Genomic DNA, 72089 nt, shown 5'->3' with positions numbered 1-72089 from the left:
GCCTTGCATAAGCAAGAAACCAAATTAGATAAATAGAATAATGAAAATTTCAGTGAAACACCTAGCAAGTTATTCAGTCAGAGCATACATAGGTCTTAAACTGTCAGTGACAATGTTTGACTGCTCGCCAGCAGAGAGCACTGCATACACTTCAACAGAGAGAGAGATGCACTCCAAGATGTACAATGATGTCTGGAGAAGTACCATTTCCCAAAAACCCACATAATTTTCTCTCTGTGTTTCAGGAAATATTTCTAAGTGTTTTCTTCTTAGTGAATTCCAATCTCTTCTTAGTGAAGAAAAGAAAACTGGGTCCATTGGTTTCTCTTTCATTTGGATATGAACCCATTTTTTGTTTGTTTCTTTTATTTAGATCATAGTTGTCTAATCAGTCTATCATCTGGTCTTTTTGTAAAGCTCAAAGTATACTGGAATTCTTAGATTCGAATTCTGTGTGTGTATGTGGTGAATTCTCAAAGGAGCACATAATTTCATAAAGTATGTGGTGGCTCTCCAGACTTAGCTGCTAGAAGAGTGACTTTAATTAGTCAACTCCAGTTCTTGCAGTATCTATATCCCTTTTCAACAAGGTCAAACCATTGGTCACCGTTTCACCATCTTTATTACCCTATATAGCAACAAATATTGGACGGCACACGTATTTACAGTTTTTAAGAACAGCACAGAAAGTACTCAGGAATGGCTATGTTATAACTGCTGACAACTGATGCTGACAGCCCAGAAACAAGTGGGGCCCAGGACTGCATAGCCTAAATACCAAAGGTTATTTCATATACAAAATGTGAGCAATCAATCTGAGCTCATTTTGCAGAAGCAGAAGTGCAAAATGAAGTGAGGAAGATAGTGCAGGGTTTGGTTCTAAATCCACTTTCCAACACAGAACCAGTCACTACATGAAAAAGTACTGGAATTCCTTTGGAATAACCAAAGTGCAGTTTCAGGCAGTAATAACTGTACTCTCATGCCCAAATGCACTATGTTTGATGTTTTATTATGTTTTTATAAATGTTGGAAACCAACCAGTGTGGCTGGGGCTACCTAGTCAGATGGGTTGGGTATAAATAAAATAATTATAATTATAATTTTTGTTGTTGTTGTTGTTAGTGTTGTTATTGGTTTTTAGATATTCATATTAGGCTAAAATACATGTTAGGTATAATCATGCATCTGTTTACTCAGAAGCAAATCCCACTGTGTTAAACGGGGCTTACTAATTGCGTTTAGGACTGGAGTTGAAGATGTATATATTTAATCATAAATATTCTGAGAATGAATGTATCAACAATGAGAAAGCTACTGCTGCTGCTACTACTGTCGTTTTCATTAACATTTATAAAACACAAGGGTGAGCATCAAGGAGATACAGAACTTTTAGAAGACATCTAAAGGCAGTCCTGTATCGGGAAGTTTTTGATGTTTGATGTTTTACTCTGTTTTTATATGTGCTGTAAGATGCCCAGAGTGGCTGAGGAAATCTAGCCAGATGGGCAGGGAATAACTACTGCTACTACTACTATTACTGTTTATTGTTTTTGCATTCAGTGTAACGTGTGAAAGGTTCTGTAGTTTACTAGTGACTAGTGACTAGGTTCTACAGTTTACCAGGGACTTGAGTTATGGGGACATGGGGGAGAATATGGCTTAGGGATGCTGTTCAAAGGGTACCACAGTGACTCATTAATATAAAATGTCATGCTCTGTGTGAGACCCGTGGTTACTCTTCTCTGGTTGTGACTACCCTGACTTGCAGTAGTTTGCCAATTCCTCATGCAGGAGTTTTCTGTAGCTCTCTCTCCTGAGGCTCCATTTTATATTAGAACACAGCACCAATAAACCATGACAGCAACAGTTATTTTTCTCCATAAATATAATGTATTATAGGATACAAGATAGCGTATCTCGAGGGATAGCTCAGTTGGTTGAGCAGGAGACTCTTAATCTCAAGGTTGTGGGTTCGAGCCCCACATTGGGGAAACGTTGACAGCTATGATCAGTGTGGGGTGGGGGAGAGAAGGAAGAGATTAAAATGGAGTTGGCACTGAGTTTTAGTTCCCATGCCATCATTTGAATAAATAGTTTCTTCTTGCAAGTTTATTTATTTTGCAAATGAGAGATGAAAACATAATCCTTGATCTACGCTTCAAGAGACTGCAGGTGGGTTGAGTTGCGCAATTTCACACAAGTATTTTGGCAGCTCCGAGTAGTATTTCACCTCTGGCTCATCCCTGCCATCGGCAAAAGGCAGATAGTGAGCAAGCTCTGCTAATGGCCAGCTCTAATCAGAGTACAGTGCTCACGGTCATTACCGGATTAACTTCTCCTGTATTTTATCTGTATCGTCTTGACCCCTTTCCATTTAGTGCACATGTTTTCATGCTTCAGATGAATTGCTTAGAGGTCAATTCTACAAAACAGCAATTTGTCAGTACAGTATATCAGGAGTAGCCACGATGGTGCTCTCCAGTTGTTGTGGATAATGACTATTATCATTCCTATTGGCCATGCTGGCTAGAGTTGATGGGAGTTGTTAGAGTCCAAAACATCTGGAAGGCACTATGTCGGCTACCCTGCAATGTTTAAAAATATTAGAAAGCTCCTAATCCCTTTGTGAGCAGTGAAAGAGGAGCCCCTAAGGAAGTGTGTCACTGAGGGACCTAGAATATACCAGCATATAAACTACAAGCTCTGAAACAAATGCTTCTTTGGCTGGCTTCTGTTAGGAGAACCACGAAAGTATCAGTCTACGAGTTCATAAAGCAGGAACTTTAAAACAGAGAATCAACAGATTCCCAGCCTTTCCTGTTTCCTGCCTCACAGCTCTCCTACAGGGACTAACTGTTGCCCCTGACTGATTTCCTCCCGGCTTGCTGTAACCTAATTCCCCGCCGTTCATTCTAGCTGTCATTGTAAGCTAATGGAGCAGGCCAGGCAATCCCATGAGGGGGATTCACGACCTTGACTCTGCTCTGCCTGCCAAACTAAACTTTGTAATAGATGTTGTTCCCAGTTCTCCTTACGCTCTTCATTGAATCTCATGAATGCTTGGCTGAGCAACAAATTTGACCCCAATTACATGAGTATGCTTCCTTGACAAATTAATGGCCAACGGGCTATTTACCACCCCTTTGCCTTATTTATTCTTTCAAAGGGCTGCCAACGGCTTGTCAGAGAGACCAAGCTGAATAGATGTAGATTCATTGGACAGTCTCTGGTGGGATCTTCACATTAATTGGTTCCCTGAGGTAATATGAGAATTAAATGGCAAATCGGACTATGTCAAACATTGGGCTCCCTTCTTAGTGTATTATTTCATTTCATTAAAAGATACATATGCTACCCTTCAGCTGAAATATTTCTTTTCCCAGGGCATCTCACAAATAATAATCATAATAAATGATTAACTCTCTAAAATCAACTACCAAACAAACAAAAATCAAGGTGCAGAAACAAGGGAAATTGTGAAATAAGCACTAGGAAGACCAGTCAAACGGCATTTTTAGAAAACTGAGGAAAATATAAAGGGTATTTGCCTGACAGTGAAAAAACATAAGATAAGACACCAGCTGAACTTCTCTGGGGAGAGAATTCCAGTGATAGGGTGCCACATTCAATAAGGCCCCTCCCTGGTTGCCATCACTTAATTTTAATGGGTAGAAGCATCTACAGAAGGATCCTCTGAATATGGTCTTTGTGTGCTGGGAGGATGAACTCATTCAAGTTCTCACATTCCAAACAAAATAAGTACTTTGAATTTTCTTCAGAAATGGATGGGGTCCAGCAGCCAGAGCAGTTACCAATATATGTTTCCTATGAGCGGTCCCACTTAGAAGACCTCCTGGGTTTTAGGTTCATCTGGAGGTGACAGTATCCCTTGTTTGCATGGATGGGGCATGGAGAGAGATGTGGATGTAGAAATCTGTGTAACTTTGTTGCTGCAGCCTTTTGTGTGAAGGTAAGAGTCCCATCCTTTGCTCTACCCACTGTTGCCTCTGATCTCACCCACCATTCGCATGCATCCCCCTGGAAGTTGTCCATATGGGGCTGTGGCCCTTGCTCTAGGGGATTGCAACCCTGTTCAGGTTAGGCTGAACACCACCTCATCAATCAAACCATTCAGCATAGTACCTCCATATCCTCTTGTCAGGAAGCAGCCTTGGCTTACTATAGCTGTTAATGCTAAATTAGAATAAAGGAGTCTTCATATCCATGCTGAACAACATGGCAAGATGTTTCCCCCTTCTCGCGCTGGCAAATTATTGGGGTGATCAAGTAACTGCTTTATGCATCGCTTTGTGAAAATTGCCACTTTTCGTGAAAATTACCATCCAGCACTTGATAATTCTAGTAGAGTCTAGCATTACAAGATGTAGTTGAGCTAAAAAGTAGTTTCTTTGTGGCACTTTTAACCCCGTTTCATGTTTCTGCAGTGCTGCTGGTGCTTTTATCTGTTTCTGCTTTTAAGGTTTTGTTGTGGTTTTCTATTTTATCTTTGTTAGCCCCTACTGGGGTATAAATATTTTAAATAAATAAATGTATGGGACTGAGCTGTTCCATTCACTTTTGGTGGACTGGTATAACCTTATTTAATAGACCTAACCGCCATCACTAACCCCCAGAATATTGCTGATACTCTGAGCACCATTAATTATCATCATATTCTGCTCTTCCGTAGCTCAGCATGGCTTGCTTGAGGCTTCTACGGCCTCCACTCAGACACCCGTAAGGACCACACCCATTTAGTTTCAATACCTTTTGCAGCAGTGGGTGCTCTCAGACCATCCGCCAAGCACTATCTGCCTAGACACTGGATTGCCCTCTTACTCACATAGGTGGTTTCCTCCAGGGCAGGATTATAGATGCATGGACTGGGTGGTACAGGAAGCTTTCACTGCTATGTTTGTTTTGTACAATGAAAGAGGATTTCTGCCTCCAGGGCTCAAACCTATTTACCAAGACAAAATTCATACTAGGATGGGAGGGAACGTATGGGTCAAACTACACTCAGTATTTACCATGTCTTTTGAATCCTGTGCTCAGGATTCTCTTTTTACTCCCCCCCCCCCCACACACACTTTGCAGCCACAGAGGAGGATAAACCCTTTCCCCTGGGCTGTTTTCCCGCTGAAAACCATGCCTCCCACATCTGTTATTTGTCCTCAAACCTTTTTTTTGCCCGCAAAAAGCAGCTAGGGGGAATAATTTTCATCAGGAGAAATGGTGCATGGAAGGAAAGGTTAAAACAACCACCCACCTGTGCTGTGGGCCCAAACCAGATTAAGAACCACTGTTGCTGCTGTTACTAATCCTAATTGCAGGAAGAATCCATTGATTCTCGTTTGACCCTGAGATTTTACAACAGCATGTTCAGAGTCATTTAGAATAATCATTCTGTTATGAGGGTTTAATAGGCATTATTAATTTGTAATTTACGTGAATTCGCCTTTTGTAAGACTGTTTATCCAATAAACTCCAACAACTTATTTTAACAAATGGCTTTGCTACTTAATTTGTTTTGCTGTTTTTACATATTTATAACACAGGCCCTCTAAGGAGAATGCAGGCTGCAAATCCACAAAAAATTGTGAAGTAAATAATTGTAATGATTTTTTCAGTCCCACGTTATAGCATGTTGGAACATTAAAAGGAAAGTAAATTATGGTGTTTTAAGAAATTCATAGGTAGCCAAATATACCAAAGATCCTAACACATGTTCCGCGATGTGGTCTGTGTTACTATTGACAAGAATGTGTCACTGAATTAGAGCAATTGCTTTTCCTTGTGTTGCTGACTTTTCAAAAAACAATAACACTTTTTTAACCAGAAAAGATAGAGTATAGTGTCTTTGTGCTGAGCTTGTGGTCCTGCTAAGATGGCCGCCTGATGCTGCTGCTTGGATTACTGCAAGCTACTCATTATCTTAAGCTTACTCAGAACTCAACAACACATTAAAAATGAAATAACAAAAGAAGGAAATGCAAAAATATGGTGTCCAAAACAAATATCCCACTTCCCCCACTGATTGCAGCTTCTTTCCCAAATAACCCTTTTGGCAACTTCACATAGAAAGCACCAGTCTGGTCATGTTGCCCAATTGAGGAGAGGCTAGAAAAAGGCATCCAATCACATGGGAAATAATAATAATAATAATAATAATAATAATAATAATAATAATAATAATAATAATAAATTTTATTTATATCCCAGCCGAAGCCGGGCTCAGGGCGGCTAACAACAATAAAACAGTACAAACAACACTCTAAAATCATTCATTATAAAATTAATTAATTCAAGCCACTGGCAACCATTGGGTCAGAGCTCTGTGAAGATTGCCGATGGAGGGAGTCAGGCTTTGCCCTGGCCAAAGGCCTGGTGGAACAGTTCTGTCTTGCAGGCCCTGCGGAAAGATGTCAAGTCCCGCAGGGCCCTGGTCTCTTGTGACAGAGTGTTCCACCAGATCGGAGCCACGGCCGAAAAAGCCCTGGCTCTAGTTGAGGCCAGCCTAACTTCTCTGTGGCCTGGGACCTTCAAGATGTTTTTATTTGAAGACCGTAAGTTTCTCTGTGGGGCATACCAGGAGAGGCAGTCCCGTAGGTACGAGGGTCCTAGGCCGTATAGGGCTTTAAAGGTTAAAACCAGCACCTTAAACCTGATCCTGTACTCCACCGGGAGCCAGTGCAGTTGGTATAGCACCAGGTGAATGTGATCTCGCAGCGAAGACCCCGTAAGGAGTCTCGCTGCAGCATTCTGCACCCGCTGGAGTTTCTGGGTCAGTCTCAAGGGCAGCCCCACGTAGAGCGAGTTACAATAATCCAGTCTGGAGGTGACCGTCGCGTGGATCACAGTGGCTAGGTCAGGGCGAGAGAGGTAAGGAGCCAACTGCTTAGCTTGGCGGAGATGGAAAAATGCCACCTTTGTTGTAGCTGCAATCTGCGCCTCCATGGAAAGGGAGGTGTCGAAGATTACACCCAAACTCTTAACGGACGGTGCTGGCACTAATTGCGCCCCCGCAAGAGATGGGAGTTGCCCCCCCCCAATCCCATATCGTCCCGTCCCAGCCACAGGACCTCTGTCTTCGAAGGATTTAGCTTCAACCGGCTCCCACGTAACCATCTAGCCACAGCTTCCAAACATCTGGTCAGTGTGTCTGGGGCCGAGTCAGGATGGCCATCCATCAACAGATAGAGTTGGGTGTCATCAGCATACTGATGGCAACCCAGCCCAAAACTCCGGATAAGCTGGGCGAGGGGGCACATAAAGATGTTGAAAAGCATCGGGGAGAGTATCGCACCCTGAGGTACTCCACACACCAAGGAGTGGCGCGATGACAATTCCCCCCCAAGCGCCACCCTCTGTCCCCGACCAGAGAGAAACGAGCACAGCCATTGAAGGGCTGTGCCCTGGATCCCCACATCGGCAAGGCGGTGGTCCAGAAGTTCATGATCGACCATGTCAAAAGCTGCTGACAGATCTAGAAGAATCAGCAGCCCCGACCCACCTCGATCCAGCTGTCTACGAAGATCATCTGTTAGGGCAACCAGAGCCGTCTCGGTCCCAAGACCAGCGCGGAAGCCGGACTGGAATGGATCGAGAGCCGATGTTTCATCCAGAAACCCACCATCCAGAAAGATCTGCATGATAGGACGCCACCCACACTGTTTAAATGTTATTCCACTAGGCAGGAGCTGCTTATAGATAAGCAGGACCCATGCATCCGGGATGACATCAAATGGGCAATTTAGGCAATATGATTTGCCTTTGTATTCTTACTCATAGAACAGTAAATTGGAAGAGACCCTGAGGATCATCTAGTCCAACCCCCTGCAATGCAGAAATATATAGCTGTCCCATATTTAGAGAAGCCGTCCCGGTTTCTGATCTGATCCCGGAATGTCCAATTTCCCCTTAGAATGTCCCTATTTTCACTGCAGAAATGTTGGAGGGTATGGTAGGGTGTCTCTGTTTTCACTTGAGGATATGGAGTTATCCGACCCCCAAGCCATCTGAAGGCAAACCTGTATAGGGAAAGGGTTTTTTTTTTTTTAAATGTTTCATTATATTTTTACATATGTTGGAAGCTGCCCAGAGAGGCTGTGGCAACTCACTAAGATGTGTGGGGTATAAATGGTAAAATTATCATTATGGAATGAGACGTCCCTATTTTCATCAGCGAAATGTTAGAGGGTATGTTGGTGTTATCAACACCATGCTGTAACCAACTGAGCTATCCAGTTCCTCGTACTGATTATCTCTAAAGCAGCCTTTCTCAACCTGTGGGTCCCCAGATGTTGTCGAACTACAACTCCCATCACCCCTAGCTAGCAAGGCCAGAGCTCAGGGATGATGGGAGTTGTAGTCCAACAACATCTGGGGACCCACAGGTTGAGAACCGCTGCTCTAGAGTAACAAGGGAACAGACATCATCACCAGGGGCCGCTGGTCCAGTGGGACAGTACTGTGCTGGCATGGTCCTGAATGCAGAGGGGTGCACCAGGGCAGTGGTGACGTCAAGTCTAGGCAGGTGGACCAATAGACACACCCCACTATGCTTGTTGCTCCTGGTAATCACAGATTCTCCTCCCCCATCACCGAATTATTGTTTCATCAAGGTGGAATAAAACCACCTGAGAATTAATTGGTGCCTTTTTGCCTTTGGACAGTTAACTCTACGCATTAAATAAGAGCACATCTTTAAAAACCTAGCTGAGTAAAAGCACTCGTTCAGGCCCCAATTATGCATGAATGAGTGCATCCCAAAAAAAGAGTTGTAAAGCATAGAAAAGGGAGCCTCCAAATGACTGATGACTTGGGATGGCCAAAGGAGGTCACCATTAGGAGTGGCAGTGCCTGCCAGGGCACCATCCCCAAGAACCCGTACCGAGACTGATAAATCAGATGGCTGACTCAGCACAACAGCCCCTGTCATTCTGCATTAGATGCGCTTGTGACTGCAGAGGAGGCAGCCCAGACTGGGCTTGGCTCAAATAGCCGTGCTTAAACTCTCTGGTATGTCTACCAACAATCAGACACCCAGAAGGAAATATAGGCGTGTTCATGGTTAGCAGTCATGGTTAACAGTCAATGGCTCAGAAAATCCCAATGTTGGGCACTGAAAGACTTGTAATTTGGAGTGATATTTGTGCAGCAAACTTCATTTGCACGAAGTTTAAGAACGAAAGTCCCACATCCAGTTTCTAGCTATGGTGGCCAGATGTGTAGCGTTCAACTATGTCTCGTGTTTGTTTTTAATTCATTACAGCCATGGGAGGGAGACTTATTATTATTCGGATCACAGTGTACAGGGAAGAGCCATTTATCCCTTCCTGCTCCAGCCACAACCACTGAAAATCATCCTCCCTGATGTGCAGCTACAAGGCTTAATAAAAATAGTTCCCTCCCCTCTCCTGCACATTAGGAACATAGGAAGCTGCCTTACCAGGCCATTGGTCCATCTATTGTCTAAACCAGAGTTTTCCAAACTTGGGTCTCCAGCTGTTTTTGAACTACAATTCCCATCATCCATGACCACTGGTCTTGCTAGCTAGGGATGATGGGAGTTGTAGTCCAAAAACAGCTGGAGACCCAAGTTTGGGAAACCCTGGTCTATACTATATGGGCAGCAGCTCTCCAGGTTTCAGACAAGTTTCTCCTTGCCCTAGCTCGAGTTTTCAGGGATTTACCTTATTGTCTTTATTGATTGGTTTTTTTAAAAAATGTCACTCTCCACCACACGTGGAGGCAGTTCACAAACAAAATAATGATATTTGAGCTTTTTCGGAGAGAAACGTACAGCTTTCATACTAAGAGAAGAGCCTCCATCTTTTGTAAGAGGCTATTGCACTTACTTTAATCTTGCTTTTCTCTCGCCTCACTGCCGCCTTGCTCCTCATTGCCTAAGCCTCACTGCTGGTCTTTGGACATGGCCCAGCTTTGTGGCTCAACCCTCACCCATATACAAGCTTAAAACCGCTAATTGTGCTAATCATCACATAGTGATTATGTCAAGTCTCACCAGGGGCTGTAATTAATGAATTAAAGCAAATCAAGTAATGTAGCTACATGTTACACATTAAGCATAAGCTGTAGTCTTGCCAAGGGATTCTTGAGAAATTTGTTCTCCACAAATTCCAATGTGAATTGACATGATCTGCATCTTCTGGACCAACATGTGCCAGAATGTAATTATCTCTTCAGGTTTTTCACTACTCTGAATTTTGCAAATGGAGTCCTGAGTTCAAGCAACATACCAAAACAAGTATTTTAGGAGGAAATACATTCAGAAATGTGTGAGAGAAAATGTCTATAAATGTATGTTTTGTGAGAAAATACATTCAAAAATACATATTCAAATATGTATCAAATGTTTATTTTTAAAATCCACAGATTAATTTGGAAATGGGACAGAATGGACTTTGAATGAAGACATAGAAAGCTGACATGGGCTGAGAATGGACTGATCTGTTTAATCCTGAGTAAAGGTATCTTAAATGATTAGCAAACAAGCTTGTTGGTTTTGTGGAGGATCAAAGTTATATATAAAGCACATTGCTTTAATGTAGAAACTCACCATCTGATTCCCTCCCCCCCCCCCTTAACTGTTTAAGGAAACAACAAAAGGTGAAATCAGAACATCAAAAAAACTGGGAAACCAGACTTCAAGGTAGATAAATCAGCTATGTTTTGTTGTTGCTGTTGTTGCTGTTGCTGTTGTTGTTGTTGTTGTTGTTATACTGTGTCACTTAATGCAAAATGGACTTCAACAAACCATAAATACCATTTCTAATATACTTATGTTAATCATTGTAAGCACCACCAACAAAGCCCCACTTTAAGCAACATCTAAAATGGACTCAGGACCTGGTTGATGGACTAGATGGAACAGACAGAAAGGACTGACAGAACTCGGGACCAGGAAGAAGAGACGGTGGATGAAGTTTGGCAGAATTTTTTTTAAAAAAAATTATTTAGAGAAGTATTGTAAGATTAATGATTGTTAGGAAAATCTTGGAATGAAACTATTAGGCTTTAGTAGAAATGTTATAAGGAGTTATGTAAAAATAATTTTTTAAAACTCTAGGGTTTTTTCTTTCTATAGTGAGATAAGGCCAAAATAAATTAAGATAATTAAAGGACAGAATATAGTGAAAGATGGAAAGGATTTGCTGAGATAATTAATAATTAGAATACAAAAGAGGGAGGTGTGAGGAGGTCAAGGAAATAAGTTAACGAAGTTAAGAATATGGAATTATTGGATTTGTTTTTAAATTTACTTTTTTGTTTTTGTTTTTGATGTTGGTGTATTGTATTCTTTTTTCTATTCTCTTGTTATTGATTTGTATTGTTAATTCTGTTTTTTCGTTTTTCCTGTTTTTCTTTTTTTCTTTCTCTTGTAACTTTAAACTTCCAATAAATATTATTTTTTTTAAAAAAATAAAATGGACTCAGGGTTCACATTTAGGAATTAGCAACCACAATATTAGCCACTGGTTGATAAAAGATGTTAAATCAACCAGTGGTTAATACTGCAAATTCTACTGTAAACACACTATCCAATCCAAATCTTTATTACGGTCATAGACCAGCATAAGATAAAAACACATAAAACATGTAAACCAAACCTTCAGTTTTAGACCTGCTGTGTGGCACGTACCATCCTCTGTCATATGTCAATCATAGCAGCACAATATCTGGTAACTGAATATGTTATATCAGGATTTATATCTTGGAGCAGTAAGGAGATATAGAATTGCCCTGTGTGTCCTGGAAATTTGTGTATTATTAATCCATATTATAGTGATGTATGGAAGTGAGAGTTGGACCATAAAGAAGGCTGATCGCCAAAGAATTGATGCTTTTGAATTATGGTGCTGGAGGAGACTCTTGGGAGTCCCATGGACTGCAAGAAGATCAAACCTATCCATTCTTAAGGAAATCAGCCCTGAGTGCTCACTGGAAGGACAGATCGTGAAGCTGAGGCTCCAATACTTTGGCCACCTCATGAGAAGAGAAGACTCCCTGGAAAAGACCCTGATGTTGGGAAAGATTGAGGACACAAGGAGAAGGGGACGACAGAGGACGAGATGGTTGGATAGTGTTCTTGAAGCTACCAGCATGAGTTTGACCAAACTGCGGGAGGCAGTGGAAGTCAGGAGTGCCTGGCGTGCTCTGGTCCATGGGGTCACGAAGAGTTGGAAACGACTAAACGACTAAACAACAACTATCTATATTAATATGTATGCCCAACTTGAGCCTTAGATATTTAAATAAATTAATGCATAAACAGAAGCATTGTAGGAAGTCAGTGTCTGAAAGATCTGTTTCAGAATTATTTTACTTCATGCAGTGTTGAAATTCTTAGATTTCATCCTGCCAGATCTATCAATTCCTCGAGCATGGTTTTATCCAAAACCAGAGGGCTAGGCTTCATGTGCAGATGGGTATTATTTAATTAAGGCAATGGGCACTTTGTCGTAAAACTTTACTCATTCTGAATCAATCCTATCTGGGCCTGTTGGCTTGTCAAATAAATAAAAATTGTCTGGTTCAGGGCGATCTATGGCAAGTGCATCTTTTGGGCCAGAATGAGCGTTTTCACATTCCTTGGATACACTGCCGACTTCTTATTAAGTTACATCTGGGAGGAAAATGACAACAGTTGTTAAACCTGAAGGCACATATTTGCAAGTAATGTGGTTTTATGATCACTTCAAGGTTAAATACATTGATTTTTTTAAAAAAATGATACTCTGAATGTCTGGCCATGTGTTGGGTTGTGGTCCAATGATGAATCTTTGTTGTATCACTTGCACTTGCATTAGCAGCATCCAGCGCTATCTGCCAACCAATGGCCAGATGGTGTGAGGAATTGACATTAAGTACATTCCCCAAGGCCCAGCATATAAACTCACTCTGCATGCTTCTTGGACATTAAACACAGCTGGGATACACATCACAACGCTTGTAGTTCAAAGACATCCAACTTTACCATGTGGGAAGGAAGGGACCCTGCCCAAAGATAAGCCTGGAGTAGAGTTAGCTAAATGAAACTCCTCTCATCAGACATTCTCCCTCTCTGCATATCATAGGACTCCCTCCCAGAAAGCACACAGTAAATGTTGGCCGAAAACAAAACAAAACAAACCCAAGTGGTGAAAGTGCTCTTTGTTCTCTGAGCTCCAGTTTGATAACAGTTTGATAGGACAGAAATATCACTCTGGTGGTGATACTTATCTGTAAGCAGTAAACAAATATTTGGCACAGCAGTTCCATGAATCGAATGGAAAACGCTCCACATTTTGCGCTTTGTCAGAAATAATAAATCAAGTTGCACCATATTGTAATTCAATTATTAGAGAAATGAAGTAATAACCAGATTGGAAACTGGGGGAAAGCCTGGTGTCACTGAAGACTAACTTTTATGCACCTGATGTGAAATGCATTCATTGGTTAGGGCCATTGGCCAAACTGGACAATACTCATGACTCTCCTGTGTTGGTATTTTAAAGTTCAGAGCAGCAGCAGGGAGGAGAAATATGATGGAGAAATGGCTCTGGAGGTCATGCTTAACCCTTTCCCTCTGCAGTTTCCCCACATAAATCTACTCCCTCCCCCACAAAGTGCTATTTTCCCAATGAGCAATATACTAGTACCTCTGTGGTGCCAATATTCTTCTTCTTTGGCAATCACTTTGCCGAGTAAGATTGTCTTCCATAAACATGGTTTTATCCGTGAGTCCATAAGTGGAGGCCAATTGTGGATCCTCACGTCTTTCCACAGTGGGGACATAGGTTTCCGGGCGGGTGTTGATCATGGTGAGGGTTTGCGAAGCGTGCCTTCCTCTTAGCACGTTTCTCCCTTTCGTCCTGTGTTCGAGCGTCTTCAAAACCCATGACACCTTTGGTAAAGTTGTTGTCTGCCAATATGTTTTGCCCCATAGGGCAGATATCAGCTTTGGAGGGAAAGTTTGTGTCAGGAGAATGGCACTAGGAAAAGGTTAAATATCCTATCCTCAGTGCTGCTCTCCTGATTATAGCCAACCCCCCACTCTCCCATGGTTGTGTGGTTGCTCTGAAACAAACACACACACACACACGCGAAAGAAATCCCATCACAGTCCTCTGAGCATGTTGTCTACTTTGGGTCTTAGTTAACATGTTATCAAGTCAGTGGAATTATTTCCTAAATGTCATACCTGTTCAGAAAGAAAGATTTTATATTATTAAAGAAACACATCCAAAAAACATGGAAACTTTGACTATGCAATGAATTCCAGGTAATCTTTGCTTACATGATAAGTTCCAGAAAGGGAAATAATTTAGAGGTGTTTTAGGTTCACCAACAGACAAAATAGGAAATTAAGCTCCTATGAATCCCACAGAATTTGGTTTTTGTAAATGAACCTATTGATCCAAGCTAAGGAAAATGTGTACCCAACAACCAATCGCTGGTCAGAAATTGTGCCTCTAAAAGAAATGCTGAAAAAAACAGTGTAATTGTACTCTACAATGAGACCTATTCCAGCAAAGTACGGTCACATACAAGGGCTGCTGCATTGCTACAATCCAGCTAGTTCCCATTTTGTGTTTGCCACAGTTGAGCTCCAGTACAAGAACATTATTGGAATTTACTGGTCAGTGGAAGCAACTATTCCCCCTCTTTTTTTCTTTTTCTTTTAAAAAGCTAAGAATTCAGGAAACAATGAAGGACTTGAACAATGTTAGGCAACCATTTCCAGAGGGGTAACTGTGTTAGCCTGCTGCAAGAGAAATAACAAAAAGCCTTTTGGTGCCTTAAAGACTAACACATGCATTATGGCACAATCCATTTCATCAGGTGCATGAACCCACCAAAAGAGCAAAAAATGCAAAACCGAAGCAAGTCCTACCCTAAACTTTATATTGTTCCATTGATCAACATGGAAGCTTTAGCTCTAGGATGCAACATGCGGTAGAGCTACAACCCCCACCCCTCAAAAGAAATCTGCAGAAATGATAGGATACTTTTGAAACAACCAAGAAAGCATGGGCAGATCAAAATTAGATATGTATATTAATCCAGCTAAAATCCATGAAGTTACTGTTTTGCTATAGATAATGTTTAGGCTACCATGATTTACATTTAGAATATAAGTTGCCCAGTTTTTCATTTAAGTTATTAATGTTTGTCATAACCTAATGCCTCAATCCTGAGCTTAAGCAAGATGATTTGCCTTCATTGCCATTATTGCAGTTCTATATCATAAGAAAGATCAGTTAAGTAACAGTTGTATCCAATCTCCACCCATACCTCAGAGCAATTTTTGTAATTGTCTTTTTAAATAGAAATGGAATGCAATTAAAATAGTGTAGCCCCCTAAGGTGAAATGGCTCTCACTCCTCTAGATATAACAATGCTGGCATTAGGAATTAAGAGATTTCAGAAGAAAAAAGTCAGTACAGTGGTACCTCGGGTTACATATGCTTCAGGTTACATACGCTTCAGGTTACAGACTCTGCTAACCCAAAAATAGTGCTTCAGGTTAAGAACTTTGCTTCAGGATGAGAACAGAAATTGTGTGGTGGCGGCATGGCGGCAGCAGGAGGCCCCATTAGCTAAAGTGGTGCTTCAGGTTAAGAACAGTGCATGTAACCTGAAGCGTATGTAACCTGAGGTACCACTGTACAGGGAAAAACCTCATGAGGTAACTGGTGTGTTATTGTTTTCTTTCAAAGCACAGACAAACAAGGAGGCTACATGGCAGGGGAGGAATGTTTAATGGGAAGAAAAATGTACACATCACTCTCGCAAAATCAAGACAAGCTCAACCCCACCTCCACCAAATTATAAAGAAATTTTAAAGTGTCCTGAGAATGAGGTGGAAAAACAGAAGCCTCCTTCATGAATGCAAAAATGGTCCAAGAAACTGAAGAACAGATTTCAGCACCACAGCATTCATTTCCACCTTTGGAGACATTGTGATGACTGGAAAGTTGGATCTGCCAGAGGTACACAGCCAGGCTTCTTGTGGTGGCATGACAGCATGATTGATTGTACTGCCTTTGTTTGCCACTTTATACTAAAAATAATAATTCTCAAAGTGACTTAACAACAGGATGAAATACAAACCAAATCAACTAAAAAAACCAAATAAAAAAAGAGAATTGCATACAAAATGAAAATTTCCTAAAAGTGCCCATCCAAAAGTATGTTCAGAAGGGCAAAACCTACCCCACTCCACCATAAACCTTGTAACCTTACGGTTAAGGGTGGACAAGGAATCAAATTACAGTGGTACCTTGGGTTACAGACGCTTCAGGTTACAGACGCTGCTAACCCAGAAATAGTACCTCGGGATAAGAACTTTGCTTCAGGATAAGAACAAAAATCGTGTGGTGGCAGGACGGTGGCAGCAGGAGGCCCCATTAGCTAAAGTGGTACCTCAGGTTTAGAACAGCTTCATGTTAAGAATGGACCTCCAGAACGAATTAAGTTCTTAACCCAAGGTACCACTGTAATGATAATAATAATTCTGGTGATTATTATGATTCAAAGAAGAGGGGGAATAGTGCATTTATGAACAAAGAGGTCCCTTTGCTGGTATTATGTATGGGAGGGCAGCATTGTGGTCTAGGTGATGCCTCTGACTATCACATTTGCATTAGAATGGGTCCAGAGAGCTCCTGTACACATGCAACTTTTAGCAAGTGTGCAACATAGGAGAAGACAGAAAGAAATAATGGGAGGACATGGAGACTGGGTGAAGAGGGAAGTAAAGGTTTGTTGAGGAAATGGAAAAAGCAGGAGGAAAAGAAAAACGAGAATGGAGCTAAAGGAGAAGAGGCTGGAGTGAAGAGAAAGAAACAGAAGCAGCCGTGCCCAGTTTTCAGCCAGATGGAAATTGTTGCACGCAGCTCTTTGGGGTTTAAGAAGATTGATCATCCTTGAGGAGAACACATAAAAATAAAATAGAAGTAAAAAAAAGCAACCCCTACTCCCTTACTAATAATGTAACAAAGCACACAAATTATCCAATCCCAAAAAAACAGCAACAGCAATAACAGTGCTATGAAAATGAAACATGCCAGCAGGCCCAATTCAACAGGCCAAACTATTGTTGCTTTCCTCGTGGCAATTGTTGTAGAAATAGTTCTAACCCAGCTGTTTCTTTCTTTATTTTCTCCACTTGCAGACTGCTCTGTGGGGGGGGGGGGAGAATTTGTCACAGTGGCCAACAGCAAGTCATCTGCGATGTCTGTTTCAGTGACAGAAGGCAGATTGTTGCTCCCTCTCCCATTGTGTGGGCCTCTGCTTCTTTTCATCAAGGTAGACATCTCTGGAATGTCAGGATTAAAATATGCAGGAGGTCATTTCGTTTCCAGCCACCGCTGCCCAGCGAATCTGTGCACTTCATCTTAATATGGCTTCTTTCCTTTTATTCAGCTGAAAGGCATCTAAGATAAGTAGCATGCTTTGTCCGATCTGCTGAAGTACTTAGCCAAATCCTTTTGCACATTTGAAGCAGTTGCATTTCAAACAACAACAACAACAACACACTTTGGTCCTCCTCGCAACATTCATTTTAATCTCAGAGGACTTTCCTGGATCTTGATACAAACAGATTTTAATCTGTACAGTGGTACCTTGGGTTACAGATGCTTCAGGTTACATATGCTTCAGGTTACAGACCCCGCTAACCCAGAAATAGTACCCCGGGTTAAGAACTTTGCTTCAGGATGAGAACAGAAATCGTGCAGCGGCAGAGTGGCAGCAGCGGGAGGCCCCATTAGCTAAAGTGGTGCTTCAGGTTAAGAACAGTTTCAGGTTAAGAATGGACCTCCAGAACGAATTAAGTTCTTAACCCGAGGTACCACTGTATATCTAAGGGCCCAATTTTATGACTTTTTGTACAAGCCAATGAATGCTTTGCCCTTGCATTGCTGCACTCCATGAAGCAGAGCAGAGCTGGGGAGCCTCAGGCCTGTGTGCCACATCTGACACCCCCCCAGCCTCTCTGTCCATCCCTCAGGACTCTCCCCAGGCCATACTCTTCACCAGCACAGCTTTGCCCCCTCCCTGGATGTTTTTGCCTGGCTGGAATGTGTCCTTGAACTCTGATAATGCCTCTTGCTTGCCTGGAAGTGGGGAAGTGTGAATGAACAAGCCTTCTGTTCAGAGATCAAATTTGTATTTGCCGCTCCAGCCATTTTTGCCTCTGGCTCTGCCCAGCAGAAAGCCGCCCACCCCCAAAAGTTGCCAACAAGGGAATGTGGCCCTTGCTTAGACTGAAAAAGGGTCCCCAATTCTGCTGTAGAAGCTGAGTACGTCTTTACTACCGTGCCTGTGAGCAACATGCAAGCTGTTCTGAGATCCTCAAAGGAAGAGAAGGCAGTAAGTGGAATGAGCACGCAAACATCAAAAAATGGATGTTATATCAGCCCTTCAGAGATGGCATAGCTGGTTAAGTGGTAGGCCGTCATGTTTGGCAGCAGGCTATAAAGCATTTGGCCTGCCACTTGGTTGAACAAGCATATCACTTTAACAGGGCCATGGAGGGAACTGGTAGGAGAAACCACAACTGCCTTGTCTCCTGCTGCATTAGGAGATCTAAAGTTGTACGCACGCCGTCTTGTTTTCAATCTGGCTGGCAACCCTATAAAGCAGGCATTCAGAGGGTTCTGCAATTATATAAACACTAGGACATATTTTAAAAATCAGCAGTTTTAAACGCAACATCACATAGACTAACAGTTTTTCCCCAACCCAAAATAATAATATTCCTTTGAATATATGATGAAAAATGGTTTTGAGAAAGTAGGGCTGCCGTATTTCAAAGAGTTAAGATCCGGAAAGTTGTTGAGCTTTCTTTAGTTTAGCCCAAAGTTGTTGAGCTATTTTTAAGGACAATTGGCAAAACAATGATGTTTTTGAGCTGGGGGGGCGGCAAAGACGACACTGCTGACATGGGTTGACATTTTCCAGGACATTTTGTGTGTGTGTGTGTGTGTGTTGATTTCTGCCCTGCCACTGTAGTTGTAGTCCAACATCAGGAGGCAATTCCCTGTTCCATATTTCTTAAGGCTGTTTTCGTTTGCTTGTTTTATGTCTTAGGTTTCCCCCACCACCACCCATGATTTTAATCATACATTATTAGAAAACTGGAAACCCTTCTTCCTTATGTACAATCACATCAAGATTTTGATTCATTTATCTCCATTCATGTTTGATACTAAGGTAGGCTATCTTTTACAAGTAGACCTTAGTTTGATCAGGCCACAAAGAATAAACAAACACTGAACTTTGACTGGATGATTTAGTAGCTACATATGTCAATAGGCTTGATATAAAGTCATTCTAAAGCCAATACAAATAACCGTAAAGTATATATCCTCCAGCTGTGTGCATCATGGGTTTTGGCAAGCAAGCCATGCATACAGAACAGCAAAATAAATAAAAACGGGTTTTTGTTTTTTGTTTTCTTGTGTGTGTGTGTTTAAAAAAAACAATTTAAAAACACCACGGAAAATAACAGCACATAAATTTAAAAACAATACTATGATACCCATGGCAGTTGGGAAAGCTTTTTGGAACAAAAACCTCCTCAGTTGTTTTCTGAAGATGCAGACAATGGGCACCTGATGTATATTGACAGGAACGCTGTTCCATGTGTCTGGGGCAGCCATACTGAAAGTCCTAGTCTGAGTTACTGGAAAACAAACTTCTGATTTCCTTGAAACTTGCAACAGATGTTTTGCTGTTGACCACAGTGACCTATGTGGTATGTAAAGGAATAAGGTGGTCTCTCACTTCCATGATTTTCCAATAAAGGTAGGACCTCCAACCAAAGGTCACAATGTGGAGGGCTGCTGTTCACTATTTTAGTCAGTAAGGCATGGCTTCTTCCACAATATTCCCCATCCCAAGCATTTTCCAGTCTCTTGCCCTAGTTGGTGAGGGGAGAGTTTGTTTGTTTCCTTCTGTTAGGTTTGCCCCACCAAGCCTGATGATCATTCCCACGTGTGTGCAGGTTATATGAATTTGGTTGCATAAGCAATAGCACTCATCTGTGAACTCGAGAAACTGAGAGAGAAAATCACTACTGTTATGAAGAACAAGAAAAAGAACCACAAATACAGCTGTTTCCAGTGTTTTTCAATATATTGTAAACCCATTTATCAAGCTGTATGAGGAAGTAAATCACAATAAGGTAATCTCTTGATTGGTTGGAAAGAACATGAGCCAACACTTGTGTGTGCCTTCAGATAAAAGAACATATTTCATTCAGTTGTCTTCAAAAGAGGTATGCATCAGAGTTCTTAAGGAAATCCACCTGTAGCATTTTGTGAATATACTAGACATTTTAGGATGATTTCACAGGGCTGCAGAGTTTTGCACTTTGAAACAATTACCAAAAGCCCAGACAAAGTACATTAATAACTCCAAATCAGAGTTTAGCAAATCAGCAATCAGTGCAGATCTCGGAGTAAAGGTGCTATATGCTGACAAGGCCTCACTCCTGCCAGCAATCGTGCTGCAATATTCTGGATCAAGAACAAGGGAAGCCCCACATGGAGCACACTGCAATAATCCAATCTTGATGGTGCCAATGCATGAACGACTGTGGCAAGACTTTCCCGGTCTAGGAATGGCCATAGCTGTCGAACCCGTTACAGTTGGTAAAGGCACTTCTAGCCACTGTGGCTACCTGACCTGGAAGCACCCCCAAACTGTGAACCTGCTTCTTCAGGGGGAGGGCAACCCTATCCAGGGTAGGCAAATGTCCAGTTTCTTGGACACAGGAACTACCCACCTAGACTGAGCAGAACCCGAGCACATCTTGATAGGAATCAAGCTTAGCTTGTTTATCCTAATCCATTTCAGCACTGGGTCTAGGCAATGGTCCAAGGACTGCACAGCCTCTCCTGATTCAGATGTTCTCAAGAAACAGAGCTGAGGGTCATCAGGATGGCACCTCACCCCAAAACACCTAATGACCACCACTCCCAATGGCTCCATGCAGGTATTAAATAGCACTCGAGATGCGGCAACCCATGATATAGATGCCAGGAGGCCAAAAGCCACTTTCCCAGTGCTCTGGACTCAGCCCTGAAGGTAGGATTGGAACCACTCTAATGCAGTGTTTCTAGTTCCCATTCCCTGGAGCTGGTCCAAGAGGATAGCATGGTCAATGGTATCAAACGCTGATGAGAGATGAAGCAGGAGCAAGGTTGCACTCCCCTGTCCAACTCTCTGCAACGCATCAGGGCGACATGGCCACTTTCATGCCTAGGCCTGAAGCTAGATGGATCTAAATAATTGTCAAGGACTGGCTGGATGAGGGGGAGTGGCAGGAGCCTTCCATCCATAGAATAGAATCATAGAATCATAGTGTTGGAAGAGACCACAAGGGCCATCGAGTCCAACCCCCTGCCAAGCAGGAAACACCAATAGCCCCCCAGGGAGGACAGGGAATATTACGACTTAAACTCCAGGTCTTGATGGTAGGACTGTTGAGATTTCCATTCCACCTTAAGTGGAACTGTTGCGTGTCACATGTCTGTTTACATTCCAGCACAGGTTGCTGGGAACTTCGGTTGTGTGTATAGCTTTTGCTTTTCCCTGTGTCTCTGAGAAGACAAAGAGAGAAAGATGACATGTTTCTTCGTCCTGATTTATGATTAATAAATCGGTAGTTGTAGTATACTTTCACAAGTCTCACGCCTATTCTGTGTGCACAGTTCAATCTGCTGATAGTGTGCCCTGGCTTTGAAGCCCGGGTTGCTGATTTACGTTGAAGCAGAGGCCGATGGGTCTTCGCAGCGGGACAGCTGGAAGGAGGCGGCTCAGCTGGGGCTAGCCAGCTGGCCTTTGCAGCCCTCTGCATGTCGACAGGGACAATAGAGAGGAGGCTGGGGAAGGGACGAGTTGGGAGATGCTGGAAGCAGGAGATTGGAGCAATCAAGGGGGACTCAGAAGAAGAAGGCCCTTCCAGGACAGGGCTGGAGGCTGAGTGTCTCATTGTCAGCGCAGACACAGACAAGGAGGAATCAGAGGACACACCCGACATCCTACAGCAGGATGGTCTCAGTCCTGCTGGCTCTCTTCCTTTCACACTTCACTCCAGGAGAGTCTTGCATGTTGCCGAACTAAGCTGTATGAAGAGTAAATCCATTTGAATCAGTGGACTTGACTAACCTCAATCTATCAATTTCAATTAATCTGCTCTCAGAGTGACTTAGCTGAATGTAACCCATTGGCTGAAGAACACTGTGAGCATGTAGAAAGCTGATATTGGCTCAATGTAGGTTTGCAGTTATTGACTCACTGCAAAGGGTTTTCCAGAGAAAGAAAGAAACAAAGAAAAACTACACAGGGCTGCTGAAGGCTAACCATGCCAGCTTCAACTTATCAGATGAACTTGCATTTTTGCAGGTTTTCTGCTTGACTTGAACGCATTTGTTGAATCCTGGCAGAATCCGTGCATTTTCTCTTAACAAGCATGTCAATATTAGCAGAACAATGACCACTGAGTCTCATCATTTTCCATGGAAAGTGATTCTCCTGGTATGTGGTATTTATATTATTTTTCACAACCACAAAGAATTGAAAAGTCACTCATCTGCGGAATAAAACAAGATCTTGTACTCAGTCCAATGGCATTTTAAAATCTGTGTTTAACCATCTGTAGTAGCATAGCATCTCTTCAGAAATCCATCCTTTAATTCTCAAAAGGCTGTTTTATGTGTAAATGGCATGGAAATAACATATTTCTATAGTACAATGCTATTTAAAAACAACGATCTGGAAATGAGAATTCTTGAGAATCCCAATTTCTGTACCACTAAATTAGCCAACTCGTTTATATCTCAAAAACTAGAAGTAAAATAAAATTACAATTCAGAATGAAATTTCAATTGCTCGGTCAATTGCAAACAAATTAAAAAGAAAACAGCTAGTATTAGTAGCCAACAAAGACCACAAAAAATAAATGAATTTTTAGGAAGCACAGAGTTGGGAAGAAAGAAGCTATGGCAAAGAACTATAGTACTATCACTAGGAGAAATACTATTGAGCAGTCTAGATTGGTACCCAAATAATACTTTATTTGGGAGAGATTGTAATAAAAATTAATTTAAACCTTTTTTTAAAAAAAATTGTCAACTGATTTTTTTAAATGAATAAACTACTTAGAAGCTTATTTTGGCCTTCAATTGTCTATAAATTAATAAGACTAAATTATTATTTTTTTAAGTTTTAAAATGGGGTTATGAGGTTGGGTACCACGAACAAAACACCTTTTGGCATCACAACAGGGGACCTACAAAATCAGCTATGTTTTTTTTTTAAAATTAAATAACAAATTTTGTAGGATCTTGGCAGGGGCACAAAACCCTTTTGTGGGCCTGGATATGCTGGTGAACATGCATGTGTGAAAGACCCTTTCACTCCTCAATTCTAAGGGCTGTGTCACATGGTTTGGTTTTCAGATACTGCAGTGTCAGAATCTCCTCTCTAGAATCTCTTCTCCTGGTTTCCTAAGGAGACCACTAATACCTTCTGCATTCTGATGAGAGCAGAAGTAAGGTTGAAATACTCTTTCTTTCGTCAGCTTGAGTGTAATAAAACATGTTTATTAGTTGCTGTGCTTATGGGAAGAATTCAAGGTCACACTAATGTGATTGTTCGGTCAGGGCAAGCATTTCCTGCTGCGTGCTGCTCAGAAGGTGCTCCTGACCGCAAGCCAATTTCGGGGGGTGTGAGGGAGTGGGGGAAAGCCCCATTGCACAAGCAGAAGTCCTTGCACAGGGCTTCTTCTGACAGACCCACTAGTTGAATCCTGCCCTCAGTATCTCAGAAGATGATCATTTGCTCTTTCAGGCACATGAGTAGGAATGCCTTCTCACCATATATCCTATATATATGTTGGTTGATCTCCATAAAGAATGTGTGGTCCAGATGTTGCTGGACTATAAGTCCCATCATCCTTGACCAGTGGTCAGACTGCTTGTGCTTGATGGGAGTTAAGAGTTCAGCAACATTTGGAGGACCATGGGTTCCCCAATCCAGCCATAGTCCATCTCCTCAACCACAGACCCTCAACTCCCATGCATGCCACTCTCCCACATGTTCCCACATGCTCCCACACTTACTGGTTATTTATTTCAGCACATTCAATTTTGAGTACAACTCCATTTCTAAATCAGAGTCAATGTGAAAAAGATAATCACTTGGTTCCAGGCAAACGGGTTAGGAACAAATTCTGAGATGGGTACGGTACTTGAAATTTTACTACATGCAAGCTCCTGCTTGTAATTCTGTACTTCACCCAATAAAATCTTGGAGTGGATTATGCTCTTGGGGACTCTGAAAACAGAAGGCGCCATCATAAATTCCCAGACTTTCTTTCAATAGAACTTGGTGTGATGTTTGGCTTTCAGGGAGATCAAAATAAAGGCCACATCTGATCTGGGCAGTAGAATTCACAGCACTTACACTGTTTCAGCACCTTGATGCTATTCCTAGGTGGGACTGCCATACTCACTGTACAGTAGGGGATGGGGACATGCAATGGTGGAAGCTTGTTATCTTCATGCTCTTCTTGCGAACTTCTCAGAGATATCTGACTGGCTGCTGTTTGGAAGGTAGTTTTGATTCAGCAAGGCAGTTCTTATGGTCTTGGGTGGGTGCCAAAAATAAATACAAAGAGGAAACAAAAAAGAGGCATTAAGAGGAAAGAGTAAAACAATTCTTACCTGATAACTGGAAAGAAGCCATACTAGGTCCTTCATTTATTACAGATCTTTGATTCCTTCTTTCAGCGGTGTGAAATACTGATCATAATGTTAGCTTTTTTAAAAAAAAACAGTTGGTGAAGTCAAGGTTCTTATTTACGCAAAACCAAAGGGATAAATAGCAGGTCGTCTTTTATGCATATTCAATGGATAGCTACTTCTTTTCCTTTGAAACAGAAAATCTCGTGTTGGTCTCAGGCTCTGTGATCATTGTGGACAACTTGGGAGTTTCATGCAAAACTTGTCAGTTGTCATACATAAATTTCGTTTCACTTTTCTGAGGAGAAATTAGTACTCCACAGTTTTTAAACCAGTTAATAAAATGCCTTACTAAACCTGTTAACTCTAAGAAGACACAATCAATGCGTTTTCAACAGTTTATTATACAACTAGGAAATTCATGCATATATCTCCAGCTCTTCTACATTGCTATAGAAATGGCTGAATGCATTAATGTGAATGTATAAATGTGACTGAAGGCAAAAGATAATGGCTTGTTGTTGGATGCAGAGTTAGTTATGCTTATAGAAGACACACTATAAGCAGTGGGATAGCTTTACAGTGGTACCTCAGTTTAAGAACAGCCCTGTTTATGAACTATTTGGTTTACGAACTCCGCAAAACCGGAAGTAGTGTTCTGGTTAGCGAACTTTACCTCGGTCTACAAACAGAAGCCGAATGGTGGAAGGACACCAGCGGCAGGAGGCCTCATTAGGGAAAGAGCACCTTGGTTTAAGAACGGCTTTGGTTTAAGAATGGACTTCCAGAACGGATAAAGTTCGTAAACCGAGGTACAACTGTACAGGCCAGTGTTAGCACTAGAAAATTGGGGGGCGGAAGATGAGCACAGAAGGGGCAAAGTATGTTAATGACAGGAGTTCAGACTTGGGTACAAACCAGTTGGAAATAAGCTAATCAAACCATGGTTTAGTGTTACATCCAAACACAGTAAATGAGGGGGAAATGGTGTAACAATACGGTGGGGCTAGGGATAGCTTCAAAGGAGTTTGTGTGGGACATGGACAGGCATGTGAAATCAGTGAAGGGCTCTGAGTTGGTGCAATGTTCTGAGCAATGGGAGAAGTGAATAATTTGACAACAGAGTTTTGGAGAAAGGTAAGAGGAAAGCCAGAGAGAAGAAAGTTGCCATAATTGAGAGTAGGATCTGCTGCTATTTCTAGATAGATTATTCTCTACTGAACAGCTCGGGGTGCACAAGCAATCGAGTGTATTCATGCAACGATGAGGAAAATATTTCCTCTAAAATGTTTGGTTAATTTATTTTGTATGGAAAACCCTTTTAGTAAGCTAGTGGTGTGGTTTTGTGCCCACTGAACTCAAAGGGAAAAGAAAGATTTCCTTCTTAGAATCAGGAATGAGCAGGGCCAAGATGACCAACTCATTTCAATATGGGGACCACAAAAATTCGTATGGAAGGATAGACACGCTCTTCCAAGGAAGTAATACGCACACACCCTTTCTTGTTATTGTAGATAGTCCAGTTTGTTATATTACAGGATAATAAAATAAAGCACCTTCTCAAAACAATTAACAGCTGTGTGAAAATCAAGCCTACATTAAATAATAATGCAAGGTAAACAGGGAAATTCCAAGATAAGCGTCGGTAAAAATAATAATCTGAAATCTTCATTGATACAAGGAATATTTAGCCATTGTGGAACTGTCTATTGCTAATGCCCAAGGGTAGTCTGATATTATATATCTGTGACAAGATCAAACATAAATCGAATGGCATAGGCCGTGATTTTTGCAGCTCTTTTGAAACAAATCCTGCAGCAGCAACAAAAGAGGTTTTGTTTTACTTCAGTATGTATGCTATTGATTTATTTAAGTTAAATTACAAAATAAATAGAATCATTTTCCTCCAATGGATAGGCTCCTGCATGTCTTTGTGTCATTATATCTCCATATCCTGGTAGTTGTCAGCAAGTCAAGATGAGTTGTCTCCTGCTTTGCAATCCCATAATTACATATCCCATATCAACATATCATCATATTAATTTATTGCATCAACACTGTGAAGGAAATCTCTGTGCTTCACTTTGGATCAAGGGACTGAACATTGTTTTATATTTGGGAGGATGCTTCCCATCATGTTCCATCCCTGAAATATACAAATGGAAATAAATGTTGTCAACAGCCCATCATCTCCTGCATTGTCATTATCATGGATACTTTCTGAAGATCAAACCACTGATGAAATCCCCAAGCCAATGCTAAAACTATCTGTTTGATCTAGAGCTCTGAAATAAATAGGTGCTATATAATACAGGCTTTAGTACTCTTCTTGCACAATCTCCATTCATTTTAGTGAGAATTTCATGGAAGAGCTTCCTTTTTAAATTGCAGCTATATAGCTTTTTTCTCGAGGGCCACTCCATGAGCCTCACTGAAGAATGAACCATTTATTTTTTTTAGATTTTTATATGCTGCCATTTCTCTCAGGCTGGCAAACAAAACAAAAACTGTAAAAACTGTAAAAACTGTAAAAACTGTAAAAACAATACAAATATTAAAAAACTATCACGTATCCTCACCACTAAATAATTTGAAGGTTTCTAGCCATGATATCTTTTCAGCCATCAAATGCTGAATGGGGATGTTTCTGAATTCTGCCAAAGTGCTAATCATGAGTTGAATGGATGCACCTCACCAAGAAGGGCAGAACTGTCAGATCTCCCTCCTTTCATGGTTTCTGCCCAAAACTGCTGCAGCCAACCAGCAAAAGCAAAAGAAAGGAAAAACTGATTTGAACTCCCTGATTTGATCTTGTACTCCCTGATTTGATGTCTCTCCTTCCCTCTATCCAAAATGGCTGCTTCCAACAAGCAGAATGCAAACAAGTAAGAAAGTAGGCAAACTCTGGCTGTTCAGATTTCTGAATCAGCCATTCATGTAATAAGGTTTCAGTACAATTCTTTGTATGTGTATAACTGAAATTTTGGATAACAAACGTTCAAATAGCATATCCTCCAACATTTCCCTGATGAAAATAGGGATGACCTAGTCCATAAGGATAATTTTACTATTTTCACCCCACATATCTTACTGGGTTGCCCCAGCCACTCTGGGCAGCTTCCAATGTATATATATATATATATATATATATATATATATATATATTTAAACATTTTTTAAAATTTCCCTATACAGGATTGCCTTCAGACAGCTCTGGGGTCAGATAACTCCATACCCTCCAACATTTCTCCAGTGAAAATAGGGACATCCTACAGAAAAGTGGGATATTCTGGGATCAAATCAGAAATCGGGATGGCTTCTCTAAATCAGTGACATCCCTGGAAAATAGGGACACTTGGAGGGTCTTCACGAGTGGGCCCTGCATGTACAAAACAAAAGCTGCATAAAATCTGACAAACTCATAGGCTCAAGAAGACCAGATTAAAAATGTAGGTAGTTTTCAAGGCCTGAATGAATAAAAATGTCTTCATCTGGTGCCAAAAACACCTTAAGACAAACCCCTATGTGGAGATTGTCCCCAAACCTCATACCCTGCAAGTGTCCCGGAAAATATGGGATATTCCATTTTCTCACATGAAAGCATGGCAGCCATTTTGGGCTCCGTGATCTTGCATAGGTGGTAAGACACACATCCTGGTTTCAGACTCAATATGTTGGAGGGTATGCAACTGGAGTGCCATCACTGAAAAGGACTTCACCCTAGCAGGCAACTGTCTCACTTCATTTGGTGAAAGTAATCAGAACAGGGATTCAGACAAGGATTTCGAGAATCAGGTAAGAAAATACTCATGGGAAGTCTGAATCCAACCCACAGAGTTCAGTAGGGCTTACTCCCAGGAAACTGGCCATAGGATTGCAGCCTTAAAACCTTTTTACCACATCTCTGAAATGAATTTAGAGGGCCCATTTATCTAAAGCCAAAATATATGTCAAGTCCAGCTTCAAAAATACATGCCACCCTTAATACATGCCACCCTTTTCTAGCATTTAATGAAACCAAACAATGAGATAACTTATCAGGAATAACAGTTTTTATTTCCATGGAGCCACAGTCACTTTCCAAGAAATATAGACAGCCTTTCCACATTTCCTTCTGCGGGCTTGAACTTGGGGCCAAGGAACTTCACATTTATGTTATTTTTTTAAAAAATAATAATAATTCATTTCCTTATTCACTTTGGCCATAACTCTGGCATACCAACACACATGCAAAACCCGGTTTACAGTTGCACAAAGGCCTTATACACAACATTTTGCATGAGACTATTTAATGCTGTCGTAAATGAACAGTGCTGAGAGACTCAAGTCTCCATAAAACCCATGCCTTTGGACCTATGAGGAAAGTGACTATCTTCCCATTACCAGATAGGTGAGGACTGGTTACAACAAGCAGGAAAGGAAAGGCTGAAAATTTGCATATTGGTTTGTAGGGATTACCTATTAGTCACAGACATATTAGGAGCAGCTTTCTGCTGCTTCCAGGAAAAAAATTATTTGCCAACGGTTAGATCTGCAATCAGTGTCATATCTCAACAAAGCCATGACCTATAACTTCCTCTTGTGGGTGATACACATTTATGGGTAGAAAGACAACACTGACTGCTTTCTGAGCCTTTCTACTGAATAAAAACGTGGAGAAATATAAAGTTCCCCAGATCACATTAAATACAATGTGATGACAATGTGATGTTGAATTAATTACTCCCCAAGAGCTCCTTACTCCCTCTTTACTATTATTTCACTTTTAAGAGCAGTCCGGAAGGAAGAGGAAACTGCTCAACATTCCCTAAAACCGCATCTGGATGACAGCCCACCTGCACATGAAGCTTCCTTATATTGCGTCAGACCATTGGTCCTCATAGCTTGTTAGTGTCTCTCCTGACCCTCCAGGGTCTCAGGCAGGTGCCTTTCATGGCCTACTGCTTGAAATCCTTTTGGCTGGAGATGCTAGGGACTGAACTTGGAGCTTTTTGCAATCAAAAGAATGCACTCTGCCACTGTGCTACAGCCCCTCCCAGGGCCAGCCCACGCATGAGGCCAGGTGAGGTGACTGCCTCAGGCAGCAGGATCCGCAGGGGCAGCACATCTTTCTTTCCCCCTTGTTTTCGATATAGATATTCACTCACGCCTTCTTTCTTAGCGGGGAAGAAAGCACCATTTTGTGGTTCACCGTCCTCTCTCATGGCACCTGAAGAGTTTGCCGGGCTCTGTAAAAATCAACTTTTGTCCTTTTGAAAGTTATGTTTTGATATCACCAACCTGGTTACAGAAATAAACTTAGAAGCGTAACAGCAAAAATCTGAAAAGTCTAGGGGACATGTAAAAAGTCAGGAGTGCCAGTTAAGTTGATTCTCAGCTTTCTAAATTTCTGTCAGAATTCTATAGGTTCATATCACAGAAGGAGGGTCATTTCACCCACTTACCATATTTTTCTGTGTATAAGATGCCCCTATGTATAAGACAACCCCTATTTTTTTAACCCAAAATGTAGGAAATCACCCATTTTTTGCCTATTTTTTTTTTTAGCAAAAAGCATCGTCTTATACACTGGAAAAACACGGTACTTTACTTGTGCTCTGAGTTGCCTCCAGGTTCGTACTCATTAAGACAAACGATTATCACAGAGATAACCCTTAGATCAGAGGTTTTCAACCTACATTCTTTCTGAAGCTCCCCTGGGGCTCAGGAGCCCAGCTATGTCACCCCTTGCCTGCAGAGCTGGCAGCCCCTCACCCTTTTTCAAACACCCTCCCTTGTGGAGGGTTCCCTCAGCCTCCTCTTCTCTTCCCTCTCCTTGGGAGTCCTCCAGGCAGCTGCTGCTGCTGGACCTGCCCCCACCCTACCCCAAAGAGAGGTGCTCCCAGAGGCACTATTTGCCCACGGAGCTTATAGCCAGGGCTGCTGCAATAAACAGCTGTGCAAGCCTTTGGGAGGCAGAGACGAGAAAGGGCATGAGAGGAGGAAGGAAAGGAAAGGGGGCAGAGGCTAGTGTTGCCCGTGGCACCCATTGACCATCATTCAAGGCACCCCAGGGTGCCATGGCACACTGGTTGAAATCCACTGCCTTAGAGTATAGCAGGTAGAAATACAGTGGTACGTCTGGCTGCGAACAGGATCCGTTACGGAGGCCAGTTCGCAACACAAAAAGAGCACAACCCGCAGCGCACATGCGCAAGCGGCGAAACCCGGAAGTAACCCTTTCTGGTACTTCTGGGTCACCACGGGACGTAACCTGAAAGAATGTAACATGAGGTATGACTGTAAGTGCTGCTGTATTAATAGAAACACATCCATGATTTCACAACTCTAATGTTATGTTTAACCACCTAGGAGAGTAAGTGATTGCATGCATATTGGGGTCATGCATAGTGGGGTCATGCATGTTCATAGCTGTGAAAAGAGTGTGTACATACCAATGCTGTTAAACCATGAAAGATCAGCTCTTTCTTGAATACATAGGCCATGAGTCAATGTGCTTCTGGATCCTACATTTTACCAATTTATGGTGGAAATTCTATCATTGTGGTGTGGGGTGTATTACTAGTAAATTATGGCTTAGAATTAAACCAAACAGTATGAACCATCAATGGACCAGAGAGAGCTATGGAGAGGAACATAAGGATGAAAAAGATGAATAGCTTTGAAACAGAGTCTCTGCTAATGAGATGACAAAAACATACCCTTTGCATATTTTGTGGGTTTTGGTTTTGATATTCTACTTATGTCAAATATATGTAATTTTCAACCCTCATTTTATGAATTCATATACTATTCTGTTTCCTGTGTGGTTAGTAAGCATGCCAAAATTGACACTGTAGAAGTCTTGGAGATTTTCACGTCCAAGACATATTTTCGGGGGATGGGATTTCTAAATCTGGCTTCTTCATTTTAGAAGATACCAACGGATATTTGGCTCAGATGCTTTCCAAGTTGGGGTGTCTACCACAAAAGATCAACAGGCAAACAGAAAAGTGTAGTCATATTTTTGGAAACTCGGGTTTGCTCCACCTAAAAGGCAAAAAAGGTAATGACTTTAGCAGATTTAAATCAAATGCTGCTGGTCAAACGTATACAAACTATTTCCTATTAGAAATATTTTCTAGTTGGCTAAGCTTCTCCAAGTTTTATTGAAAAAAGGGGGAATTGGATTGCTCATTTTATATCAAAAGTGGGGGGGGGAGCATACTTCAAAATCAATAGAGGGATCCTGAGATATGTTATTGCTCAGTAAAACGTGGTGTGTCAAATAAATATACTTTATTATAGGACATCTCATTTTGAAATATCCATTGTAATTGTTCAGTACTAGCAAATCATAAATCATCCTTGATACCAGTTAATCTGAACCAGATATATGTCTGGAGCAGTATTGAAGCATGTACATGTTATGAAGAAGATGAGATTTGCCCTTGGTTGAAGCAGGAGATGCTGAAGAAGGCAAGAAGCCAACGTCAAAGTCAGGAAGGTAAATCCAGATGATCACTAAATAAGAAAGGCAGTACAACCATGAGTGAGGACAGGTGGAGGCTATATGCATCAATGGAAATAGGTGCAGGAATGCTGTGTTCAAATAGGCAGGAGCAGTGGTCAAAAGAGTGGGTGGGGCTAATGGGTCTAGCATACTGGATAGTCATAGTGCCATCTTATGTAGTGTTATGAGTTTGGGGAAGTAGGCTATATGCCAAACCTCTCTAATCCCTAGATCCACCAAGTGCTAAAAGCTAATCAAGCCTTCTAATTCCAAAAATTGCCAAGCTAGCTTCCTGGTGAGGTGGTGGTGGATTAAGGGGGTCGGTGTGAGACTGCTAATGGGTGGGCCCCCTCCCTGAGCAGAGAATGCCAGAGTTGGAATAAAGTTTTGCAGTGATGGGACCTAGAAGTAAAACAGCAAGCTGGAGAGGAAGAGCAATGTTTGAGAGCAATATTTCATTTCTGTTTGAATCCAAGGCTGTGGCTATGGGAGAAGCGAGACGCTTTTTGCAGATGGACTAATAATACAGACTTAGCTTCAGGGTTGTTGCAAGGATTACAACTAGATAATGTGTATGAACACTTTGAGAAGTTGAAAACATTGTGCAAATACTAGGCATTAAAAACATGGGTATATTTACTGTAGTGAAAGTAGAGATGATAATGATGATGATGCAGATTTAGGGGGGGGGAAATATTAAAGCCAACATTACCGCTAAATATTTGCCACTGGCAACTTTGAGCTGAGTAAATGCAAATAGTATATCTCAGTCTTTGCAACCAAATGCCTGGCATGCCCTCCCTTGGGTAATTCATGAGGTGAAGACAGTAATGACTTAAAAATATACCTGTTTACCCAAGCTTTCCTGGACTCTGACTCTTTATTTGTATTGTTTTGTTTTGTAGACTACCCAGTTTTATTTGAGATATAGGGTTGTTTTTCATTTTCATCTTATTTTAAGGAAATTTTATTGAATGTTGTGATGTGTGTGTTTAACTGCTTAAGGATTTTTATTATATTAAGCATTGCTGTGATAAGGATGTAATCAACAAACAACTCATTTACAGAAGATTCCAATGAGGGCAACAAGACTTCCCCTGCTCTCAGGAGAACCCCCAGAAAAGAACAGGTGGGGAGGAGAGGGGAGATTGTTCTGTGAAATGCTTGCGCTGATAGAATGACCTTCTTAGCACGGCTTTGGGGGTGGGGAATCTATATTTAATAAATAAATACAGTACATAATAAGTTTCATGAGTAAATAGATAAGATGATTTCAGTTCTCTCTTCCTTAAGAATCCTAAAGTTGTAACCCTAAACACACTAGACAGTAAGTTCCGATGAAGTTTGTGGGGCATACTTCTGAGTATAAACAGGATTTTGCTGTCAAGGTATTACTACCTCTTTAAATGTCTCTAAAGTACACACATGCATACGCACACAATTTAAATCAGCAGGTGATCAGCTGTCCCACCACTGGTGAAATTAATAATAGAAATCATCGTCGTCGTCGTCTATTCATACCCAGTCTTTTTACCTGACAGGACTCAAGGCAATTTACAGATAAAAACAAGAACAATTGAAAACAGAAAATGGGACCAGCAGTCTATAACATAAAGGACTGTACAGTAAGACATCTGTATCAAATGAAGTGGGGGGTGGGCAGAATTCTTATATTTCTATCTGCAGAAAAGACAAAGGCTAGGAAACAGTGATGCAGACTCTGCAAATACACCTTAATTTGACTGTAACTTTGAAGTGGCTGTAGCTTTGAAGCCATTTCCTCCCAAGAGTCTGCTCTGCTAACCATGTGACATGGCTCTCGCCTTGAAAGTCTATCAAGTTACATAATCCATCTAGCACATTCCTCACCATTCCTGTTTTTAATGACCTAGACCGGATTCAACCCAATGGCCTTCGTAAACATTCCTGCGGCTTTCTGTCACTTGCAGTATCGAGTTAGGAGCGTGTGTTTTGTGTTTGCTTCTGCACTATTAAATAATGCAGCGGGACATGAAGATGTTTCACATATTTATGGCTTTTTCGTTACCTTCCCGGTTCAGATTCCTTTTGCACATGGTGCCAGTGGGTGAGTGACTTCGCCACATCCATTCTAAAATTCATTTTCCACTATACTGCTGTAACCTTTAACCTGTCAAGAAAAAACTCTTGTTGATCAAAAGACACAAACATTTAAAGGGTCATGTGATGTCCTGGAATTCCCCCTCCCCACCCCCTAGTTCTGTCAATGTCTCTCAGTTATTTCGCCAAATTTCTGCTAAAAACCTAGCCAGCACCTGTCTTTCCTGATTAGTTTTTTAAAAGAAAGAAAAGAGATGGAGAATGCAGGTAGACCTGGAGACACCTGATCTGATTTTTTTGAGGGTAACCAACAATCTGATACCTGTGAGAAGCAGGGCACATCAGTGTGATCTGCAGGTGGCTTTTGCAGTATCAGCACATCTCTAATATTACTGGAGATTTTTGTGCGTGTGAAGAAAAGAAATACATTAACAAGGCCTGTATTGGACAAAAGACATGGGATACAATGGATCTGTCAAGTTAATCCACTATTCTGTCCTCCTTATCCCCTGACGGTAACTAATATCCCTTACAACGTTAAAGCAATTTGCCATTTGTAGCCCTAAAGAGGCAAGCATCTTCTTTCCCTTCTTTGTTATAGCGACCACTGTTCATAGATCTAGAAAACTGCGGCAAAGATTCCACTGAAAACTCACTTTGAGGCCTTCCCTGGAAATAGGGGTGGAGAAGACATTTGGACCTGTTCATATTTAAATGCGGACCTACCAAATTTTGTACTTTCTGAAACAATATGAAAACCAAAACACAGCTCTCCTTTGAAAGGAACATTTCTCTGAATTTTGCAATTCTGTTCTCCAACCAAATAATGTGTACAAAAATGTGCCCGTTTGCGGAAGTGTGCATAAAAATGCATTTATGAGCAAAAATAACTTTTAAAATGTGTTCCTTTGGGAGACATTGCGTGCAAAAATGTACATCTTGTGGAAAATATGGACTAAAACAATTGCAAACTGATGCAGGAGTGTGGAGAACTGAGGACTGGAAAAATGAGAAACCACCATTGACATATTTGTCCATCCCTAACTATAAATAAGCAGAATTTAAAAGGACAGCATGTTAATGTGACCATCTGGCTTACAGTTCTATTGTGTGGTTGTTGGGCAGGGGGAGGGGCAAAGAGTCTTGACTTACAATAGACCCCATTACAAAACATATCAGTTAAAGGGCACATTCCCACTTTGTATGATTGCAATAAAACATGGCATGGAGGAAAAAAGCAGTTTGGTGAGTTGTCTTGGTGCTATTTTCATAGGAGAGTTTTGAACCCCACAAGTACTTTAATGCTCTGTTAAAATGCTTAGCTTGACATCTAAAAATCATTACGGCTTCTCATGTTTTTAAAACCATTTTAGATACTATTGACACTTTCTTAAGAAAGAATTGCAGCTTCAGTTATGCCCTGAGTGTGTATTGGTGGGAAAGAGGGGTGCTAATATTCTTGACTGTCATTTTTCAGAAAGGCCCAGAAGAGGATGAAGGTTCCATGGATTATTACAAAGAGTAATAAATATTCGGTGAACCATTTTTTTTTTTTAAGCCTAAAGAGCTCTGGTTTACAGAAATGTGGTCTGTTGCATGTTACTACTCAAAATAACATAAAACCAGGCAAGATGGTTTTATATTCAAGCTGCCGTTCTTAAGTAGCAGCGGAAAAGAAGGAGCACTCATGTGCTTCTCAACCAGTGAAGGAGTGGGTGCCATTCAAGTGGTACAACCATAGAGGCACTCTACCTATGGAAAGGTCTGTGTTAGCCTGCAAATGCTGATTACATCAGCCACTCAACTGCCAAATAGTAGAGTTCTATGCAAGTACAGTGGTACCTCGGGTTACAGACGTTTCAGGTTACAGACGCTTCAGGTTACAGACTCTGCTAACCCAGAAATAGTACCTCAGGTTAAGAACTTTACTTCAGGATGAGAACAGAAATCGCACACCAGCGGCGTGGCAGCAGCAGGAGGCCTCATTAGCTAAAATGGTACCTCAAGTTAAGAACAGTTTCAGGTTAAGAATGGACCTCCAGAACAAATTAAGTTCTTAACCCGAGGTACAGGGTTGCAGTGTTTGGACTACTGTGGTGAGTTTATTAGACTGTAAAACTGTAAGCTGGGACAGTTGTGAATTTCATTTCTTGGAAAGCACTTACTATACATTAAATGATAAATGATAAAAACAATGAGGAAGCAATCCAGATGGAGAGGAAGAGGCGTGAGAGGTGGAATTAAAGAGCCATACATTTATGGGAGGGGGTGCCACATAACAACACCCCACTTTCAAGAACATATGTGTCTGGAATATGCCCAGGGTTTGTTTGTTTTTTACAGTTGTTCCAAATCCACAATGATTTCTTCTCAATCAATTTATATTTTATTCCTCATCCTCTTCCAGAGGAGGTCCATGGATCCAAAAGCTTTTCTGCATAGCCAATTCTCCACAGCTCTTAACATACTTAAGATTCCTTCAGCTTTGCTCAACCCAACTCTGTACCGCATCCATTTAAGATGATCTTTGTATTGTTCATTCTTGGCAAAAGTAGAGCCCAGTCCATCTGCCTTATGTTGGGGGTGCAGTGCACAAGGCACCATTCTGTTGCATTATAATCTGGTGGTTAGGACTTCGAAGCTGAGAGGCAAACCAGCAGTTCAGCATGCTCAGGCAGGGCTAAAATGCAAAATATTCATGGCTAGGTCACAATTTCTACTGACCAACAGTTTGGCATCAAAAGGTAGAATTCAAAGCTAGCTCCAGCCTACCTGTGAGGCAGAAATTAGGAGAACTAGGGAAGGCCTGTTGCTCAGTGGTAGAACATCTGCTTTTCATGCAGAAAGTCCCAGGTTCATTCGCCACTACCTACAGTATAGTTAGGCCCAAGAGTGAACCCATAAGAAATCCTGAAGAGTCACTGACAGTCAGTGTCAACAATGCTGAGCTAGATGGGCCAATGGCCTGACTGCACCCTATGTTCCTGTAATGTTTTCCCATTCTCACTATCTCAGCCACATCCCACAATTCTCCTGGTCAAACCTGCCTCTTCTGTTCTTGTTAAAAGTGAAAATCCGGACACAAAAGTGGTTGAGGTGTTGTTGTTTTTTGCATGTTTGTTTTGGGCCGAAGTTGTTGAGCGTTGCAAAATCTCAAAAAAAGAAAGAGAAGAAGACCTTTTGAGCTGTTTTCAAGGAAATTCGCCAAATTCTACACATCCAACATGGGTTGCCAATACGTCCAGATTTTCCCAGACATTTCAGCGATTTCCGCCCAGACTCCGTTTCTGACGGCCAAATCCAGGCTATGTCCGGGAAATTCCGGTCATATGGCAACCTTAATTTAACCCAACTTCATGCAGGAAATAGTTTCTCTTCAGTGAAAGCTGTTTTTTAAAATAATAATTAAAAAATCCCTCCGAGTAGGAAGAAAAATAAGTATAGTAGCCCAGGGTTGATTTACTCTCCTTCCTATTTGGGGGAACATGTCAGGAGAAGCAGGAAGTCTTTGAATCTAGTGGATCCAAGTATCCCTCAATCTGTGTCTTGGTGCATCCCCTTTGCCTTGTCAGTTGTCAGAGTAAGCGTGTTCTCATTAAAGGAGAGCACGTGTTGCGGATGGGGCCAGACAAAGCACCCCAGGGTTAACAGGCAGGCTAGTTTCAAAGGGATGGAACTGGATTGGTGGTTGGTGTTACTGGGGTAAATTTGATGTTGCCAATTTAGGGGTGGGATCAGAGCTTATTTAAACAAGGTGCACAGCATTTTCCTTTCTCTTTCGCTGTGGGCACCGGATCACCCGCCCGGCCTCCCTTGATTGGGCTTGCGCTTTGACCTTGCTATTGCCTGTCTAGGGGTCGCCTGCATTGGTGCGGGGGCCTGGTAGGAATTTACCTTTTGGCTGATTAGTGCGTGCCAATTGGGTTTTGCCTACTGCGTAGCAAATCGTCACAACTTGTAAGGTTGGCGGTTAGGCATTGGTTAAAATTGGTTGGTGGAGGGGTGCGGATTGGCTGTGCCTACCCCTCCAATGCTGCTGCTGCACGGGAATTCCATTAAAGGAATTCAGGGGCTTACCATCCCCCTCGTCCAAACCCTTGGTGCAGGGTGCGGGCCGCGTAAGCTCCTGGGAGCAGGCAGGGATGGTACTGAGGGTCTGAACGGCGCAGCTCCAGTAATCCCTGGGTCCTGTTCCTCCACACTGGCTCCCGCCGGAGTCCGGGAGTCAGTGCTGTCCCCCAAGGCGGGGGGGACAGCTAGTCATAACCAATGCCTAAGCAACCACTCACAATTTGTATGATAATAAAGTTGTGGCCAAAATTATGCCAAAAACCGTAAACAAAAATGATGTGTGAAGTGTGAGTTATTGGGTTAGGGTGTTTTGGGGGACCTCAGCACGCAACTGACAGTCAGGAGCACCAAGGCCATTTTTTCCATGCTGACTGGGAAGGTGCTTCAGTTAAGAGAACTCCGTATGTGAAGGTGGAGCTTCTTCTCTACTTGCAGAGCAGAAGATCTGCAAAACCCTACCATGACTAGGATGCCCTCCCACATACCGTAAGATTGTGCCCCAAGTGAGTGAGAAATAGTTCTTTTTTTATTGGAACGCGTGCTGAAGCAAATATGCCGAAGAGGGAAATTCTGGATTTATTGTTAATTTCTATCAGAATGGGTTTTTCCCTTTTGCACTTGGGTTTACCGTTTTGAATTCCAGCTGGATAAAGTGTTCTTTTTGTCTACTTTCCATTATGTGTGGTGTATACCTTTTCAAATGTCAAATCCCGCAGACATCAGTGGTTTTATGCAGTTGCGGACAAAGTTACTGTTGTAAGAATCAAAATATTCAACATGATCTTTGTATGGAAGTCTAGTGGTTAATTAATGAACTGATTCTTTTTGCAGCCCGAAACCTCCTGGATCGGCATGTTTTTAAAACCCAACTTTTCATATGTGTCAGGGGTTCAGGAGCAGAGGCACAAGAAAGGGAGGAAATAGAGAGCGAGGGGGAGGAGTACGAAGGTAATGTTAGCGAGGACAGCGGTCCGAGGTCTCCGAGTCTTTCCAGCGAATCGGAAGATTCACAGAAAGGGGCCCCCATGGTCAGGGCGAGGGGGGCGCCGAGGGGGACACCCCAGGAAGAAGGGGCCAGAGGGGACTCAGAAAGCAGCAGTTGGAAATCAGGACCAGCGTCTACACCAGAGTGCAGTAGGGGGGAGGAGTCCCAGGCATCGGGATCAGGAGGCGCACTGCCAGCGGAAGGACATGAGGCAGGATTGGCCACGCCTCCATCGGGGAGCGAGGAAACGGTCAAGAGGAAGGTCGAAGGCTGCGCGCGCGCGCCAAGTTCAAATGTACAAGAGGGCAGCACAGTTGGCAGCCCGGATAGGGAGCCAGGTCCCAAAGCCCGCCGGAAAGAGCGGGAGGAGTCAGGGGGGTCAGCGTCTGCGTCAGAAGAATCCAGGAAGGAAGGGACCCCGGGGGGTAACAGGACCCAGAGGAGAAAGGAGAGACGGAAGAGGTGGAGTAAGGCTAGAGTCTTAAACTGGTGTACAGGGAGCGGAGATTCAGATGGAGCTTCGCCGGTCTAACCCTAGACGTAGAGCTGGAGCGCTACGGCTTGAAACTGGAAACTGTTCTTGAATAAAGACTTTTGTTCATTACTACCGGCTAGCGTTGGTCCTCTGTGAGCTGGGACCTGGAGCCAGCTCTGACAATATGTATATTTAAATGCATGTTTAAATATCAGTTTCTATTTTGCACAGCGTTTCTGAGCATGTGCTGTTGAACACTTTTTAGGGGAGGCCTTTAAACTAAACATGGAAAGGACTGAGCCTGCATGCCCAGGGACACTGGCAATGGGGCTTTCTGTACAGACCTCTACCCTATCCCCATTTCACGCCCTTGCATATGTAGTCCAATGCCTGAACCAGGCTTATGTTATATAGCATTGTGATGTCATTACATTAATTGCATAATCCCTCAATGACTAGGACAAGGGTGAATTTCAATGCACTGCTGACTTTCCTTTGGCCTATAGTGCTTGGCTGCTTCCAACATCACATCAGGTTGGGGTGCTTGCTTCCCTCCCTTGCCAGGCCTTTCCCAGGAGGGAGGGAGGAAGAGATCTGGGGTACTAGAGAAAAAGAGGGGTGTGCTCAGAAAAATAGAGCAGCAGATAGCAGAGGAAGAGGGGTGGGTTGGGAGAAAGAGAGCAGGAAAGAGAGAGAGGAGAGAGAGTTGTGGGAAATTATAGGCAGATGGAGGGATGTGGTCAAAAAGAGAGAGGCAGGGTGAGCGTGTGAGAAGAGTTATGAAGGTGTGGATCAGCCAACCCAATTTGTACTTTCAAAGGCATTCCTCAATGGAATGCATATGTTGATGAGCTGTGTCCTGTCTCTGCTTCATGCCTCTGACAAATTCTTTTCCAGGCAATAGCTTTGAACAACCCAGTGATGCCATATTCAGCAATATTTCTGGCAAAGCAGCCCTGGAGGCCCACTCTGCACCAGCCGGTCACTTCACACAACATAACCCTGTACTAGCACAGTGTCAATTGTGCATAAAGGTCATGGCCCCAAATCAAAAAGATGTGATCAATACAGTTAGACAGAGCAGTAGAAAAATGGTGTTGAATGGACAGGGCGTTACCATTCCATTTTCTGTTGTCATTTTCATAATCCACAAGAGTTCTTACCGCACTCACTGCCCTGAAACAATGCAAAAAGGAAGTATTGGGCAACAGGAGAAAAGAAAGATTTGTGAGCTCTGTTCCAAGTCATTTCATAATGTTTCTCTTGGATCAGTTTGAAACAAATGGGAATGTCTATGCCTCTGTTATTATTACTTCATACACCACTTTCTGTGGAACCCGTAGAAAAAAAAACATTATTAATCAACATTGGGGGGGGGTCGCAAATCAAGTCTTTCTGAGATGCGCAAATTGCAGCAGCACCACAGGCCTTGGAGGTTGGCACTTTCAACATAATCCACACTTCTTGGCACCCTCATTGCTAGCAGTTACAAGAAAGGTACGTTTTCAATATACAGTAGTACCTTGTTTTGCGACCGGGATTCGTTCCGGAGCCCTGATCGCTGGCCGAAAAGGACGCTGGACAAAATGCTGCATCTGCGCATGTGTGCGGAGCAGTTTGCGCTTCTGCGCATGTGCGAAGCACGATTTAGCGCTTCTGCGCATGCGTGAGCAGCAAACCCAGAAGTAACCCGTTCCGGTACTTCTGGGTTTGCCATGGACGTTCGATGGAATGGGTGCTCGACAAGGTGGGAGCTCGACGAGGTACCACTGTATGTGATATTAGTCAAGCTTTGCAACTCCAGGCTAGCCTCAAAAAGCCAGTTCTAGACATTAGTCCCTGTTTGGTCTGCAGTATGAAGACGTGTTTGCCCAGCAGAATACAATTATTTTTTTTTAAAAATAATTTTAATCATGCCTAGAATGTAGCACCTTATGGCTTGTTCCTAATACTGTGGTGAAGTTTTCAAGCTGTGGAGTCAAGCACAGAGCAAAAAGTAGCAAGAGGACTTTTTGAGCAGTGTAATGTGTCATGGCTTCAGCATGGTCCATTATAGCACAGGAATCAACTTGTGTATTATAAAACACTAGCAGCCTTGTTCCCGGCATTGCTCAGGGATTCTCAGAAACAACAAAAAAACAGAAAAATCACCTCAGTTTTGAAATCAGGGTTAAAATCAGGGCAGTTTTTGAAAGGATCAGTCCACCCTTTTGATTCAAAATAGTAGCCAACTGTATCTAAACCTAGGCAAAAGCCTGCTCCATGATCTCAGGAACTATAATGTAAAATTTGGTTATGGTATCTTGAGGTGCCCAAATGAGTGCAAAGAAACAAGCAGCTTCTCAAGATATATGGTTCATAATTGGAGCTCTTGCCTGGGTCTGTAATCTATAGAAATCTCTAACCAGCCTTGACATGAATGTGTTTGTGGCTCTGTTGCTCTTAAACAGATAAAAATTGAGCTGACATACTTGGCTCATAAAGATTGTTCCATCAGTGCAAGCATTTCTCCTTGCCCAGTAGAGCAATTGTCCCTCTCCTTCCCCTGCACACTGTTCTTGAAGGTCAGATTTTGGGGAGCTAGAGTGGGGTGCAATTGAAGGAGGGGGGAGGCCCCACTGCGCTTCCCTCCTTGCACTGGCTTCCACTTGCGGAACAGGCCACTTGAATCCCACCCAATACATTTGTCTAAGCAATGGAAGCAACGTAATATTTAGTTTGATGGTGGGTTTCTGTTTTAAGTTTGCACAGTTCTTGATCTTATTTCTTTGCTGATTTTCATTTTCACATAAAATTAAAAACACAAACAGAGAAAAAGCATGTCCAACTGTTTTATTTTGATTTGGGGGATTCATTTTTGCTAACCTGAAAGCCAGCTTGAATCTACATAAATCAACCAAGAACTACAAAACCACAGTAAACAGTCAAAGGACTGTAAATGGCAAATTAACAAAATACTGACAATGCAGTAGGGGGACCCAGTAAACACAAAGAAGCAGGGCCAGTAAATATAGAAGACACCCTGCTTTGCTTCCTTTTCCCATTGTCATTTCTTCATTCCTCATTCTCAGGCCACATCCTCTCTAGCATGATTATCAACCTGTCTTATACTGAGTCAGACCATTGGTCCACCTAGAACAGTGCTGTTTATTCTAGCTGGCAGCTGCTCTTCAGGGTTTTAGGCAGAGAGAACTTTCACATTACCAGTGGCCTGATTCTTTCAGCTGGAGATGTTAGGAATTCAATTTGCTGTATGTAAAGCATTTGCTTTTCTAAAGAGCTGTAGCCCTCAGAGCAGACGGTCTATATATGTCAGAGAATGAGGTATCAGGATGGACTCTCCCACTTCAGAGGGGAGGGGATGTCATGTTGCTGAATGCTCCTCTGCAGTAAGACAAACAAACAAACTTCCAGAAAATAGAAAACAGCATGGCAGGCAAAGAACTGCTGTGTTTCTTTTCTATTTGCTAGAGAGTTTGGGAAAGTGGAAGAGGAGAGTTGAAAACCATAATCCACCAGCTGTTGTCTGAAGTGGTACAATCCAGCCTAATCCCTCAACATTCTTTTGCCTTATTTATTTGGAAGAGAAGCCTCTTCCAGGCCTATGGTGTGAGTGGAGAACCATTCAATAAAGGACTGGTTGTTGTAGCAGCAACAGTAGAAGTAGTAGAAATACTAGGATGTTTATTTGCTTAACATGTGATCATTGCTAAAAGGGCTTATCTTGATGTATTTTAATAGTGTTTAATTGTACAGTACAATATTATGCCGTGAATCACTGAATGACTATATAACATGGTTTAGCCATATATGCCAAGGCAAATTTGGAACTATGTGCTCTGGCCTGATCATGTCGGTTATTTTATTTTCTCTGCGGCACTTGAAACTTGATAGGTTTCCAAACACGAATTGAAAAGTTTCTTCTGCCACTTTATGAAAGCGCAGTTTCTGGCTTTCCAGTTGGCACAAAGCTGTTGTTTGCCTCCTAATCTGTAGTTTGTAGAAATTACGGGAGTCAGAAGGAAATTCAGCAAAAAGCACTTCTTTCCCTGCCTGTAACAGTTGACTAGACTCTTATCATAACTTTTTGCTTACAGTACTGTACTATGGCATTCTCCTTAGTCTACAATTCAGGGTAAATGAAAGATAAATGAAAACAGAGCTCGTAGATACCAAATGCCACAGCCTAGGCCATCAGCAGCAGCACTTCTGGATTACCATTCCCTTGACAAAATACACCAAAACTCTGTCATATATTTTTGCAACAATTCATTATTTTACACATTACAGTGGTACCTCATGTTAAGAGCTTAATTCGTTCCGGAGGTCGGTACTTAACCTGAAACTGTTCTTAACCTGAAGCACCACTTTAGCTAATGGGGCCTCCCGCTGCCGCCGCGCCACCTGCACACAATTTCTGTTCTCATCCTGAAGCAAAGTTCTTAACCTGAAGCACTATTTCTGGGTTAGCAGAGTCTGTAACCTGAAGTGTATGTAACCTGAAGCGTATGTAACCTGAGGTACCACTGTACCTAATACCTCTCCCCCCCAAAAAAAAATGACCCCTGAATTTTTGAATTTTATTTACATTGATGCTGCATTTTATGTTGTATTTTATGCTGTTTTTAATTTTAAAACATTTTAATTAATGTTTTATATTTGCTGTTAGCCGCCCTGAGCCCGGTTTTTAAACCAGGAAGGGCGGGGTATAAATAATTTATTATTATTATTATTATTATTATTAAAGTCGAATGTAGTTTCATGAGTAATATCTCACTTCCCATAATGGATTTGGGCTCCAAATCACGCACCTAGGAATACATTACCATAGCAACATAGATTCTCTACAAGAGGGATGAGGAGTCTGTGGCTCTCCAGAGGTTCTTGCTCCAAAAGTCAGGGATGATTACTAGAGGGCCATAGGTTCCCCATAAAAGAATGAGGGACGATAGTTCCCTCCCCAGCCCTTGTGCAGCTGGGCCATGCATCACCCTGTTAAACTGATGCTTCTGTGGGCATCCAGGTAATGTGAAACAGGGGGACTGCCCTCTGCACTCCCTAAATGACATCTGTTTCTGGCACATTCATAAGAACACCAGAAGGGCTCTGCTGGATCAGTCCAATGGCATCCTGTACTCACAGTGGCCAACCAGATGTCTGCAGGAAACACAAGCAGGATCATCATCATCATCATCATCATCATTTTATTTGTATGCTGCCTTCCCATAGTTAAAACAATGCTCAAGGCAGCTACAACATGACAAGATTTACATAATGATCAACATAACAAAAGTCATAAACAATAAACACATCAAAAAGTACACAACCAAATAAAAAACAATTTCCACATAAATCATAAAATCTACATCTAAGAATACAGCATTAATATCAATCACAATTTAAAATGGCATAGATAAAAAAATAAAAACAATTTAAAAACAAACAGAAAACAAAAATGGAGCCCTCTCTGTTAGAATTCCTGCTCAATGATTGCAGCCATGGGATTGTTGTCTATCACATGGTGGTGTATGTTTTGACTCCACAGAGTGGGAAGTGACGGAGACAGGATGTTTGTATTACCGTGTTCCGTGAAGTGGGACTATTGTCTTTTGTTCTTTCTCTCTTTGCTGCCTGATGCTAGAGAGAGAGGGAGCCATGTTGGAATGCTCCGTGTGTGTTTATATGTAAATAAAGTAGATTAGCCAAAATGCTGAGTTGCTGAGGTCTGTCACACAAGCTGTTGAAGACTCTGTGGATCCCTAAGTGTGCTGATGTCTGTTGGCATCTGTCGCTGTTCTGAAGCTCCTGAACAAAAGACCAGGAGGGAGAGAACATGCCAGTCAGGCATGTGTTTCTGCCAGGGTCCTACTCGAGTGTAGGACGAGCTCCTGACACCCTCTGCCCAGCAGCAGCAGCAGTCCTTTATGGAGCCTGTCAGGCCCCGCCCCAAGCCAGGTGGAGAGAAGCAGGGCAGGGCCCTTCAGACTCCCAGCAGGTCAGGCCTCCATAAAGAACTGTGACAGTCCTCCATAAAGGATGTGAGCACAAGAGCACAGAAGCATTACAGCCTCCAACTGCAGAGGTAGGGCATAGCCATCGTGGATAGTATCCACCACTAGCCTTCTCCTCCATGAATTTTTTTGCGGTATGCTGGAAGCTTTCCCTGTGTAAAAACACCTCCATACATTAAGGAATGGTGACACGGTCTAAATGAGTGATCAGTGCAGAGCTCTCTTCCTGTGTGCTGATTGCCCTCCCGGATTCTGACATGTTATTTGACTTGTAACCATCTTTTGGCATCTGCTCTTATTTGATAATGACTGAAAGTCTTCCTGATGCAGGAATGTTCTAAAAGTTAAAGTCTGCCTAAAGGTCTATGTTATTGCATTTTGAAATGCTGAAGAAGAAGAAAATTCTCCATCTTAAAAAGATGCCACCCAGATTCCTTCGCATTTGTCTGTCTGCAGGAAGGATGAGAAACCTGTGGTCCTCCAGATGTCATCTCCCATCAGCCCCAGCCAGCATGGCCAATGGTCAGCGATTAGGACAATTGAGTCCAATAACTTCTGGAGGGTTCCCTATTCCTGGTCTGCATTTTTGTAATAAGCACAGTATCCTAATAAAAATAGTTACTGTGCATCTTTCTGCCTACAGGGCGAATTCACTTTTAAATTTACATTGGCACACTCCTTGATTGGGGGGGGGGGAAATAGCAACAAAGGAAATATATTGAAGTCTATTAAGAATTATTACATTTTTTAGGGAAAACAGTTCCAAGTATTGCACATAAAATCGCTCTTTGTTCCTTGCCAATCTTTGTCTGTAGAGCATTGTTGTCTTATCCACCCTCTTCAGAAAGAATTCAGGAGAGAGAGAAAATTGGCCTCTCTGAACTTTCCCTCACTTGTTGTCTTTCTTTCAGCTGCAACTCTCCATGTGACGGATCCTGTGTCATAAATGCTGGCATAAGGATGCTATAAAAGGCAGCTGGGCTACTTTGAGAAAACATCTGGCAACCCCCTCCCCCCAAGACCTTTTCTTAAAGAAAGAGGAGGATTGGGATCTTATCTGAGAGCCGTTGTGGAACAGAGGATTGTGTGTTGTTGGTGTTGGACTAGGACCAGGGAGACCTGGGTTCAAATTCCTTCTCAGCCTTGAAGTGTACTGAGTGGCCTTGAACTCTTTGCCAAAAGAAGAGACCAAATATAAACAGGAGAAACTGCAGCTGCCCCAGTGATGAGCCACCCTCTACACAGTCAAGCAAATAGTGCTTCAGGTTATGAGAGGTGCATGTCTCTCTCTCCCAAACCAATATACCATGGGTAGGGAAACTAAGGCCCAGGAGCTGGATCAGGCCCAATTGCCTTCTCAATCTGGCCCATGGATGGTCCGAGAATCAGCATGTTTTTACATGAGTAGAATGTGTCCTTTTATTTAAAATGCATCTCTGGGTTATTGTGGGGCATAGGAATTTGTTCATTCCCCCCCCCCAAAAAAAATATAGTCTGGCCCCCCACAAGTTCTGAGGGACAGTGGACCAGCCCCCTGCTGAAAAAGGTTGCTTACCCCTGCAATATACCTTTGAATTTTTCTCCCATTTCAATACTTTACTCTCTCAGGGGAGTCTCCCTAGCTCCCTGCAATTCCAAACAATTAGTGGGAGTGCTGTAACTCAGTAACGCTTTGCATACAGAAGTTCCCATGTTCAACCCCTCGCATTGCCAAGTCTGGGAAATGCCTGTCTGAAAAACACAGCCCCTACCAATCAGGATAGTCCAACCTTCCCCAACCTGGTGCCCACCTGATGGTTTGGACCATGATTCCCATTGAGTTTAGTATTGGCCATGCTGATTAGGGCCATAGCTGTCAACGTTTCCCTTTTTTAAAGGGAAATTCCCTTATTTCGAATAAGATTCCTCACAAGACAAGGGAAAAGTTGACAGCTATGGTTAGGGCTGATGAGAACTGTTGTTCAACACATCTGCAGGGCTTCAGATTGGGAAGGCTCGTGAAGACATTATTGAGCTAGCAATGGTCCAAAGTAGTATAGGACAGTTTCCTATGTTTGTAGCATCAACAGTGGTGGTAATTACAACTTAGAGATCCTTTGCAGCTGAAGACCATTGGAAGATCTGCCATACAGAGAGCAAGACAGGATTTTCTGTCCCAAAAACTGTTTGAGATTTTAAATACTGACATATATTAGGGGTGGTCCAAGCTAGCAATATCTATAACAGAGGTGGGAAAGCTCAGGCCTGGAGGTCAAATGTGCCCCCTAAGCCATCTGTGTCAGGCCCTCTCTCCAGGCCACACCCCTCACTGGATGTGCTTTGAACTCCCAAATGCTTTTGTTTCCAGACTGGAATTTGTCTTTGATAATGCTTGCCTGGAGGAGAGTATATGAGTGTATGTAGGAACCAGCCTACTGCACAGTGGTCAAATTTACAGTTGTTGCTCTTCTCACTTTCATGTCTGGTCCAGCCCACAACCCTTGGAAGCTTGCCCATAAGAGAGTTGGAATGAAGAAGTTAGTTATTGATATGAGCTTTCGTGTGTATGCACACGTCTTCAGACGAAAACTCATACCAATAACTAACTTAGTTGGTCTCTAGGGTGCTACTGGAAGGATTTTTTAAATTTTTTTATTTTATTTGTTTTATTTTGTTTCGACTATGGCAGACCAATACAGCTACCTACCTGTAAGAGGATATTCAGAGAGACTAGCACAGTCCCAAGAGGTTTAGCGGGGGAAATTTAATACAGAGTTTGAGGAGAAGTTTCTTTCAACAGCAGGAGTTTGACATTATCATACCTACAACCATCTATATCTGATATTGGCGGGAAGGTAAACTGTGTTTCTGTGAGCTCTGGTTTCTGTCATGGTGTTCCATTGCGCCAGAAGCGGTTCAGTCATGCTGGCCTCATGACCCAGAAAGCTGTCTGTGGACAAACACCGGCTCCCTCGGCCTGAAAGCGAGATGAACGCCACACCGCATTGTCGCCTTTGACTGGCCTTAACCGTCCAGAGGTCCTTTACCTTTACCTTTTTTCATATCCGACAGTATCTGATAGTAGACATTTAGTAGCGGTCAGATTTGAAAGTATCTGCTTTACAGTGGATTTGAAGATATCCAAACAATGATCAATATTTGACATGAGACATGCAGAAGCAGCCAGTATTGTAGTTTACAGTATCTCCTTTTCAAATTTTTCTCAATTTATTTTCCCTTAACCAAGCGGTCGTTATTCTGCGGGGAACACCAAGTTATCATGTGGGAAAATTAAAGGCCGTCCTCTGGCATTTTTGTATGCCTCTTCAAAAATGAGGGAGAGGTGGTTACTAGGGAATCAAGAGTACACAAACATAGACACAGGGACTGTCACATGAAAGCAGGAACAGCTCAATAGAAGTGGCTCTGGGATATGTCTACTTGTGAGTGTGACTGCTTGGTTCATCCCCAAGGGAAGCCGAATTGTCTGCCTGAGGGAAACGATAAATGCCAGCACTAAATTAAGAACATTAGGAGACTGGAGAAACAATATTTAACCATTCCTGTGTAGAACTCAGCAAAAAGAAGCCAAACTTCCCCAAAGGCTGGTTGAAAGCACATTCCTGGTGATAAGCTGATTTGGATTCATTTCTTTTTTCCCCAAGTACAGTTATTTTTAATAATCACAGGTTGAACAGTCTTGTGTCTTTAAAAATGGGAACAAACTAGATTATAGAGAATAAGCGATTTGCCACAGTACCAATGACTTATTTCTAGGCTGTGTATCAGAATGATATTCAAATGGAGAAATAATAAAATAAATTTTAAATTTTCCCCTACTGGAATCACAAACAAACTTGTGTCCTGTGATGCTTCTAGATTTCGTATCTGATGCACCAGCAGGATTTCTGCAATCCTTCAGATATCTCTTGAGGGACTCTGTCAATCATCAAGCACTTGAATGACACTATTGCGCAAGGATTTTTTTCAGTGCCAGATTCTGGTACCTGTCTTGAGGATGCTCAAAGCAACTGAGCAAATTCTTAAGAAAAGCTATTGAAGCAGCTGTCAAACTGTGGCATTGCTCCCTGCCAGAATTTGCAACCTGAGCAGGATAAAGAGAGGCAAAAGGGGGAAACAGAGGCACAGTTTTTGTCCAGTTTAAGCAAGCAGCTTCCAACCTCATGTTAAAATGACTTGTAATGGGGAGATTTCAGACAACTGGAAAACCCAGACAGTCTGCTCGAAAACAGGAAGGTAATGAGAGCACAATATTAGATTCAGGAATTACAAATATCTGATGCCCCAGAGAGAAAGGGCCAGGTTATTCTATCTCTTCAGATGAAATTGATACAAAATCTGGGATTGAAAACAAAATTCTTTATTCAGATTCTGAAAATATGACTGTCCTTACTGGAAGGCGCCACATTTGGAGTAATGTGAGATTGATGTGAAAGGCTGTAAAGTTTGACAGGATGTCTGCCCTCGGAACTCCTAGCCCAGATGATAAATTGCAAATCTAGGAGGAAGGCTGTGTTTGTAATGGAGTGTTCACACATGAAGGGGGCACATGAACACTAACAAGCAGCAAACCCCAAGTGAGAAGAAAGGAAGAGATTTACCCAGGCCTCTCAACCTCAGAATGTCTGTGTATTCCCTATATTTTGCAACCTCTGAGCAAAACATAGCAGAGGCGCAACCACACATGCTGACAGAGATGACTGGCCCTTGTACGGTCAGAATGTTAAATTAAGGCTCTGGCTGCATTCACCAAGCATTTTATTCTGTCTTCCCAGCATTCCCATACCTGTTAATTTTCACATTTTATGTGATCTTTCACACATCATGTAAAATCCACTTCTGGAAATCTTGCAGAATCTAGTTTAATGCCCATTTCTGTTTTAATTGTTTCAAGACAAGAATATATTTGCACCCAGGAAAGCCAGAATATCATGGGACTCTTGCATTGTAAATTTCCTTGAAGGAAAGGCTGGCTATAAATGGAATAGTTCTATCTGGCAAAACACTGATTTAGCATGAGACAGCAGGATCAGGGCAGAACTATGGCAGCCCAATGCATCAATTTCTGAAGTACCACCTGCCTATCCTAGATTCCATGGTATCTTTTAGGTCCAAGTTTGAGTTTAATATTAATATTTAACATTGAAAAGATGACTTTCAGGATGAACCAGCCTGAAGTATATTTGTGGATAGAAAATACATTCACAATTTTCAATCATAGATGTTCAAAGAAATGTACTATGTAGAAGGGCTCTGTTTATTTTATTCTAAACGTTACACTGTCCAGCAATAACTCTGGTCATAATAACAAAGCAAAATGTGGTGTGAGTTAAATGCTGACAATACTTTCAGAACATACATTTTTTTCAGAATTGGAAGTGTCACTCAGATTTCTTGTTTAGGGATGTTTAAGGAAAATCATTAAACAAAGCAAGTGCCATTATGAACGACTTCCAGTGGATGTTGTTAATAATGGCACTAGGCCATTATATCTTCCGACTGTTGCAATAATAAAAGCAACACTTGATGAATAATTTTATACTTTCAACTGTTTTTTTAAAATATAACATTAGCTGGCCTTAGCTACAAGCAAAGAAGTATTTATATCTGTAAGACAGCCACACAGATGTCAAAAACTATGGATGTCTCTACTGCTAAAGTTCATAAGAATTTTGTCTCTGATATAGGCAGGAAAGGGAGACCCAAAGCACACATAAATATATTTGACAGTTTAAATTTATTATAGTGGTACCTATTACATCAGTAAATTCTTATGAAAGGAAATGTTTATTTCAGAATGCCTGAATGATATTAATGTGTTTGCTCTGCCAGATCAAAATGAAGTGTCAAGAAATCCTCAAAGAAACATAAGCCATCAGAACAAACCATCAGAACCAATCAAATACTTCTGCTGAAATGAAAGTGTGTTAATGATTCTTCCAAACTCTAAAGTGATGTTGTGCTGTTGTAATTGTACGTGCAACTCCACAAGGAAGGAACAGAAAGGCAGAGTCTTATTCACTGATCTGAATAACTGGGATGAAAACATGCTGGAAAAAGCATGAAGTCCAGTGCTGAGGGCCTTCTGATGGTTCCCTCGCTGCGAGAAGCCAAATTACAGGGAACTAGGCAGAGGGCCTTCTCGGTAGTGGCACCCGCCTTGTGGAAGGCCCTCCCACCAGATGTCAAAGAGAAAAACAACTACCAGACTTTTAGAAGACATCTGAAGGCAGCCCTGTTTAGGGAAGCTTTTAATGTTTAATAGGTTATTGTATTTTGGTGTTCTGTTGGAAGCCACCCAGAGTGGCTGGGGAAACCCAGCCAGATGGGCAGGGTATAAATAAATTATTATTATTATTATTATTATTATTATTATTATTATTATTATTATTCCCTGATATTTTGGTGCTCAAGTTTCTTGGTATTCAGGCTTCTGAAAATGTACCGAATATGAGATTCAGATCCATAGGTCCATCACCTGGAGTGCCGGAGCAACTTAACATTTGTCTAAAGTGCCATTGCAGATTATCTGCATAACAGGTAATTATTTGGGCTTCCAGTCGTTCAACTATTTCAAACTATCCTTCATTACATTCAATGCAAAAGGCTAAAGTCAACACAAAGGGATCACGATTGCTGAGCTTCAGTATTCTTCGTGGGACGTCCTGTTCCCTTGTCTTCAAGTTGTTTTGACATTCAAATAAGATCATCCCTTTTAAAAAAAGGAAGGTGATCAACGCCAAAGAATGCTAAAGCAATTTGTGTGTGGTAAATATTCATTAAAGAGTTTTCATTTTCAAATAATAGCTTTACCATCTTAACCTCATAGTTGAGCAAGGGACACTGCCCTTTCTTGAATTTTCAGTTATAAATATTTGCTTGAAGGTTACAGAACATTTTCTTTACACAGACATGTAATACAAAGGTTGTGAATGCTGAAGCTTCAAAATAGAAAGCAAGCAAGCCATCTGGCACTCCTCCCATGTTTTGAGGCAAAGACAAGATTGCCAGCATTTAGCTGTGGCAACCATAGCCGCATTTAGGCATTTCTTAGGAAATCCAAGGGATATGTTTTCTGCCAAAGAAGGATCATGTGCTATAATAATTGTTAATCATTAGGTATTTGGCTACAGCCTACTTGGGCAATTTTCTTTTTAATAAATTCTAGTAGCTGATTTGAATATGTGCCTCATATTTCAGACACTGACTCACCATCAACAAAATGCCATTCAAGTTCATACCGGAGAGAACGATGATAACTATAGACAAGGTAGGCTTCACATTTGAGAGAATGTAAGTAAGTCTGAATCACTGTTCTGTCCAACAGCCAACTGAGTGACAATCAGTTTGGAAGTGAAATGGGACCACACAAAAACAAAACAGTAGTTTCTTCATTTTACTTAGGGGACTTGCTAAGTAAGGAGAAGCAAATGTCTGTAAATCAATAGGTGAGAAAAATAACTCCAAAATGGCTTGACACAAACCTGAATTTCTAGGAGGTAATGGACCATTCTCCAGCGATACCCTGCAATGTCCTTTTGCACGTCGTGCTTTTAACTGTACAACCAAGGAAAATTTCAGCTTGTGCAGAATGTGGCCAACCATTTTCTGATGGGACCAAAGCCCCTGGTTGCTTCTTACAAGTCTCCTCCTCACCCACCTACCTTTTGCCCGGGTAGGCAAATATATTTTGAAATCTGTTTCTGGATGCAGATTGCCTCTACTGAGTTGTGGCTTAAATTGGAGAAAGATGTGGAAAATTTTGCCGCAGCCACTGAAAGTAGATGTACCATCAACTGCACTTTCTACACAACCCTGTATGTTGCTAAATTCAGCCTTAAGTGAGACATTAAACTTGTTGGCAAATGAAACTGCATCCGAATGGGCTCTCTGAAACACAATGCATCAGTAACATGGTTTTGTTGAGCAATGAAGAGACACTTAATTTAATGTTATAAAATTAAGGCTGGAGTTCAGTACAGATTCCCCATTGACTCTGGTATTGTTTGCTTGGCTTTTCCTACAGCATCTTTCTTGGGTCGTGAACAATCTACAGCTATCTACTCTGCAAGCACTTTTCTGAAAGGGCACCCTCGCACTGTGACCGCAATGATGTGATAGTTTGGTCAGTTAGGCAGTACTTCATTGCAACACTTACAGTCAAAAACAACGCTAACCACATGATTTCACATAATGTGTGGCAGACATTACCTTTGTGAAAGTAACGTAGACGGGGTGGTCTTCTGTTTCTTTCAGCTCTATAAATCTATGTCATTCTCCCTCCTGACCAGTTCAGTAACTATTTTGCAGCATGAGTGCTCGAAGCATCTAGCACAAGTTTGTATCAAGTGCCTAATGGTGCATTATTCTGCTTGTTTTCCTCATTTTCCTTCCTACTTAGTGTTTTGTGGTTTATGAATGACTTTACAACAGCTCTTTGATTTTCCCCCCCCAAATTCATGAGGTTATTTTTGTCAATGTTAGTCTTGTTTCTGTGGCTGCTGCTATCATACGCCAGGTGCAGTAAAAACACTGGAAGGTTATTTGCACAAATACCAGTGCAAGGAAGAGGTCTTTCATGACAATGGGGTTGTGCCAAGAATGGAGAAGAAATTTATTTCAGTTCACATTTAAAGGTGAACCTTCCTAATTCATACTTTCTGAAATGATATGTGAACTAAAACATAGTGATTCTTCGTGGTTTGCACTTTTTTTCAATTTTTTTCAATGCAGTTCTTCAGGCAACTAATGTATACAGAATTGTATTTACTAAGGCAACATGAATGTGTGAGTTAGAGAACAACATGCAAAATATGGAAACTTGGTTTGGAAACATGTATATTAGGCAAAATTGGATAGAAAAATGTGTATAGTAGAAGAAATTCATACTAAATGCTGATTAATTTTCATCAGGGCTTTTTTTCTAAATGCAAAATGATGTGGAAATGTAGATAACTGAACTTAAGACAGGAAAAATGAGAACCAGTAAGAGGTTGAAACTGAGAGATTCATCCATCCCTAACTGTGCCCATTGTTATTTAGCATGCAGAAAAGAAATAGTCACCCCAAACAACTGCCAACTCTCTTCCTCATGCAAAACATGGATAAATGCCTCATTTGCCTTCTTTTTGAAGGCCTATGCAGTTCTATTGCTATCAAAGAAAGGACAAAATGCATGTGGTTTTGTAGAATTTACTGTGGTGTTTTTCCTCAGTTGGAGATTTCACTTCAGTGTTAGCTCCTTCTCCTGTTTCTACCCAAGTTTAGCAACTTAACACCATCATTGGCAGTTCATTAATAAAGCTGTATAATATCAATACAAATGAGCTGTGGGAAATTTCACAATGTTTTAAAAAGAAAAATACCATGTCTGGAATTCCTACATAACATTGCAATCTCAATTTCCGTAACATAAAAATTACTCCCCCCCCCCTCACTTTTTGTTGCAGAAACACTTTCCAGTTCTTTTTTCCATACTGACCCAACTGGATCAAATAAGCCAGTTATCTCTCTTTGTGTTAAGCAGAGCTAGCTGCAATCTGATGAGGCCAATGAACAAGCTCCATATGCCCACAACTGTGTAGGAAGAACTGGTGCCACTTTACTGATGCTCTGTGTGTCAATCATGGCAGAAAGGACAGTATTGGAGTTTGCTGAGAGGCAATCCAGATTGCTAATCCTTAAAGTACTAGCTAAATCCTTCCTCCATGACTGAAATCTATAGGCCCACCTAAGCAATTCTAAGTCTAGGAAAGTAAATGCAGGAGTAGAAGATGATTCAAAGTCTTTATGAAAATAAAGGCTGCCAGAGGGACATAGTTTATCAGCCAATGCCATCTATAAATTGATCTGCATCCTCAAATAATTAGAATATAAAAGGCTGAACCTTTGATGTTTCGCCTTTCTCTGAAAATAGGCTGAAATATTTACCAGACCAAACTTCCTTAGTGATTTATAATAGTAGATGCTCAGATAGTTCCCAAGCATAGTCACTGGTTTGGACTCTGGGGAATTTTTGTTGATATGATTTTATGATGTTGAACCAGTTGAATCACTCATTTCTAAATAGAAAAACCCAGTCCATAAACTTTGGATCCCCAGAAATAAGCATAAGGTTTTCCTGGGAATTTACTATGTGTAATAAGTTTATACTTGTCATTCATTTATTACATTCTGTATAAGTAAATTGTTGCCTTAGTCTGCCCTTTTCAGTGGGTCAATCTGTTCTTGTATAATTTGATTATTTGCTCAAAATAGCCAGGGAAAGAGCTTAAAGACTAGAATCTCTATTTCATAAAACTTAATTATCCAAAATTCTTTCCTGGGAACAATGTGACTTATCCACATATACCCCTTTTACAGAATGACCACTGCTGAAAGTTACTGAAATTGAAAGGCAAATGAGATGGTACATTAATTTTAATGTCTGCTACTTTCAACAATGAGGATAAATACTTTTTTTTTTTTACTGTTCAGTGTTTTCAGTGTTCATAGTCTTGCCTGTATCTGCCTGCTAGATTTCTACTTGCATGTTAGTCATATAGGCTTCATTCACATGGCCATTTATTTTGTTTCCCCAACACAGGTAAAGGGTAAAGGGACCCCTGACCATTAGGTCCAGTCATGGCCGACTCTGGGGTTGCAGCGCTCATCTCGCTTTACTGGCCGAGGGAGCCAGCGTACAGCTTCCTGGTCATGTGGCCAGCATGATTAAGCCACTTCTGGCAAACCAGAGCAGCACACGGAAACGCCGTATACCTTCCCACCAGAAGGTACCTATTGTCTACTTGCACTTTGATGTGATTTCGAACTGCTAGGTTGACCGAGCAGGGACCGAGCAACGGGAGCTCACCCCGTCGTGGGGATTCGAACCACCGACCTTCTGATCGGCAAGTCCTAGGCTCTGTGGTTTAACCCACAGTGCCACCAACATACCCCTCTGTTAATTTCCATATTAGATGTAAGCATTCACACAATGTAAAAGCCACTTCCAAAAATCTAGTGGGATCTAGTGGATGTTTAATGCACATTTCTTTGTTAATTGCTTCCATTAAAAAAAAAAATCCATTTGGAACCCCATTAACCCCCAAAATTGTGAGAGTAAAGTGACAGAATTTGAGGCAGTACATTGGCAAACAGTTCTTTCCTCCCATTTTCATGAGTGAACCACGGGGAAATGAAAGCACCCATGTGAGGGAAAATGTGGGGAGTAGTGATGTTCTCCAACTATGTTTATTGTTGTGTCACACCGTGGCCACTGATGTCAGTAAAATTTAGTGCTAAGTGACTGGTTGTTGTTTTTTAATCGTTTAGTCATGTCCAATTCTTCATGGCCCCATGAACCAAAGCATGCCAGGCACTCCTGTCTTCCACTGCCTCCCACAGTTTAGTCAAACTCATGCTGGTAGCTTCGAGAACACTATCCAAAAATCTCGTCCTCTGTCGTAACCTTCTCCTTGTGCCCTCCATCTTTCCCAACATCAGGGTCTTTTCCAGGGAGTCTTCTCTTCTCATGAGATGGCCAAAGTATTGGAGCCTCAGCTTCAGGATCTGTCCTTCCAGTGAGCACTCAGGACTGATTTCCTTAAGAATGGATAGGTTTGATCTTCTTGCAGTCCATGGGGCTCTCAAGAGTCTCCTCCAGCACCATACTTCAAAAGCACCAATTCTTCGGCAATCAGCCTTCTTTATGGTCCAGCTCTCACTTCCATGCATCACTAGTGGGAAAACTATAGCGTTAACTATACGGACCTTTGTCAGCAAGGTGATGTCTCTGCTTTTTAAGGTGCTGTCTAGGTTTGTCATTGCTTTTCTCCTAAGTAGCAGAAGTGATGGTATATGGTATAAAAGCCACAGCTCCATAATGCAACATGCACTGCAGCATGAAATGAGTGTTAGAAACCAGGATAGAAGCACTAACATTATAATAAAGAAAACTAATGGAATATTCCCTGTGTCTGAATGCACCCATATTTGGCATCTTTTAAATGATAAATGTCCATTCAATACTCTCTGGAATTCCCTGCCTATTCATACTAGTCAAGTGTCTTTGCTGTGCCGTTTTTAATGTCCCATCCATAGGCTAATTCAGCCTTTTCTGTTAAATCTCCAGCTTAGACAAAACATCCAAAGGCAATTTATTCTACTACCTAAATAGCCTTAAAATGGGGAAGGTCTTTCTGACCATTTAATTGGAACTCGCTTCCTGTAATGTAGTCCCATTGATCTTTGCCGTAACCTGAGTCGTTTGTCAATATAGAAAGTGTTCGGAAGAGAGCCCTGAAGAGGATAAATAGCTGAGACACTATGACATTCAGAATTAAGTAGCAGGAAGGTGGATTATAGGCAGATATGGGATTATGCACGTGTAAGGACAATAATTATGACTGGACATCTCCTTTGCCAAGTGTCTTTCGTCAGCTTCTCATCTTGCATTAGAGCGAGGATATGAGCAAATCCAGATCAGAGATCATGAGCATATTATAGTAGTCTTCCAAATGAGGTTAACTTGGAGGTTTGGCCATAGAAGAATGAGGGCTGCCATGCAGAAGCAGAAAGACTTATTATAATTTACTCTTTATCCCATAGAGAGTTTCTTGAAACACTCTGCTACCACATAGGCCAAATTATGCGTCAACGATCTGGCTGATTCTCACTGATATTAAGGCAGGCTGACATAATGTTTTCTGTGATATTGAAGTCGATGATGGAATCCTATGAGAATGGAACCCGCAAACTGTTGAGAAATAGAGAGGGATTAAAAAAAAAGACATAGGCAAATTACAGCCCCTATTATTTACAACATCCAAAAGGTCAGCATGGAGGAGAAACTGTAAATGTCTTGATGCATTTTGGATCAGGAAGGCTTGGGGAAAAACACACAGTTGGGCCATCTAAATGAAGTGTGATGTCTGGTTGCTGTTAAATCTATGGTTGTCATCCATGAAAGCCACAAAGAAGTCGGGCAAAATCCAGCTGCTTCTTACTAAGATAATCTGACCAAAAAAAAGGTGCTTTAAAAATGCCAGCATCCTTTTTCTTCTCTCAAGTCGTTTGGCATCAAAGACATGGGGGGGGGGGTTAAGTTGGTGGCAAGCTCATTTTCAGAGCGTGAGGTGAATTAAGCAGAACAGCTGGATTTGCTTCTGAGATACAAAGGCGGGGTCCATCTCTAGAAATGCACGTAACTTTACAAATGGACAGTTTGTAAAGGGTGCTGTCATGGGCAGAAGCCCCTCCCATACCATTAATGTGAAGAATATCGTCTAAGTGAATGCAACTGACAGAACAACACACATCACACACAGTCCACTCTTGGCCAGAGTCCCAACATACAAACTTCAAGGAGATGTGTGGTACAGTGGTAGCTTGAGTTACAAACGCCTCAGGTTACAAACGCTTCTGGTTACAAACTCCGCTAACCCAGAAGAGTTACCTCAAGTTGAGAACTTTACCCCAGGATGAGAATGGAAATCGTGTGCCGGCGGCACAGTGGGGGCAAGTGGGGGCATTAGCGAAAGCAGGACTCTAGTTAAGAACAGTTTCAGGTTAAGAACAGACCACTGGAACGAATTAGGTTCCTAACTAGAGGTACCACTGTACCAGTGGCGTAGCGTGGGGGGTGCAGGGGGGCCGGCCACACCGGGCGCAACATCTGGGGGTTAGGGGGCGCAAATCCACGGGTTAGGGGGCGCAAATTACTTGCCTTGCCCCGGGTGCTGACAACCCACGCTACGCCACTGCACTGTACAACTCCAGCTCTGCAAAATGGACAGATTTAAGGTAGCAAAGTAAGGAGGTCTGCGACAGATCCACACTTTTTGGCCTAAACATTCAGGGTTTGTAAAATACCTTTTTGCCCAAATGATGCACGACATTCACCAGCCCTTCTGTCTAACTCACAGGCAGATTAAGTGAGAGGGCTAATTGGTTTAGGCATTTAAGTTCCCCACCTTTCAGCACAAGTTCTCAGAGCAGCTTCCAATGTAGACATAGACAACACTAAGCTAAAATGAACAACATTTCTAGGGAAAAAACAGCTTGACCAGCTAAAACCCACGTTGAAACAGAATTCTAAAAAGCTGAGGTGAAATTAAGAGACTTCCTAGAGCTGAAAAACAACAGCAAACACTGTTTTATCAACGCCTGCCATTTATGCCTGCCAAGCTTCTGCCACTATTTTGCTTCTCAGTCATAAACCTACCCTGTTAACAGATTATATTTTATTACTATTATTAATTTTATGCTTGGATGAAACTGGGAGGAAATAGTTTATTAATGCAGCATACAGGACCGGTCCAAGACATTTGGGCACCTGGGGTGAACCATAAAATTGCACCCCGTACCCCACCAGGGAAGATGGGGTGAGTGAAGATCTTCATCAGGAACCTTTTTCTGCCAAACCTTTTTCAGGTTCTTTGCCTAAAGAATAAAAAAGAGAGAGAATTAAATTGATATCATGTGAATTGTTCTCATGGCAAGAAAGCAATGGAAATAGTATTTGCAATATCTAATGGGCCCTAACTCAATTTTCTGGTCTTGGTTCATAGAATCCTTGTTTTCATTCTGCAATACATGTGATATGATAAGTCACTGGCTTTGTTCCCCAGTCCTAGGGCAATAAATTATACTGAAAGAATTTTTGTAAATTTAATTTATAGTAGGTTTGGCTTCACCCAAATATGGATTGTTATGTTTTGTTTTAGCAGTGAGCTTTAATATGTGATGTAATTTTTGAACAAGGGATATAGGTATAATGTTTGAATCCTTCATTTCCATTAGTCAAAATATGTCCAAATCAGTGTCCTAACATATTTAAGAAATAAACACAACAGCCACGGGCACAATTCACTCGTTGGTTCTCTTGCACAAGCCCCATTGAAGTGAATGGGAACCAAGCAGACCCAATTTATTTCCATAGGGCTCCTGAATTCTATGATTCTATGGAAAACCTTCCTGGCAATGTAAAACAACGTGTTATGATTATAATTATATTTGCTCCAGCTCTCTGCTCCAGCTCGAACAACTTCAGATGAATGAAACTACTGTATGCTTAAAACTAGCTACATTTCTCTTTTCATTCAAAAGTTTATAGTAGTTGTTGGAGGCTCAACTTATCATTAAGATAAATCAAGGTGCAACTGCATCTTCTTTGTCAATGGGAAACTAGGTAGGAGAGTTGGGGCAGCAGACTGGGAGAGTAACCCAGTGGCATTGAGGGCAGGCACAAATTGATCAATAATTATGTGGAATTTTTGGAGGATACAGACTATTTGGTTATCTAGTTCCATTTAAAGCTGGGTTCAGACGCAGTTTGGGAACTGAATATTTTGTTGGGAGCTGTCCAGAGTGACTGGGGGAATTTGTATCTGCTCCTGCTTCTTGGTGGCTGGCTGTGATCATTCAGAGTTTTGGGGCAAAGTCTCAACAGTATACTGATGATATGCAGCACAACTTCCCCATAACATCTGAGTCAGAACATGCAGCGCATGATCTGGACGATTGTCTGCGCGCAGCGGTGGAGTTGATGAAGGCCAATAAACTATGCTTGAATCCTGGGAAGACGTCTGTGGGTTGGTGGTTCCTGTGTACAGGAGACTGGCCAGTTGTGTGTTCTGGTTAGGGTTGCACTCTCTCTGGAAGAACAGGTTCAGAGTTTGGGGTGCTCCTAAATTCATCTTTTTCACTGGAGGCTCATGTAGTCTCAGGGCCTAGGAGCGCCTTTTACCAGCTACAGATGGTACATCAACTAAGGCTGTTCTTGAACAGGGATAGTGATTCGTGCATTGGTAACCTCAAGACTTGATTATTGCAATGTGCTCTCTCTGGGCCTATCCTTGTGCCTAGTCTGGAGGCTCCAGCTGGTGCAAAATGCTGCAGCTGGACCTCTTAGCCTGAAAAAGTTGGGAAACCCCTGTCTGAATTTAAGAGCAATTGTTTAAAAGCAATGGACCTAGATGCTTTCATACACTGTGCAAAATATATCGCTCTTTTGAACTTTTATGACCATTCGAATTATCAAATTATGGAAAAGGGAAAGAAAACAAGTGTGTCTTTTCCAGTAAAGTACCACAAATTAGCCTTGTGATGTACCAGCTCTAGGAATGTTATTCTCCAATAGCAATGGGCTGTTTTTTGTGCTGCTTATTTTAATATCTCCTGCTGAAAATACACTTCTAGCAAGAAAATGAATTGATTGAACTTCAATAAACTTTCCAGGCACCACATTTTTTTCACCTCAACTTTACCCGGTCTTGATTCAAAAACTATTCAGAAAAAAAATGCTGGCGTTATATATTCCTAATGAGACTTTGCTTTTCAGAAGCTGGACAGTATTAACTTAGAGGCCAGATTTTCGCATTACGTGAATTGACATTGGAAAAGACCTTTATTAAGAGAGAAAGAGACTTTGTTGAGTCTAAATGTTTTGGACTTGCACTGCAAGGTTTGTGTTTACATGAGGTACCTTGCTGTTCTCATACAAGAAATTGCAGCAGTAAGTGAAATTCTTCACCTGGGTTATGTAAAAGCTCACCACATTTCAAAACATTTTAAAAACAAATACAAACTTTATTTATTTATTTATTTATTGGTTGGTTGGTTGGTTGGTTGGTTGGGGGGGAGCTATTCAGTAAGCCAAACCCACATAGAGACTCCATTTCATAGATACATTGGTTGTGTTTGGACTGAAACATAATTTAGTGCTACATGAACAAGTCTCAAGCTCATGTGTTAAACCCGCCCCCCCCCCGTTCCTCTGACACAGTTGTGAGGAGACTGGAGGAAACGATGAGCAATTAATTGAAAACAGAAAAGAATGCTTCCAAATGAATTTTGATTCTGGCTTGTTTGAATAAACCATAGTTAGAACCAACCTCATCTGTGGTTCGGATGAAATGATAAACTGTGATAAGTTGAAATTAGAAGATCTTCATGGGCCCAGGCCAGAAGTCCACAGAAGCAGAGTTATCCAACAGCAGCCCTGAGAAGATGGATCTACTCCATGCCATGCAGAACCACCGACACCAAAGCCCACATCTCCTTCTCTGAGGAGCCTCCTTTCCTAATTTCAAAATATATACAACTTCAAGATATATCATAGTCTCAAGGAGCTAATAATTATTATGTGGCTCATTTGTGCATGTTTCCACTATTCACTGTTGTGTTGCCGTTAAATGAAGATACACTTTCTTTCTCTTTAACGTGGAGCGATACAATTATCTTTGAGTCCCAATGCTCACCCTGGAATTTACTTCTTAAGCAAACAGATTCTGCAGGCAAAACCATAACAAGAAATGAAGCCATTATTTCAAAAAGAGTCAGAATGAAAAATTTCAGGTCAAAAATATATTTGACACTTCGGCCGGTTTACCTTAAAGCGAGGGCATTTCAATCACAAGCATATAGGGCAGGCTTCTTTTTAAGTAGAAAAACATGACCAGGCCATCATCCGGATTTTGAGCACGGTATGTCCACTATGAAGGAAATTCCAGCTCGCTGAGGCTGAGGCATTTGTTCCTGCATCGCTTGTGCTAAGTGATTTTCATGTGAAGAGAAGGTCCTGTTTGTGTGATGTTATTCATATTTGTCTAACTCCTGTGTTTTCTTTTCTGGGTACACTTTCCATTAGGAGGACAGACCACTAAATTTATCATTCATCTGTGGTCGATGTCAAGTCAGGATAGAGACGTGGCGCAAGCGGAAACGCCTAGAATGTTGCATAAATAAATACAAGGAACATTCTTTTTGGATGCTCTTCCAGTCATGGAATGGGCATCAATCCAGCAGAGGCATCCATGAAAGGAAGCCCATGACTGCCCTCCCAAGAATCCTTAGAACTGTAGTTTCTTAAGGGTGCTGGGAAGTGTAGCTCTCTGTGGCAAAAATGTGTTGGACAAGCTTTTAAAGGTATGGTATGAATCTGCCCCAAAGGTGCCATTCATTTTCTTTTTTCTTCTAATTCCTTCTACTTACCTCCTTTAATGCTGGGACTTCTCTCTTCCTTGGTCTTCAGGTCCTCTTTATAAATAAGAACTCCAAGGACAAGGTATTAGAAAAGGCATCTGGAATTATTCAGGCTCCCAAGCAATAAGCAAAGCATACAATGTTATTACTCTTAATGACATCAATAAAGCCTCTCTTCAGCAATACGAAACATTTCTCTTGTAATAAAAGCATCTAGTATCCCCAAGTTGCATCAATCACTGAGCCTAGTCTATTTAATTCAGGCGAAGGCAACATAGCACCTTCCCGCTGGTGTTAGACTCCAAATCCCATCAGCTTCCACCTGCCTCAACTAGAGCCAGGGCTTTCTCGGCCGTGGCTCCAACCTGGTGGAACGCTCTGTCACAAGAGACTAGGGCCCTGTGGGACCTGACATCCTTCCACAGGGCCTGTAAGACAGAGCTGTTCCACCAGGCCTTTGGCCAGGGTGCAGCCTGACTCCCTCCTCTGGCAATCTGCACAGAATTTTGCTTAATGGTTGCCATCAATTTGATTTTAATTAATTTTTATAATGAAAGGTTTTTAGAATGTTGGATTATTTTGATTGTTGTTAGCCGCCCTGAGCCCAGCTTCAGCTGGGGAGGGCAGGGTATAAATAGAATTATTATTATTATTATTATTATTATTATTATTATTATTATTATTATTATTCAGCCAGCATGAACAATCATCAGGGATGATTAGATTAGTTAATCTAAGTCTGGGGTAGCCAGTGTTGTGTCCTATACATGTATACACAGCCCCTTATCTCTGACCTCCCATTATCCCTGGCCTCCACCGCCAGAGGCAGCATGATCCTGAACACCAGCTGCTGAGGAGAGTGCTGTTGCAATGGGGAGTTTCAGCTTGCGCATGTTGCCACTGTTTTCTCTCTAAGAAAAACAAACATCTCCATGGTTAATGGAAAGGGCTGCCATCTGAGAGGACAGGAGCATTAACTTTCAAATACCATTGAGCACCGTCTCTAATTTAGGAATTAAGGCATAACACATGGCATGAGTTCTCAAATCCATGTGTTTTCAAGGACAGCAAACACATTTCACACCCACTGCTAAAAATCCAAATAAATACATCAAAGCTTTTAAAATGTCAGGGAACACTTGCTTCTTGTTGCAAGCAGGCTCCCCCCACGTCTTAGTGAGTCAGTAATTTTGTCAAGTCCATAAGTCATCAAATCTTTAAAAGAAAACAAGTTTACGATTCAATAAATTGCTGTATCATGCAACGTAAAAATGATCGATTCCATGTTTCGCTTCACATTTTTGAGGTTTCTTGGTTCTGCCGTGAAAAGGGTGGCAGAAATTACCATCATTTGATTAGCAAGTAACTGTTCAATCGTTTCTTAACTCCCAACATATATTACCACTGGGTAGCTTACTAGATAAGTGAGTTTACCTAAATCCAGCTGAACAGAAGTATCATTTGAGACAGATGCATACCATTTACAAAGAAGCAACCTGGAAAGACACTCAGTACAAGCTAATAAATGGGGCCCTTGTGTCATCTGTTCAAACGAAAACAACAAAGGGACTTATGGCACCTTAAGTCTAGACCCAGGGGCAGAATTCAGCTCTCCAGCCCCATCTGTCTAACCCTTTGGACTCACCCCAGGCCACACCCCTGCCTGGTCCTGTTTCACACCCTCCTCGTGAGCTGTGCCAGGTTGGAACTGTAATCATGCCTCCTGCTTATCTGACAGGAGAGGTTCGTGGCTAGAGGCCTCTTTCTTTTCCCTGACTGGAATGCAGCCTGTTGTACAAAGCCACAGCCATACTCTGCCCACTTTTGCCTCTGGCCTCACTAGAGATGGAGCAGAAATATGCTTCAGTTTGAATTTAAAGGCGAATTTATCAAATCCACACTTTCAAAACAGTATGAGAACTGGAACACGGCCATTCTTTGAAATTTGCACTGCTCCGGATTTCGCAATGCAGTTCCCCAACCAAGCCTTGTTTACACACAAAAAAAAATGTATCAGGGGAAAGTGTGCATCAATATAATAGTGAAAATAACATACACAAATGCATTATATTAGGGGAAATTGCTTGGGGAAATGTGTATGTTACTCAAAACTGTGTTTACTAGGAGAAATTTGCACTAAGATGCTGATGAATTTTCATGAGGATAAAAAAAAAAGCAAATTGCTGGAAAATGTGGAGAACTGAATGTAAGACAAGAAAAAAGAGAAATTAAGAGGACCAAAACTGACAGATCTTTCCATCTTTAGGCCCCACCAACATTTTGCCTCTGACTCCACCCACCACTGGAATGACCACGTAACTCAGGACACTTCATGTATCTGACAAAGTGAACTGTAGTCCATGAAAGCTTATGACATAATAAATGTGTTAGTCTTATCACGTCCCAAGACATTTCAGTACCTTTCAACCTAACCAATTTTACAATGTTGTTAAGAGGCTAACAGCACAATACTATGCATATCTAATCAGGAGTAAGCCCCATTGAGTTCAAGTGCCATTGGGTTCAATGGGATTTACCCTCAGGATAGTGTGCTTGCACACTCACCTGGAAATAAGTCTCATTAAACCAAGCGATGCTTACTTCTGAGAAAATACATGTAAAGGATTACACTGTAATCACTACTTTCAGCTTCTTGGAAGAAGGGCAGGTGCAAATGACCCAATAAGAAGGATGCTTCATAATTATACTAGTTTTCTAAAGTGCTAGTTCCTTGCCTTGTGTCATTTTTAACTATTAGACGCTACCTCGCACACATAAAATGATGTTGGACTTGCTTTTACACACACCCACATCTGGCAGTACTTACATATTGCATTGATTTCAACCATGGACCTCCTCATCCCCCCACTATATCATAAGTTTGTGACTTGTTGCCATGCTATGCAAAACATCTTAACTATTCATTTAGGAAAATGTCAGCATTCCATAGTTAGACTGGAATGCTTTGCCGAGGAAATATGGAAAGTGGTGAGACATTAAAGGGAAAATACAAAAATGATGAATACACTATTACTGGATATCATTTAAAATATCCTGCCCATTTTCAAGTGGGGAAAAAAATGTGGGTTTCAAAAAATTTCGTGCATGGTGACCTTTTCTTTTCACCTACTACTTCATTATTGACATGTTGCAGAAAGCACCAATGGTGAAATGGGAGAAAAATCTCTCTTACTTCCTACCACTATTAGCAAGACAAATGAAGTGCCTTGTTACGACTGACAGAGACATCCTGAAACAATTACATTTACTTTTGCAATCTGAATGTATCACCCTGTCCCACTCATTCGTAGCATGAGGCTGATCTCACTCAAATACAGATGTGAGGAAGGGTGCATTCCATCGATGTCAGGGCAACATGGCCATATAAAACTGGTGTGATGGATACGAGAACATGGTCAAGGATTTTTGGGGGATGACTGGATAATTTACCGCAACATTTAGAATGTAAGGCTTTTGGAACTGAAAATTCGCACATGCTGTGTTACCGATTTGGGGATCTACAGTGCCCAGGTATTGATATTTAAAATGAACACAGGCTCTCAACTCCAGCCTCTGTCACAATGTCAGCATTATAAAGCCCATATCAGGTCTAGACTGGGTTGGATCCTAGCACTGCTAGAAAGGGGTCAAGACCTTGTTCTCTTAGAATGGCAACGGCGCCCACCTGAGAGGTGAGCTCCAGTGAGCTGCAGCTGGGGGAAAACCCCGCCTATCTGGCACCTTCTATTGTTTGTTTGTTTGTTTGTTTATACCCCATCCATCTGGCTCGGTTTCCCCAGCCATTCTGGGCAGCTTCCAACGGAATACTAAAACAGAATAAAACATCAAATGTTACAAACAGGGCTGCCTTCATATGTCTTCTGTAAGTCAGATAGTTGTTTATTTCCTTGGCATATGATGGAAGGGCATTCCACAGAGCGGGTGCCACCACTGAGAAGGCTGGTTCCCTGTAACCTCACTTCTCGCAGTGAGGGAACCGCCAGAAGGCCCTCGGAGCTGGACCTCAGTGCCCGGGCTGAACGATGGGGGTAGAGACGCTCCTTCAGGTATAGTGAATGTGTGAAGGGGAGCAGGATCACATCCACTGGCCCCACCCCTGATACTGATGTGCCCCCTGATGGCTAAATGCTTGGTGATATTGAGAAAGGGTTCTATGAACATACAGCTGTACACTTTGTGGGTTCTTCCATGTGACCATGGGCTCCTGGTGGGAAGGCTGAGTCTTGTGTTCATGCATAGGGTCCTTTCTCACTCATACAGATCTAATTTACCCAGCTTTTCTACCATTTTCCAAAATGAAGACAAGCATGCAACCTGATAATAACTACAGTGGTACCTCGGGTTAAGAACTTAATTCGTTCCGGAGGTCCGTACTTAACCTGAAACTGTTCTTAACCTGAAACACCACTTTAGCTAATGGGGCCTCCTGCTGCTGCCACGCCGCCAGAGCACGATTTATGTTCTCACCCTGAAGCAAATTTCTTAACCTGAAGCAATATTTCTGGGTTAGCGGAGTCTGTAACCCAAGGTACCACTGTATTTAAAACAGGTCAACGAATGCAAATGCATAATACAAAATGCCTTAAAAGCGACCGGATAATAAAATTAGGATGTGAAAAAACAGTTAACAGCACAAGTCATCACTGTGCAGCAGTGACAGACAGCACTGCAACTCAGAAAACAGCTGCCACCATTTAAAATAAATTGTACTTTTATAAATGTGCAGCCCACAGGAGCATTGCCAGTGAATCCAGGGCTGTCTTAAGCATATACGGTGCCGGAGTGCAAAGATCCGCCTGACCGCCCCCCCCCCATTGCCCAGTCCCAGGCGCGCAGGAGGGTGGAGCCAGCCAGCTGCCTCTGTGTCTCACTGGCTCGGTCACCCCCAAATTCGCGGCACAGAGCTGCCTGCAGCAGAAGAGCCTGCCATGGCACTCCGACCAATGGGCGGGCTCTTCCCCGGACTCAACTCTCAGGCCCCAGACGCTTGGCCTGACACCCCTGAGAGCCTGGTGCCCAGGTGCCCCGCACCCCAGCACCTATGGGTAAGACGGCCCTGAGTGCATCAGCATGCTGCATTCCCTATTCCTTTCCCAGAGTTACAGATCTCAGGGTGGCTTAAAGAATCAATCCCTCTTCCCAAGGAACTCTGAGAATAGTGACTTTGAGGAGAATTGGGATCTCCTAACATTATCTTAGCCCCCTTAAGAAACTACAGTTCCTAGATTCTTTGGGAGAACCTCAAGTTTAAAGTGGTATGATACTGCTTTAAATGTATATAGATTTTATCTAAGACTGCAACTATATACAGACACATAATCAGGACAAAGTCCTGGACCGCACTTCTGTGTAAAAATGAATAGGCATAGGCATGGGACTTTCTTCAGAGCAAACCAATTGTGTCATGAGTCTCATACAAAGGAGTTGCACTAGTCTAGTTGATTTCAAAGCTATTTTTTATTTCCAGTGAACCCCATATTCCCCTGTCATATTCCAATATTGTGTTTCAAACCTCCCTAAGTTTCAAAAGCAGTTTGTGGATGGCTGCTGTTTGAAGAAAACCAAATCTAAAGCTTCCACTGGTTTTTGGAACTAGTCAGATTCGGAAGAGACTCTAAAAAGACATTTCCTTCCAGACCGGGAGCATGTGGCTCAGGAAAAATTAAACAGACAGACGTGCACAAAGAATCCCAGTTTTTCTTTTCTTCTTAGCCATCAATACTCACGCTGTAGAGGAAAGTGAAGAACCTGGGTAAACGGCATGTTCAAAAAATGTCAAACCATCCCTGTACTTTCCCAATCAGACATTTCATTTCACGTTAATAGTCAAGTGCTTAAATCCTGAATATTTCATTTGCAGGATATATATTAGACTATTTCCAGTAACAGTTTGTCACGTTCTTCCCAAATCTGACCTGTTGCAACATGTTTTGGCATGAAGTTTAAAAGAAAATAGCCTTCTCTAGGAGATTTGTTTTGGGAGAGCATGCGTTGCCATTATACAGAAAAACAGAGTGTGCACTTAGGAAGCCAGGCTCTCCCTTTGAAGCATCCAGCCTGTCTGGGGGTGGAACCCATTGCTTGAGGGCAGCAAGAGGCAAAAAGGCCAGGCCTACACATGCTCAAACTGCCTGTAGGGCAGAAGTGGGGAACCTCAAGATCGTGAGCCAAATGTGCCTCTTGAAACTTGACTTTGGCCACACCCCTCACTGTCTCTGCTTTGCACCCCAAGTGTTTTTGCCTGGCTAGAACGTGTCCCTAAGCTTTGATAATGTCTCTTGCTTGTCTGAATAGAGGATAGAGAGGGAGGTGAGTATATGCAGAAACCAGCATAGTGTACAAATGGCAAAATTCATGTTACTCCAATCACTGAATCATAGGTGTCAACTTACAGATTTGAAAATAAGGGACCAGCAGCCTCAAAAATAAGGGATCAGCAACCAAAATAAGGGGCTTTGCTTAGCTTACACAGAAATCCGGCAGTGATGGAGCCATGCTGCTTTTGCAGGGGGTTAGACTAGATGATCCTCCGACCAAAGAAGAGTGGCAGAGAAAACTGATGAACGACGTCAAGATGGCAAAGCTTACAGGCAGAAGTAGAAACCAGGAAGAGGACCTCTTTAATAAAGAATGGGGAAAGTTTATAATTTAGTTGAAAAGCTATTGTAAAGAGTTACATACGTTGATAGGATTGACAGAAAACTTGTAGTAAAAATTTGAACTATGGATCGACAAATAATTTATAAAAATAGAGTTATGAAAGCGATGCAGAGGGGGAAATCACTACATTAAGATGCTGCACTGGTTGGAGGGTATGCTAAGCAGCACATCGGGGCTGCCGTCGTCTTGGCGCAAGGAGTTCCATCGGGCCTTCCCCGCCCGAGAGAGGGGGGAGGGAGAGAGACTCTCGGCCACGCCGCCCGCAAGGCTGGCATGAGGCGGTTGCGGCGCTGCAGCGGCCGCTGAAGTGCCGCCCTTCTGCGTCCCTCTCCATCCCCTCCTCTTCCTCCTCCCTCAGGCCACCTCCTCAGCCGCTGCCACCTCTGGCTTCCCCTGGCAGTGCGGCGGAAGTCTTGCAAGAGAGGGGCTGCCTGCCTGCCTGCCACCACCCGTCTCCTGACGACGCGCCCCTGAGGGGGAAAAGGGAGAGACGGACACGCGGCAGCTCGTGCGCTCTCTCTCTCTCGTGGTGGAGGACCCCGAGCTGCTGCTTTCCTCCCCAGCCAGGTGAGCATGAAACCCGGGAAATTTAAGGGACATCATCAATAAGGGACAGCAGCGGGACACGGTGCTGGGATAAGGGAGTTTCCCGCCAAATAAGGGACGGTTGACAGCTATGCACTGAATTCTTTCTTCATTTAATTTGGTTCCTTCAGTCTGGCATCTTAACCTATTTCATTCTTGAACCCAACACGACTGGAGCTACCTGCTTTCCCACCCTTCGGGTCTTGACTTTTCAAAACTGACCTTTTCTGACCCCCAGAAAAGTTTGTCTCACCTTCTTCAGCTTCAGCATCGTCATTATTTATTAAATTTATATACCACCCTTCATCCACACTTTGATTCAGAATCTTGACCAGCAAGGGACAGTACCAAAAAGAGCCTACTAATAGTTTGTTTCCCAAGTGCCCACAAAAATCTGGAGTCAGCCCTGAGTTTGCCCTTCCTTTCATCCCAGCAACCAGGTTGCATCTTTCCTGTGGTGGTTTCACTTGAGATCAGGTACTCTTCACAAGTTACTTTCTGCAAATACAGAAACAATGCAAATGCACAATAAATGCAAAATGTGAAAATGTTACACAGAGGCTTAGGCAAGTCTCCTGCTGTACAGGAGTGGAATTCTAGACACGCATTAAGAATTCACTGCATAATTAAAGTACAGTAAAATGCTATACATAACAGTAGCCACTCAGAAGCACACATATTTGAGATCAATAGGTCTTACTCCAAGGTAAGTGGGTACAGGATTGTAGCCTTGGTTCTCCTGTGAGGAAGTGGCAAAACTTAAATTCAGGCACGAAGTTATTTTATCCAAGAGGGGTATAAAATCAAATAATTTTAAAACAATGAATTTATTAATAATAAAATAAAATAACATTTTACTGCTTTTGCTCTTGTAGCAGAAAACTGGAAAGTGGGAATGGGTTAATGAGGTTTTTTACTAAGCACTTAGGAAAAATAGTAACTATACTTTACCTTACTATTTTACCTGAACAAGAAATAAAGA

The 72089-nt window shown here is 42.0% G+C and overlaps 1 long non-coding RNA gene across 1 annotated transcript; it reads left to right on the top strand.

Annotated features, from left to right (window-relative positions):
* The first annotated feature begins 31777 nt into the window (after positions 1–31777).
* Positions 31778–63565, top strand: LOC310682600. Its single transcript, XR_014514041.1, has 3 exons — positions 31778–31809; positions 53078–53147; positions 63507–63565. It is a non-coding gene; the product is annotated as an uncharacterized lncRNA (long non-coding RNA).
* The last annotated feature ends 8524 nt before the right edge of the window (positions 63566–72089 follow it).

Source organism: Podarcis tiliguerta, assembly GCF_965153285.1.
Source record: "Podarcis tiliguerta genome assembly, chromosome: 1".
NCBI classification, from domain to species: Eukaryota; Metazoa; Chordata; class Lepidosauria; order Squamata; family Lacertidae; genus Podarcis; species Podarcis tiliguerta.
Note: the sequence above shows the minus strand (reverse complement) of the source record. Positions and strands in the feature narration are given on the sequence as shown.